The sequence below is a fragment of the Lactuca saligna genome, chromosome 7 (assembly GCF_052625555.1).
Source record: "Lactuca saligna cultivar CGN05327 chromosome 7, ASM5262555v1, whole genome shotgun sequence".
NCBI classification, from domain to species: domain Eukaryota; kingdom Viridiplantae; phylum Streptophyta; class Magnoliopsida; order Asterales; family Asteraceae; genus Lactuca; species Lactuca saligna.
In genome coordinates, this window is record NC_136423.1 from 9,477,011 (window position 1) to 9,549,099 (window position 72,089).

The 72,089-nt window shown below is 36.2% G+C and overlaps 5 protein-coding genes and 1 long non-coding RNA gene across 6 annotated transcripts; 3 read left to right on the plus strand and 3 right to left on the minus strand.

Annotated features, from left to right (window-relative positions):
* Positions 1 to 7,202: 7,202 nt before the first annotated feature.
* Positions 7,203 to 8,102, plus strand: LOC145005423 (hevamine-A-like). The gene has a single exon (XM_078964506.1). It carries the CDS (start codon positions 7,203 to 7,205, stop codon positions 8,100 to 8,102), a length of 900 nt encoding a protein of 299 aa, XP_078820632.1.
* A 3,581-nt stretch (positions 8,103 to 11,683) lies between these two features.
* LOC145005410 (hevamine-A-like) lies at positions 11,684 to 12,589 on the plus strand. Its single transcript, XM_078964495.1, has one exon. It carries the CDS (start codon positions 11,684 to 11,686, stop codon positions 12,587 to 12,589), a length of 906 nt encoding a protein of 301 aa, XP_078820621.1.
* Positions 12,590 to 21,915: 9,326 nt separating this feature from the next.
* Positions 21,916 to 22,857, minus strand: LOC145005964 (uncharacterized). The gene is made up of 2 exons (XR_013662742.1): positions 22,588 to 22,857; positions 21,916 to 22,151 (listed from the first exon to the last, which is right to left on the minus strand). It is a non-coding gene; the product is annotated as an uncharacterized LOC145005964 (long non-coding RNA).
* Positions 22,858 to 24,459: 1,602 nt separating this feature from the next.
* LOC145006646 (secreted RxLR effector protein 161-like) lies at positions 24,460 to 25,377 on the minus strand. Its single transcript, XM_078965726.1, has 3 exons — positions 25,293 to 25,377; positions 25,032 to 25,145; positions 24,460 to 24,923 (listed from the first exon to the last, which is right to left on the minus strand). The coding sequence occupies exons 1-3, from the start codon at positions 25,375 to 25,377 to the stop codon at positions 24,460 to 24,462; spliced, it is 663 nt and encodes a 220-aa protein (XP_078821852.1).
* A 10,626-nt stretch (positions 25,378 to 36,003) lies between these two features.
* Positions 36,004 to 44,441, plus strand: LOC145004379 (replication factor C subunit 3-like). Its single transcript, XM_078963278.1, has 11 exons — positions 36,004 to 36,888; positions 36,971 to 37,081; positions 37,327 to 37,359; positions 42,458 to 42,629; positions 42,782 to 42,960; positions 43,051 to 43,187; positions 43,279 to 43,374; positions 43,503 to 43,572; positions 43,649 to 43,726; positions 43,815 to 43,884; positions 44,050 to 44,441. The coding sequence occupies exons 1-11, from the start codon at positions 36,016 to 36,018 to the stop codon at positions 44,136 to 44,138; spliced, it is 1,908 nt and encodes a 635-aa protein (XP_078819404.1). The 5' UTR covers positions 36,004 to 36,015; the 3' UTR covers positions 44,139 to 44,441.
* An 11,398-nt stretch (positions 44,442 to 55,839) lies between these two features.
* LOC145005220 (S-adenosyl-L-methionine:benzoic acid/salicylic acid carboxyl methyltransferase 2-like) lies at positions 55,840 to 57,594 on the minus strand. The gene is made up of 4 exons (XM_078964280.1): positions 57,507 to 57,594; positions 57,012 to 57,422; positions 56,339 to 56,593; positions 55,840 to 56,261 (listed from the first exon to the last, which is right to left on the minus strand). Exons 1-4 carry the CDS (start codon positions 57,579 to 57,581, stop codon positions 55,890 to 55,892), a joined length of 1,113 nt encoding a protein of 370 aa, XP_078820406.1. The 5' UTR covers positions 57,582 to 57,594; the 3' UTR covers positions 55,840 to 55,889.
* Between the last annotated feature and the right edge of the window lie 14,495 nt (positions 57,595 to 72,089).

A 72,089-nucleotide genomic window follows, 5' to 3' on the forward strand; every position in this document is an offset into this window, starting at 1 on the left:
GCCGAGTCCACCACAATTTCCAAAAATAAGCCAAAATAAATACATGGAAATTCTGGGTTGTTACAAATATTCTAGTCCATATGCTTGATAATAGTTGGCCCATCAAGAGTCCAGACATCTAGACCCAACATAAACATTCCTAAGATTCAAACAATCAAGCAACAATTTAATAGAAACCAATCTAGTCTCTGATACCACTGATGGGTTTTGGCCATATGAACATTCCTATGTGCACATGCAAACCCTAATGCTTGGATCTAGGTTTCTCTAATTAAACATGCATTGAATCCAAGACTTCTAATGACTAATTAGGTATAAGAACAATACAAAACCAGAGTTAGAAGCTTTCCTTGAAACACTTGTTTGATCTTCTTGTTCTTGGAGCTCTAGAGTCACAATTGTCACTCCTATAATGGCTTACAAACACCAACTAGCAAGGAGGATGATTTAGGAGAGAGAATGTGACATCCCCAAAATCACGACCAGAAAAGACCGATATTCATTTATGCTTTTAAAATAATTTCAGAGTAAATCCTTTTGATTTGAAAGAGTTGCGGAATTTGTTCCCAAAAACAAAACATGATAAAACAATGTTACCAAAGCATTTCATAAAAGAAATGTATTTTCATTATATAATCAAAACTCAGGGTGTCATGTTCCGATACAGACCATTAAGCATAAACAATAACATTACAAGTCATTCAACAAATATATACATATACAGACTTGTAAACAAAACAACTTGATGGTTCGTCCATCTTACGCCCTTGCGCCACTTCCTGTAATACAAATAAAACTGAGTGGGTCAGGCTTGGGAGCCTGGTGAGCATATAGGGTTTTCAACCCACAATAAATAAATTATATTTAATTTCACCAACCAATCACTATCCCGATTACCCATTCCCGTTATCCTCACTTTACGTCCCTAAAACAACATCTATCTCAAGGGACCTAATCTAGGATTTTCATCGGGATGGACATTACTGCTAAGAGGTTTCCTCAACAATAGATATCCTAAAGGCAACCATGAGGGGATAGAGTACACCGGTGAACACATCGTTCACAACACCTACAGGTTATGAACCTGCTAGCATTCCACGAGACTGTCTAGAAGGAGTCTGTGGTCGTTATCCATACTCCGCTGAATAACTAGGTCAACAACAACAACATCGAGGCCTCTCATCTGTTTATTACACACCAATTATCTACCCATGTTCTACCCAACATATTAGTAGATAAAAATATATATTTTTATACATAGTTTAAAACCTGTATAACATTTTCATTCAATACATATTTCACATAACAGATGAGGCATACCCACATAACACGTATTTCATAGAAAATAAATCAGATCTATGAGATTGAAGAGAGTGAATATACATTCACGCACATAACAACAAAACTATACACATAACACGTATTTCGTATAGAATACTTCATAATTATGCGTTAGAAGAAAGTAACTACACACTCACCTGATCAGAAGATGATCGGACAACACTACGGCTCGTAGAAGTAGTAATCCTCAGCAGATCTGGAAGATCTCTACAAAAATCGAACTTCTCGCGGGCAGAGCTTCGGCTCGGAAACCGCACTTCTCGGGATCTTCGGGATCTCGGGACTTGCTTCGGGACTCGGGAATGATACCGGGGCTTCGGGGATAAAAACGCAGAGCTTCGGCACGAAACGGAGGAGAAATGAGCAACTATGCCCGGACCCCTCGCATCCTATTTATAGGAGGCTGGAACCTCCTCGTACGCGGGGCGTACATGGCTTCGAAGTCGTCACTGCATGCGTCATCCGAAGTGTCAACATTTCTTGCTGTACGCGGGGCGTACTCGAGTACGCGGGGCGTACTCCGAATGAGTCCGGTGACTCGTCTTCGGATAAGGCCGGATTTAATAATTAAATTTAATTATTAATTATTTAATAAACTTCGAAAATTCATATCTCCTTCATACGAACTCCGTTTTCGACGTTCTTTATATACATGCGAAGGTGAGACTACACTCTACAACTTTCGTTTAGACTCCGTTGGCTAATTTTGACTTTATTTTTATTATTTATTTTTAATAGGCCGGGACATAAAATTTCGTTATAAATTCATAACTTCTTCGTTTGATGTCCGTTCTCGCCTAACTTTTTATCGTTTTGATACTAACAACGAGGTCTTCGATTCTCGTTTAGATCACTAAGGCTAAATATCGCTCTAACGTAAATTTCACTTTTTATGTCATTCAGCGGTGCCGGTTTTGTCGCGAAACTTCGACAGGTCATAACTTCTTCGTTATAACTTGGATTTTGGCATTCTTTATATCCTCGGGAACCTTGTTTCAACTACTACAACATTATCTAAAGATATCAAGTTTATTTTACACTTAAATTTTGACGTTTGTTTTTATTCTTAATTAATCAAACCACATAATTAAGCAAGTAAGCACAAAACACATAATACTCAAATAATACACTTATATTATTTCAAAACAGGTTACAAAGGTTAACCTAGACCATTACATTGCTAAAAATGGCAAGCCCATAAACACAGACGTTACAGAGAACAGGGAAGAAATCGGCTAGGGTTTCTTTTCTTTAGAAGAGATGCCGATTTCCCTTCCCCAAGGGGTCTATTTATACTTGTAAGGCTCTAGGGTTTCACCCTTAAACCCTAATTGGATAACTTAAACCCTAAGCAATCCTAATCCTTACCAAAGATAAGCCTTGGACGAATTTGAGGCTATCCCAAGCCCTAGAATTCGTCCAACCACTATCCCTTAAGGATTTACAGCCCAAAGTGTAACTATTAAATAATTGACAGTTTATACCCTCTTATTTAATTAATGTCTTTAAGTCACCAAATTAATATTAATCTATGAATTATATTAATCAAATAACAATATTATTATTTCTTATATTATTCTCATAATATATTAATAATATATATTCTCTCATAATAAATCATCCTGTCAAGTTGCTATGGTGAAGGCAACCCAAAAGGACCATGCACAATCGGGTCAAATACTTGCCTAATATAGTTGCAGCCTTAGACACTATTCCAACAATTTGTTATACGTAGATGATTCTACCAAGAAACATCCTGCAATGGAGGTTGGTCTTCATCTTCAACTACCGAGATTTCATGGCTTCTCATCGTCGTCTTCCATGGTGGGATGACCGACGTTTGGTAATTCACCTTTGACGACTACAAATTCGGGGAAGAGACGATCATCTTTTAGTTCAACGAGCAATATTGATTTTTATTGAATCCTAGATTCTTCTCGTTGCTCTAGAAAATCATTTGCAGAAATATGCCCATGTGAGATCTTCTGATATTACCTGACAAAAATTAATAAAAAAAGTAGGCATGTTGATTTCCTCTATGTCTTATATATCAATAACTTTTTTGATTTTTTTTAGATGGAGAATCTGGTATTCACGGAAATAAGGCTCATTATCTGTGTATTAGAAGTGAAAAAGTTGCAGCTGGACTGAGATGAATGCAAGCTTATGTTCAACCAGATCTATGTGTATTGGTATTGGTCTACACACTAAAAAAAGAGTGCTGGTCGACAACAAAATCCAAAAGGTACATCTTGCAAACATTTAGTGGGGGGAAAGGATCCAGTTTTTTAATTGCTTTTCGGTTTTTTTTGCCTTTCTTGGAGTATGTTGTTGTTGTGTACCTATGCTCCTACAAATCTGCTATCCCCTAAGAAGAAGATTATTCAAACTTTAGAAAAGATAAAGAGTCGAATTAAATTGTTTGATGAACTGTCAACTAAGCTTATTGAGTTCTATAATACATCCTTTAATCTTTTATATCACCACTTATAAGATATAGAGGTTAAATTTTATTGTTAGATTCAGTTATTAGGTGTTTTTTAATTGTTTGGGTTCATTTAGGAAGTAAAACTGGAACAATATGGACACAAAAGTCATGTTATTTTAATTTGTCATTTCTTGATTTTTAACAGGAAAATCAAGAAGACGAATGTAGGACTGAAGGTGAAACAGTTCGTTCTCAATCAAGTCGATGAAGCAGAGCTGCTGCAATTCATAACCAGTCTGAACGAGTAATTTGCTTTGGTTGTTGTTCCAATTCACCACCAATTATTGATGTTGACGAGCCATCAAAGGGCCTTAAAGTACAAGGCCAAACTATGAAGATATCTATTCTTTTAGATGATTTTTGTGAATTCTTTCAGAACCCTTTTGAAGAAAAAAGGTAACATATATATAATTTAAATGTCAATTATTAAATTAAATGTTTTTTTTATCGAACTAATGTAATCTTATTTTTTTGTCTAATGATGTAGGTAGAATTATGAAGCTTTTGAAAGGTGGAGCCTCTCCGAGATGGATCCGGCCACTTATTTAATCTCAATAATCCTTTTTTTTATTTTTTTTATTTACTAATTTCAGCTCTTAATCAACTCTTTTCTTGGTTATAGATTTAACCAAACTTTTTTTTTTTTTTTTTTTTTTTTTTAATTTCTGTTTGTGGTGAAGTGCCTGAACTTGTGATCAAAATAAAGGACAAGGATGTTCGTTCTGAAGATGATCTTGTGGGAGAGGTTAAGTATATACAATTTAATCAAAACTTTGTTATCATTATGTATTCTTTTTAGCAAAGGGCATTTTGGTCAATCCTAGAAAATAATAGGTATTTGAAACCCATTTATAAATTTTCTATTTGTAAATTTTTACAAAATCAGCACTTAAAGGATCTCAAAGCTGCAAGAGCTTATTTGAGAGGAAGCAGTTGGACTGGTGCTGCCTTTGACTAAATTTGGTTAAAATAATTTTGTACCCAACATATGTGTTTTAAAAAGAGAATATATCTCAGTTTGCTTCTACTTTACTACATTTTTTAAGCATCATACTTTCATATTCAACCAATTATAGCATCCTACTTCCATGACAAACGTTTAACATAATGTCTTCCATCGGTTTTCTTTGACATTAGTGTCGAATCCAACCCCCGCGAAGCGGGGCTTCTTATCTGGTTCAAATTAAGGTTTCTAATGCTCATTGTGTCAACTATAAATACAGTCATTTGACTCCTTATTTTCGACCACCCCTTCTACCAAAGGACTAGCCGAAATCATATTCTCTATCGTCTCTCTTCAAGTCTTCTTATTTGCTAGGATTTAGGTACAAATCATCATAATAATTAGATTTTTGATGCTTGCTCTCTAAGAGCTTTTTGAAAAATGATTTTGTTGATTATTTGCAATAATAATCAAAATGTATGTAAACTCTAATCCTTTGTAATTTTCGATTGTTGTAGGGTTTCGTTTAGGGTTCTTGATGTTTATAGATTGCTATCAATAGAGAAATTTAGATCAAATAGTGAATTTAAGGGTTAAGTATTTTCGCCACATGTTTTAATTATAACCTATAAAACCTATCAATGATCATGTCTCCATTGGAGACATGATCATACCTTTAAGTCTTTAACAACGATATATTAAACGTAGTAGCGACAATATTGAATAATATTGAAAAAATATTTGGCGGACTTTTTTTGAGGGCTTTAGTGGCGCCATGGGCACCCCTAAAGGTGTTGCCGCTATTGATGTTGTACGATATTAACCCCTATACATTGAATCTACGTCTTGAATTAACAGCTACGATTGAGTATCGGCAAAGGCACATGGATCACAAGGTGTATGTATTGGCAACGTCACCTTTAGTGGCGATGTATGTTTTAGCGACGACACCTCACGTGTCCGTGTACGGTTTGATGTTGTCGCTAAAGTGTACATTGCCACTAAAGATGACGCGCTAATCCTTACATTTGTGTTTGGCTACACAGAACAAAATATGTACATATTTTCTTTTGAATGAGGAGTCTGAATGTCTAGAGAAAATAAATATCCTCAAGGCATATGACAAGTCAGAAAAAAAAAATCCTTATCGTTATTATAAGTTTTTATTTTTAGATAAAAATATATTTATAATATATAATAAAAAAATTAAGCCCTAGACAGCCGTCCATTTTGCCCCCACTTAACGCCATGTGAATGTTCATTGATGTGTTTTATTGCTCGAGGATTTTTTTTCCTTAAAGCTAAATAGTTCTTTATTAAAACAACGGTATCTATAATTTCTTTCTAAATAATAGTCGGATCGATAGGCATGTTTTTCTTGGACAGGTTTGTTTCTTTAGCACATTTAGATGCTTTAACTATACAGCACTTCATCTAAAATGAAATTAAGCTTTGACACATAGATATCCTTGAGTACACATCATTTATATAGAAACTCAAAAGATTAAGTAAATATTTATAAATTATTGATGGGTTATTATCATCATGCATCATCGTATGGCTAAAGAAAGAACCCTAGCTATATTATCATTCTATATATTCGTCGACGTGCTTGCCTTCATTCTAAAGTATATATCTACCTATTAAGAACATTAACCAATTAACCATTGAGGGGCAAGGTGGGGAGTTCGACTTTCATTGGTGGCCACTCATGGGGAATTTTCCTTTGGAATCCCATTAAAAAGGGTGAGGGTTTGCCCTGTAAAGGAGCTTGAACCCGGGCTTCCGCTGTAAAATGGCGGAAGGGCTTCCGCTTGGTATTTGCCGTTCCAAAAAAAAAAAAAAAAAAAAACCTATTACGAACATGCACTAAATGAAAAAGAGACAATACTACGAATCGTAATAGCATTCTTCTTTTTAATCCTAAGCCACCACGATGCACACGTATACGATATAAAATTAATTAAGGGTCAAAAAGAGATAACATATATGTTACATTGTTACGTATGACGCACATATATACCAGCAAGAAAGATATAAAAAAAAGAATACTAATCCATCTTGACTAATGTGATTGTCTGCACTCTGTACGTAGTCTCTATCATACTTAGAGCACATGAAAAAGACAATATTAAGATGTAAACAACAATTATTGGTAAATGGTAAGCAACAGCATTGAAGCATATATTAGTTCTATTAAAGAATATGATAATAGTCAAATTAAGAACAAACAACATGAACACTCTTTTGATTATGTATGCATAAAATTTACAACTACACGAGCTTACATAACTTTCTAAACTATGTGTATAACGAGACAACAAAGCTTTCTCATAAAACAACCATCATCACTCTCCTATATAAACATAAACAATGTAACAGTTTCAGCACATCTTCCAACTAACACAACAAAGAACAAACATTATACTAATGGATTTTGGATCTAAAATCTCAGTTGCCTTTCTATCCTTGATGCTGACACTTTTACTTGCCAGGAGCTCTAATGCTGGCGGAATCTCCATATACTGGGGTCAGAATGGGAACGAAGGAACTTTGGCAGACACTTGTTCCACAGGAAACTATGAATATGTAAACGTGGCTTTCCTTTCTTCTTTTGGAAAAGGTCGGACTCCAGTTCTGAACCTTGCTGGTCACTGTGATCCGAGTAGCAACGGGTGCACCAAACTGAGCTCAGACATCAAATCCTGCCAAGCAAAAGGAGTCAAGATCATTCTTTCCATTGGTGGTGCGTCTGGGAGCTATTCACTAGCTTCTTCTACAGATGCAAGACAAGTTGCTACTTACATTTGGAATAACTTCTTGGGTGGAAAGTCATCTACACGTCCACTTGGCGATGCGGTATTGGATGGAGTTGATTTTGACATTGAAAATGGAGATGGAAAGCACTGGGATGACCTGGCAAAGTACCTCTCTGCATATAGCAAGCGTGGAAAGAAGGTTTACTTGACAGCAGCACCTCAGTGCCCATACCCGGATGCATGGCTTGGAACTGCACTTCAAACAGGTGTTTTTGACTATGTGTGGGTGCAATTTTATAACAATCCACAATGCCAATATAGTTCTGGAAATATCAACCGCATTAAGGATTCCTGGAAGCAATGGACTTCTAATATCCCAGCCAAAAAGATTTTCTTAGGGCTTCCAGCAGCTACTGATGCAGCCGGAAGTGGGTTTATCTCTGTGTCTGATCTAACCAGAAAGATTCTTCCTGCAATTAAGGGTTCCGATAAGTATGGAGGTGTGATGCTGTGGTCGAGGTATTATGATGATCAATCTCGATATAGCTCTTCCATTAAGAGCCATGTTTAGTTTTCATCACTCTACAAATTTATGATTCTCCCTTGAAAATTTTATTAATTTGTATGTTGCCGTTGTTTATATGCAATATTAGGCGAATGTCAACCCGCATTGCCCATGTTAAAACTATATAATTCAACTTTGAACAATTAGATGTTTTTGAAATGATTATTGTAGCCTTAATTATAAAATAATAATTTTTACGCTAAATTAATATATAAAACTATAACTATTTTAAACAATATTACACTTCTACTCACCGTTTGCGTATTAATAAATCATAAATATAATTGTTGGTTATTGTTATATTTAACAATTTTTAAACTTAATTAATTTAAACTTAATTTATTGATTACTTTTTAATTTCGATTGTAATGATTCTTTAAAATTAGGAGTGTGTGCGGTGCGGTTGGTGCGGTTTATACCCAAAACCACAAATCGCACTGCATATGCGGTTTGAGCTTATTGGAAACCGCAAACCGCACCGCGAAGGCTATAAATCGCGTTGTGCGGTGCGGGTTAATGCGGACGGTTTTGTGGTTTGAAAAAATCACCTACATGATGTAACATATTATTAATCTTAAATACGTAATTACAAAATGACATTTTCGCATTTCATTATGATATACATGTGGAAAATTAAGTTTTATGCAACATTTTGTATATAGTTTATCTCTGTTTATTGATACGACGATACAATATCCATTTGTATAACTTATATGTCTGACTAATAGTGTCACTTTTAACAAGATCTATAATTATAGGTGATTTTTAAGGGGGTGTTTGGATAGAGAAAAAATAGGCAGCTTATTGTTTATTGTTTAATCCCACCGTAATAAGCAAATTTAAGTGTTTGGATAAGAGTCTTTAAAAATCAGCTTATTACGGTAGGAATAAGCAAAATAAACTGATTTTAATAAGCAAGGGGAGGTGGGGGGGATACTTATTGCTTATTGGTCATTTTATACATATAAATTGTTTTGTTTGTCAAACTCTTAATATGCTTATTGCTTATTGCTTATTCCCACCGCAATAAGCTAATCCAAACACATTTTAAAAAAATGTCTGTTCCCACCGCAATAAGCAAATAGGCAATAAGCTAATAAGCTAAAAACTATTTATCCAAACACCCCAAAAAACAATATTATTAAGAATTAATTAATACCATAACAACAATAATTAAAATACATAGATAGTACTTAACTATGACATTGAATCAAAAAACATATACATAACATGTGAAAAAAATGTGAAGTTCTTTATATTCAATGATGCAAATCATAACAAATATCGGTTAAAGCTTACCCGCGCAACCTTGAAAATTTAAAGATATATAAGAATAAACTATAATAACCATTTGGTTATCTAGTTATGCATTTCCGAATATATATATATATATATATATATATATATATATATATATATATATATATATATATATATATATATATACACACACACACACATATGCGGTGCGGTTTAGACCGCAATCTTGTAATTATAAACCGCAAAGTGCATTTTAATAAAATTTCAAACCACAAACCGCACCACTAAAGTTCTAAACCGTGCTATGCTGCAGTTTGGTGCGGTGCGGACGGTTTATGCGGTTTGTGTGGTTTTATGCACACTCCAATTTAAAATATCAACTATTGTTTTGAAGGTAATTTTATATCATTTATAATTATTTGTCATTGTTAATTTTTATTATTAAAGTCATTATGAAAATTAAATTAAATAATCTCAATATTGAAACTCTTAATATATGAAGATTGTGAAATAAAATAAACTTGAGTTTTAGTTCCAAAATTACATCAAAGTGGATTTATAAATATAATAATCTAATTGTGAATCTATTTATTTCTTTTTATATTTTTATGTTCGATAATGATTGTATGATCATTTTTAATGTATTAAACATAATATATATTGTTAAATTACTCTAAATATATATAACAAAATTCAAATTAAAATTTTTAACATCATAAAAAGGCTCCAAAAAGGTAGCCAAAAATAGATCAAACCAACACAAAATGCTTTCGGATATCGTACTTTTGAAATTACTAAACACCTTTTTAAACTTTTGATTTTTTTGAAAAAGTTAAAAGTCCAAAAATTCAGTTTGAAAAGTAATCAGGAACATCCTCAAAGCTTTGATTTGGTATGTGTGTGTTTAAATCTATTATTTGTGTGTGCTTGTAATTCTTTTCCCATTTTTTTCAATTTGCAGATATTTGTGTATATGTGTTTGTGTCGACAAGTAAAAATGATTCTAATGGGTAGGGAGGAACTATGGCCGACGAATTTGGTGGTGGCGTTTGGGGTTACATTATAGGGTCATGCATGGGACACAGGTTGGATGGATTTTTTTAAATTTAGTTTGTATAAGGGCAAAATAGTCCTTTATAGTTTTCCAAAAACTAAAACCATTTTTTTTTTGATTTTGAAGTTTACATGAATGTTTTTTTAACCATATCTATAATTTTTTGCAAACCACAAACACGTATGAGCATGAAAATAGAAAAAGAATACTAAGAGCATCTCCAACTCATTCCTATTTTCCAACTTTTCTTCCATTTCTTCCCCCATTTGTCTCCAACCCTACCCCATTTATTCTCCCATTTTGGCGGAAATGAATAGTATAACACCATTTGGTGTTATACTCTTCATTTCCCTCAAAATGGATATAAACTTTGAGGTGTCAATTTTAGTTCATCTTTTTATATATTTATATATTATTAGTTTGTTTTATCTACTAATTGTAATTTAAATATATTATTTAATACTTGTAATATTGTATTATGTATTAAATTATATTAATTAATTATAAATATAAACTTTATTTTTTGTTTATCAAATTCGTATGAACATTTAAATACATATTGAAATTTTAAAATACGATAATGTATTTTACAAAAGCTTATAATTATGTGTTATAAATATAATCTTATTTATTTAATAGTATTGTAATGAAAAAAATATAGATTATATATTTATTAAAACCAAATTAATAGAAGGGGTATAATTGACAATCTATATAAGTTGGAAAAATAGAATATACTAGGAATATATTTTTTAGGGGTAAAAATAAAGTAAAAAATAAAATTGGATTGGAGATGAAACACTATATATTTACCCTACTTTTTACTCAATTTATAAGGAAAAAATAAAAATGGGTTGAAGATGGTATACGCTCGTAATCTATATGGACCGTTAATGTAATTGTGCTCACCTAAAATATCTATCCTATTTAGTACAACACATGAAAACGACACTTTTACAATCTAAATAAATTATTATTAATAATGGTAATCGGTAAGCAATACCAATGCAACGTATATTAGCTCCCATTTAAGAATATTTGATAATATTCAGAGAACAAACATCATGACTACTCTTTTATTTGAATATCCAATTTACAACTAAAAGATCATGATTTCATTAACTTTTAAGCTACGGGGTATAATAAGACAACAAAACATTCTCATCATACAATCATCATCACCAATTCACCATGTCCTATTGTCCTATATAAAGAGAAACCATGCAACATTTTTAGCACACAATCCAACCAACAACAACAAAGAAAAACAAACATGCAAATGGATATTGGATCCAATATCTCCATGGCCTTTCTATCCTTGATGCTGACACTTTTACTTGTCAGGAGCTCTAATGCTGGCGGAATCTCCATATACTGGGGCCAAAATGGGAACGAAGGAACTTTGGTAGACGCTTGTTCCACAGGAAACTATGAATATGTAAACGTGGCTTTCCTTTCTTCTTTTGGCAATGGTCTGACTCCTGTTCTGAACCTTGCTGGTCACTGTGATCCGAGTAGCAACGGGTGCACCAAACTGAGCTCAGACATCAAATCCTGCCAAGCAAAAGGAGTCAAGATCATTCTTTCCATTGGTGGTGCGTCTGGGAGCTATTCACTAGCTTCTTCTACAGATGCAAGACAAGTTGCTACTTACATTTGGAATAACTTCTTGGGTGGAAAGTCATCTACACGTCCATTTGGCGATGCGGTATTGGATGGAGTTGATTTTGACATTGAAAGTGGAGATGGAAAGCACTGGGATGACCTGGCAAAGTACCTCTCTGCATATAGCAAACGTGGAAAGAAGGTTTACTTGACTGCGGCACCTCAGTGCCCATACCCAGATGCATGGGTAGGAACTGCACTTCAAACCGGTGTTTTTGACTATGTTTGGGTACAGTTTTTTAACAATCCGCCATGTCAGTATAGTTCTGGAGATATTGGTAGTATTGAGGATTCTTGGAAGCAATGGACTTCTGATATCCCAGCCACAAAGATTTTCTTAGGGCTTCCAGCAGCTCCTGATGCAGCTGGAAGTGGGTTTATTCCTGTTGATGATCTCACTTCGAAGATTCTTCCGGTGATTAAGGGTTCAGATAAGTATGGAGGTGTGATGCTTTGGTCCAAGTATTATGATGATCAATCTGGATATAGTTCTTCCATTAAGAGTCATGTTTAGTTCAAGTTCTCACCTTGATGTTCCCTTGTAAACTTTATTCGTATATTACCGATGTTTTTATTTAAAAAGATGTGATGAAATTTTATGTTGACTGGCTAGTGGTTGTTCGTAATCTTTGATTTGTTAAATTTTTCGTATTCTACTTTCACATGTGCTAACAGGTCTGAATCGTTTTAATTTGCACACTAATGAGCTTTAAAGAAAAGCATGTAAGAAATTAAAATCATGAGGATTGCACATGTAACGAAGTGCAAAGTTGGACTAACATTCTGATTTTTTATAAACTACAAGGTTCATTTATGTAATTTTGGACTAACACTACTAAAAAAAAGCGCTATTTCCGAGGGACATTTTCCTCGGAAATTCCTAGGAAAACAGCGTTTCCGAGGAAATGCCGAGAAAATCCTGTGCGTCGGTAAAACCCTCCTAGGAAATGTTTTGTAAGGGATTTTCGAGGAACTTACTGACTCATTACCTAGGAAATGGTTTTGTCGTAAGTACTGAGGGTTTTCCTAGGAATTTTGTTTCCGAGGAATTTCCTAGGAAGATCATTTCCGAGTAATTTCTAAGGAAGATTATTTCCGACGGATTTCCGAGGAAGTTTATTTCCGATGAATTTCCGAGGAAAATTATTTTCGAGGAATTTCCAAGGAAGTTTATTTCCGACGAATTTCCAAGGAAGTTTATTTTTGATGAATTTCCAAGGATTATTTTTGAGGGATCTCCGAGGAAATTTTTTCTGTGGAACCTTTTAGGAAACTTTCTTGACAGCTTTTTGTGACACTTGTTCGTGACAAAAGTTTCTAGGAATTTCCTAGGAACAATGCAGCTGTAAAAAAATAAAAAACAAAAAACCAAAAAATTTAGCCTAAAATGCAGAAAAAGAACTAATACAAAAAAACGTGGTTCATTCCATATATCTAAAAGTCATACAAATGTTTACACTTTAGAACATAAGTTTCAACAATCGTGTAAACCAAAAAGATAATATAGAAGTCTTAAAACCGTACAAACGTTTACAACAAATAACCTAAGGAGCATTCGATGGATTGGATGGATTGTCGGGACGATTATTAGTGTCATATCGTCTCATGAACTCGACCATTTCCGCCATTTGTTTTTCCATTTGTGCTTGTCTTTTGGCCATTTCACCATTTTGTCGGACCAATTCGGCATGAGCTTCTTCCAATTCCTGGACCTAAAAAAATGTTAAAAGAAACATACATACATTAGTAACATAAAAAAATAGTAAAAACAAAGTATATATATTAACATTTATATCTATTATACCAACATATATTTCACTTATAAATGGAATGAACTTAAATTTTCTTATTCATAACAGCAACATATTATCATTTTTATATACAATAGCAACATACTTTTATTTTCTATCAATTATAACATTTTACCTTTTTTCATAATACCAACATACTATAATTGTTATTTATTATCAAAGACCATATACTTCTATGTTTTTTAAATAATAGCAGCAACTTTATTTTATCCATAATAGCAACAAACTTGATTTTTTTTTTATCTATAATAACAACATATTTTATCTACTTTGCATTTTTTTTTATGTCAAATAAAAATACCCGCTGTTGTGACTGCTGGTACTCAGAAGAGGTCGGTTTGTTCCCGTTGGATGATGTCCCCGTGACAACGAAATGTAGATCTGAACTTCCTACCCCGTAAATACGCGTGCTTGCACCCACAAGTCAACATCACCCTCTGGATGTTGAGTTAGGTCCTCCCCGTACTTTTCAACCATGGCACTAGTGTATCTCTCCTACAATTTATCAAAACAAAACGATTGTTATTATTGTACTATTTCAAGTTGAAGCACTAGTTATCTATAAAGGAAAAGATAAATTACACATATTGCTCTAGCAGTAGGTGTACAAAACTCCAACTCTTGAATTGTATCATAATCTTTAGCCTTGAATTTTTTCTTGGCCTCTGCAGTAACGTGGGTAATAAGAAAAAGTTCCAGAAATGTAGGGATACGCTTCAATTCCTTTTGCTACATAAAACACATAGTATAATTAGTGTAATCTATGATTAAGTAAAACCAATTACTGAATTATATGAATATTGATTCGCATAATTACCAATTCCAGTCGATACTGATCATAACCCCTGGATCCCCCTGTATGTCTCGAAACTGTACCGATGTCGTCACCGCTCATACGGTTGGCTCTCCCGGCCACCGACTTCTTTCTCCAAGCATCTGTGTCCCAATACTATAAAAAGAATATGTAAGATAATATATAAAAGGAAAAAAAATAACAAAAAAATAATAATATATTAATTAGCTTACTTTACACAAATCCTTCCATACGTCCTCATTGAAACTAATAGGCTCAAAATCACGCATGATTGCAAAGTCATTATTTGTGTTCGGGATGTTGTGACCGGCCGCTCGAGCTCTATTTGCAAATTCATGTCGATATTCACTCATTATGTCTGAATAACGATCTTGCACCACACTTCTAAATCCACTCTCGATCATTCCATCATTTACCGAATCCCACCGATAGTATTTCTGTTTAAAAAAGTAACTAAAGCTAAAAGTGCAAACATAAAACAAATCAACCTAAGGTATGCCAATTATTAATTGATATTACCCCAAAAGCACGAAACATTTGCTGAAATACTGTAGGCGGAAGCTTAGTAAATGTGGGCCATGCTCCATCCAAAAATTGATCAAATATAAGTCTGATCTGATGATGTACCTGATAGGATGCAAACCTACAACGGTGAAATATAACAAAATAACTATTTTTATAATATGAGTCAGCAACATAAATTTAACTATTAAAATGACATACTTTTTTCCGAACTTCTCAAGATACGGCCTAGTATCGCCATATCTATGAGGTGTATCTGTGACATTTGAGTCGCGTTGCGTATCATCATCATCTTCTTCTTCAGAATCATTGTCAGGGTCGATGCCAGAATTGTGGGCCTCATGTACGCGACGACGTTTAATTATCCTCTGCGTATTGTCCATTTGATCAGATATACCAACATCACTAGTACTCCCAGCGTATCCACGACCTAAGTTCTCAGCATCATGAACACTCAACGATGTAAGCCGTGTACATCCCTGTCGCTGTCGGTCATTAGGACTGGAGTCCTGAGGTCGACTACCAGTACTGTCGTGGCCATGGGCAGAGTCGTGTAGTCGACCACCAGTACTGTCACCACCACCACGAGCAGAGTCATGCCGTCGACTACTAGTACTGTCATGACCACGAGCAGCAGAGTGATGTGATCGAGGTTGCCTTCCACGACTACCCGACATAATATGTGTATCCTGCATTTGATTAAACAAGAACGATTAGATACAAATATGATAAATCTCATATAATTTAAAGTGAACATTGGTATATGATAAATCTCACATAATTTAAATTGGAAAACAACAAACAATGTTCCTAACAATCAAGTTCATTTTCGTCTGAATCGTGGTCAGAAAAATCCATTTCATCTGCTTCATTGCTTGTATATTCTTCAACTTCAAATTCTTCATCCTCACCGATTGGATTTGTGTGTGTTACTAGGCATAGGCGTTCACTAGTTATGTCATTCGGTAACTCAAATCGTTCATCGATCTGAAATAATCCATCTGCTTCTATGTTTTCATCATCCGCAACTTTAGCTTCAGGTTCGATTCCTTCATATACCCCTCTTGGTTTTGTCTTAACAACCGCCCATATATCTTTTGTTTCATTATTCACACAAGGGTATGGTGTATAGAACACTTGTTCTGCTTGTGATGCCAAGATAAACGGGTCGTCAGTTTGAAGTCGGGACTTGTGTTTAACATCAACAAGCTTATTTTTGTTAACTACTACACCGCGGTTGTTATCAAACCAAAGACATTTAAACATTACAACAATCGAAGGCCCGTTACCACGATACTCAAGCTCTAGTATCTCGTCCACTAAGCCGTAGTAGTCAGACTCCTCGGCGTTGTACGTCTCCCCTCTCACACATACTCCATAATTATTAGTCACACGTCCCTTGCCATATTCCTGCGTATGGAACTTATAACCATTTACAAAGTACCCATTGTGAGATTTAGCGTTTCGCGATGGTTTCCTTGATAAGATTTCCAAACGTTTACTGTTATGGTTTCCTTCATGTGAGTCTATCATTACCTATATTAACACACACGTATTGTATTGGTTAACTATTTGTAAATATTAAGCATTATGATTTAATTAGTTTTACTTACACGATTTTTAAACCATTTGGCAAAGTATTTATCTCTTAGACACGAAATTGGTTCATCCGGATACATTTGTGGCGCCACTTCATCGAACGCGATGACGTATGGGGTGACTTCCTCACAATTTAGTAGAATATAGGTATGCGCTTTATCAAGTTCTTGAGGAGTTAGAAGTCTTTTTTTTCCACCTTTTTCATATAACCTTCTCGATGGAAAGACAAACACGCTTATTTGGGAGTCTCCAATCGAAGAGCTAGGATGTTGTGGTGCAAAATTACGAGGCTCTCGATTATGACGTGTCTCAATCGTCTGAGAAAAGTATAGAGAACAATAGGTAGCGATTTCATTCATTAGATGTTCCCTGACGATTGAACCCTCAACCCTTGCTTTGTTTCTAATTCTTCTTTTTATCAAACCAAGTTTCCTGTATTTAGAGATTACCGAGAATATGTTAAGGATACTAAACATAATTTTGAAAAACGTTTGATCTATAAGATAGCAAAATGTTTTATTACCTTTCGTATTGGTACATCCATCTATATTGCACTAGACCACCAAGAATAGCTTCATCAGCTAGATGTATGACCAGGTGCTCCATGGAATCAAAGAAACCAGGAGGGAATATTTGCTCCAACTTGCAGATGGTTTGAACAATAGTGTGCTTCATGTTATATAAGACCCGAAAGAATGTGCACAACTCTGTTATTGCCTCGTATATCTCTTTTGGAACAAACCCTCTTATAGCAAGTGGAAGCAACCGTTGCATAAACGCGTGACAATCATGGCTTTTGAAACCATAAAAACTGTAATCTTTGATGTTTACACAATTCCCTATGTTTGAAGCATACCCGTCTGGAAATTTGAGCTTTTTTAACCATGCACAAACTTTTTTAACGTTACTTCTTTCCAGAGTGTAATTTCCCCTATCTTTGGTCATCTTTCCATTGTTATCATAATAGGGGTTTAATAGAGGTCGGTCACAAAGAACCTCAATGTCTTGCCTTGCCTTTATATTGTCTTTAGATTTGGAGGTGCCCATACTTGTGTGAAATAGATTCTCAAAAAAGTTTTTCTCGATATGCATCACATCGAAATTATGTCGGATCAACAATTTGCTCCAATATGGTAGCTCTCAAAAGATGCTTCTCTTTACCCAATTATGTTTAACTCCAAAACCATCTTGTTTTTTATATGTCGTATTAAAGGGGGTACCTTCATAAACGGTAGGAAAATGTTGGATAGTCTGCCAAATCTCCTCTCCTGTTGGATTCGATAGTGTTGCTCTTTTGACCGTTCTATTTTTCCGAAAGTTTATCTTATCTTTTAGGAACTTGTGTCCAACAGGAAGAAATTGTCTATGACAGTCAAACCAACATGGTTTCCCTCCAAAATGAAGTTGGAATGCTCCTGCTTCAGCCGAACAATATGGGCAAGCTAACTTACCATGCGTGCTCCATCCAGACAACATTCCATAAGCTGGGAAATCACTAATTGTCCATAGCAATACGGCTTTCATTTGGAAATTGCTCCTTCGGTATGCATCATAAGTTTCAATTCCATCCTTGAACAACATTTTCAGCTCGTCTATTAGAGGTTGTAAAAAAACGTCCAAATTTTGTCCCGGATTGTTCGGACCAGGAATGAGCACAGGAATTTGTATGTACTGCTCTTTCAAGGCCAACCAAGGAGGGAGGTTGTAAACCGTAATAAACACTGGCCAACATGAATACGGGGTCGTGTTTGAATTATTTGGACTAAACCCATCAGTACACAACCCGAGACGAACATTTCGCGTCTCTCGTGCAAAATCAGGAAAGATCGAGTCAAAATGGTTCCAAGCCTAACCTTCACTAGGATGTATCATCTTTCCTGGTTGTCTACGATGATCTGCATGCCAAGTCATATGTTGGGCCGTCTTTTTTGAGTAATGTGTTATGGTGGTGTGCATACTTACGTAAGTATATATCATCGCATAAGTTGGTAAACTAAAAACAATTAATATATAATGAAGTTGTACAAAATATTGAATGAAAAAAATAAATGTTTCGTATTTTAATATTAAAAAATGGATTATGTTCCTAGGAAATCCATAGGAAATTTGTGGGAATTTCCGATGGATTTCCGAGGAAATACATTAGTCGTCACAAATTTAAGGGAAATGCATAGGAAGTTCCAAGGGATTTATTAGGAATCAAACTCATTTTTTCATTTTTATTATTTTTTATGCGTTCCATACTTTGTGAAACTTTGTTATACATGAAATACTTTTATCTTACCAACATATGAATTATGCACATACATAAACATAAATATGTACACATACACTATATAGAATATATAATCATAAACAAATGTTTCGAGTAAGGTGTTATGGTGGTGCGCACATTTACTTATGTATATATCATGTATAACTTGGTAAACTAAAATCATTTCATGTATAATGATGTTGTGCACAATATTGAACAAAAAAATATATGTTTCAACTTTTAATATTAGAAAATGGACTACGTTTCTAGGAAATCCCTAGGAAAAATTTGTGAAGTTCCGATGGATTTCCTAGGAAAGACATTATTCGTCACAAATTTCTAGGAAATGCATATGAAATTCCAAGGAATTTCCTAGAAAGCAAACACGTTTTTTTCATTTTTATAGGTTCAAACGTTCTGTTTTTTGTTCCATATTTTGTGGAACTTTGTTATACATGAAATACTTTTATCTTACCAAAATATGTATTATACACATACGTAAACATACATATATGCACATACAATATATAGAATATATAATAATAAACAAATGCTTTGAGTAATGTGTTATGGTGGTGTATTCTCTACTAAACTCGATATGATTTGTTTTGTTACAAGGGAAAAAAATGTAGGGACAATGACTGGATTCTCTACTAAACTCGATATGATTTATTTTGTTACAAGGGGAAAAAAATGTTAAAAAAATATTACTAAGGAAATACCGAGGAAATTTGGGTATTGATAAAGATCCTAGGAAAAGCGTAGGAAATACCGAGGAAAGTGTAGTTAGTACAACTTCCATGGGAAAAATGTAGGAACAATGAGTGTATTCCCTACATAAACTCGATATGTTTTTGTTGTTACAAAAAAAAATTGTTAAAAAAAATATTACTAAGGAAATACCGAGGAAAGTTGGGCATTTATAAATATCCTAAGAAAAGTGTAGGAACTTCCGAGAGATTTCCAAGGAAAACGCGTTTATGGTTGTTCCTAAGCATTTCCTCGGTAATTGGTAGGTAATACCGAGAAATTCATTTTCCTCGGAAATATCCGTAGGAAATCCCTCCTTTTTCTAGTAGTGTAAAAAGACTGATTTTTTATAAACTACATGGCCGCATGGTAAACCACCGCCTCTCAGTTCTTATGGATAAAGTAATGTTTTTATTTAAAAAGATGTGATGGAGGTGTTCAAAGTATTAGCTATAATCGACAAAGAAATTCTTATGCATTGTGAAGATTCTTGATTTAATGTTTTTTTATCTTATTAATCTTTTGAAAGGGTTAAATACAATAAATAACAAAAAATTTTCATTGGTTTATTTATCATAGTATCATATTTCCATTTTTCATACTACAGTTTTCATTGCTAAAGTTTATGTAGATTTTTTAAAGCATAATGGTCTAATAAGACAAAAAGTTTGAGAAATTATAATGCTATGATTGAGTAAAATTTTCAAAGCAACATGCCTTAAAAAAGATTTTTTGAGTCACTAGCAAACGACATTGTAGCTATGAGAATTTCTCTTCCATCTCGATTTCAAGGGAAGAATAAAAATTTAACCCGGTGGGTTTATACTGTCCCATTTCGATTTCGATTTAATGGGAAGAATAAAAATTTAACCAAGTGGGAAGAATAAAAATATTGTCCCATTTTTTTTGATTTATTGTAAACGATAACTTTTTCTGTAAGCCCTTACTTTTTACAAATTTACCTTTATCTATTTTCCCTTCCATTTCCCTAAGTGTGCCCGTTGTTTTTGCAAACATTTTAAAATGTTATTTATCGAAACAACACTTTATCCATAAGGAATTGATAAATGAAAATTACAAAAATATCCTCTACGATGAAATTCCTTACTCATGCTTGCACATCAACCCTATTATAGATCTCTTCCATTTTTTCCAAATTAGCTGAAATGTGCATACCCGCAAAGCATTAGCAAACGGGTATCACAATCAGTTTGGATCGACCCGGTTTCAAGTATTTGGTACGGTATTCTCCATAGTGTCCCACATCCATGAGGTGAGATAACCCAAGATCAAATAATTATATGTGGTCAAATTAGGGACAATATTGAAATCTTTCATTTCTTGGAAGGATCCTCCATTTGATCTACGAGAAGTCGATGGCCAAAAGTGATATGAGCATCTTACAAATGTAGCTGATGTGGGATTTGTTGTATCTTCCATATATAAGCACCCAAGAGAGCATTGAAAGTAGAGGTGTTCTTGTTTCGTTTTGTTGCAACTTCCATGAATATTTCAAGGGCAATATCGACATTTTTCATTCTACTTGTCATTTTGATGTCTTTTGCATATTCTTCTGATGACATGGGTCTATCTTATTGTTCTCTTTCTCCCATTAAAAACATGTTGATTTACAAGGTCAAAAGAATGGTGGATACAAGGATAAAGCAACCATTAACAAATTAAGAGCCACCAATTACTGATTGCACATATTATCATTTTTATAATACTAAACTATAATACATTTTTTAAAAACCTTCTTATCCATATATCCATATAAAACTAAAGCTTGCAACACCTAAAATTTAACACTCTCATCAAACTATAATCAAACGCAACAATCTAGTAAATCTTTAATTCTTGAAAAAAAATCAATTCTTCCTTTTTTCTGAACCATAAATTTTAGCGAACAATAAAAATTTACCAACAGAAAATTAGCCGATACAAAGTTTTCGATTATATTAGTACAATATAATATAACCAACAAAAACCTATAAGATAAGCTAAATCACCAACTATATTATATATAAAAAAACAAACACATCTAGGACATAAAGAATAACAAAATACAACCAATCCCAAGTAATCCCAAATAGAACAATAATTAGTAGCCAAATTCAACCACTTCAAAAATGGAATGAAGAAAAAATAATATACACCAACAAACTAATAATCACTAGAATTTGAAGCAAGAATATAAAATAATATATAAACCTTGTAAACAATAACAAATAGAAAACTTTATTTGCATTGTCATTGATCAACAATCCCATGCTTATTCTCCATTGATGACTTAATGGCAGCAAACATCTAAATCCATCTCTTTTGACTATAAGATTCAAATCAAGAAAACACAATAAATATTTCAATTTTTTTTTCTCAATTAACTCTAATAAACTGTAATTAAAATCAAATTAGCAATTCCAAACTATACAAGATTAAGTTATCAATAATTTTAGATTCTTCTTTTTAAATTAAAGAAAGAAATATTTAGCAAGTAGCAACTACTAAAATTATGAAATTAATCAAACTGAGAAATAAATTAGCAATTTAGTGATTTAATTTCGAACTCCCCACATTTACATATTAACAAAAATTGATTCTAATTTACCAATTAATATGGTGAAAATCAATATAGACATCGAGAATTTGAATTGAAAACAAAAGTTCACTGATTCACTAGTGAATGAGAATTAAGAAACTTACACAGATAGAATCATAAGGGGAGAATTTATACACTTCCATTTATAAAATCAAGAAGTTACCATTTCTGATTGATTGGATTGACCGATATAGGTAGGGATTTTGTGTGCATCCATGTTCTACAAGTCATTCTCTCATCGTGTAAGATCGTTGCCACCCTTCTTAAGACATGATTATCAACCGAATCCTCATCTTTCAAGCTGTCCCATATGTCCTTTTCGTTGTTATTTAATATTGCTCCCCGTCTCCTCGTTTCTTCGGTTCTCACTGAATCTTCGAATTAGACGTACGAGGTACATTTATCAAAATATTGAGGGGTGCTTTTTTTTCCTGCTGTATTCTCAAAACCTCAAAATCGTGCCCTAGTTAACTAATCATATTTTTTGAGCCCAAATAAGATGTATACCACAAGACTAAAACAAAATCTGATGCCCTTATGTCCATTGCTGCCCTGGGCTAAGGCCCAGCTCGTCTTGGTCGGGCTTGGTTTTTTTTTATTTAAAATACTAAATAGTTAGTTAGTTAGTTATTTTTTTTTTATTTTTTCTTATTTTGCATGCTTGGTTTTTTTTTTTTGGAGTTTTGGTTACACCTTTGATCATTGAGACTTAACTTCATCTGTTTTTTCCATCCATCGGTGAATGTAACCCTCATGTGAGAGTATAAAATTTACTTATATACGACCACTTGATCTTCTTTGGTCTTATGTAAATATTACTTATCCGTTTGTGTTTCCCTTTTGTAGTTAGGCTGCTTAACAACCACATGATTCAAACTTCTAGAATAAGCATGAAACATCATAGCTAATTGCAAAAATAATGTTTGATGTTCTCGATAACACTTTCTTATACAAGCTTGCAACCAAGAGGAAGAAAGAATAAAAGTTAGATAAACCAATAAAACCTAAAGTCTAAGGCGGAGATTCGTAGGAATGTCTTCATTCATGAGTTCTGACAACGAATTTAGTGTTAACAGAAAGAGTAGAATTCGGATGCAGTTTGACAAAGTCTACAAGAAATAATCCCAACCGGCGACAACATCTATTGAGGGAAGATCGAATCTTGTGGAATTGGAATCAACGGTAGTGTTGGCAACGAAAACAATAGAAGAAACACAATGGAGCTCGAAAGTTGGCTCATCGAGAACATCTTGGTACCTGTTGTGGTTTGGTCAAAATCTCACAAAAGAAGCTGACTCCACATAAGTGAAATTACTTTTATTCCCTCAAATGAGGGTCACATAACTCTCTTGGACGGAAGAAACAGTCAGGGTTAAGTCTCAAGTACCAAAGGTGTAACCACAACCCTTCACACAGACCACTCATAATAAAATCCCAATACTAGAACCAAAAGTGAGATTTCAGCCAAACTAGAAGGACCAAAATTATATTTTACTCTAAAATATTGTGTGATTCTAAAAGTATACTAAGAAGTTGGTAAGGTGAATTGGAAGTTTATCCCTTATCTATATTTTTGTAAACTAGCAAGACATAAAACGGTTAGGATTTTATATTATTATCAAATGAAAAGTATAAGATACCAAAGGAAAGATAGAATATATAGACTAGCCAATTAGAGGTTTCTAGCTAATAGGCCAACATAAGACTCAATGCAAATAAATCCCATAATCTTATTAGGCTAACACCCCCCTCAAACTCATAATGCAAATAAATTGAGAGTTTGTTAGACATAAAATAAAATCGAGTAGCAGTTAATGGCTTCGTAAGAATATCAACAATCTGCAAAGTGGAGGAAACATAAGGATGATAGATAGTTCCATTCTGGAGATGATACCGTGTGAAATGACAATCAATTTCAATGTGTTTTGTGCGCTCATGAAACACTGAATTATTGGCAATCATTACGCACTCTCGATGTCACAGTACAAATGGGTAGGCTAAGAGATGTGAACACCCATATTTGCAAGAAGCCATCTCAACCAAACAATTCACAAGTGGCGATAACCATGGCTCGATACTCAGACTCTATAGAAGATCGAGAGACAACATCTTGTTTCTTGTTTTTCCATGATATCAATGAAGCTCCAAGAAAAACACAATACTTATTAGTGAACTTACGATCATAAATATCATTATCCCAATTTGCATCACTATAGGCACGCAACTCAAGAGAGGATGTAGATGGAAACACAAGAGTGCGGAGCTGAGTACCACGTAGATATCTCAAAATACGAAGAAAAGCTCCCCAATGAACAATAGTAGGAACAGTGACAAACCGGATAACCACATGAAATTTATGAGCAATATCCAGTCTAGTGACATTTAGGTAAACCAAACTCCCTACAATGGTACGATAATGGTTTGGATATGATAATGGGACACCATCAGTTAGAGAGTACTTTGCATTACTCTCTATAGGCGTATCTCTTATCCGATTATCTGTGAGTCGTGCACAGTTAAACAAATCTTAAATATAATTCATTTAAGATAAAAGATAACCCTTTGGAGACTGAGCAACTCCGGTACCCAAGAAATAACATAGCAAACCCAAGTCTTTCATAGCAAAATAGTGAGCCAAATCACGCTTGAAAGACTCTATACCATCATGATCATCACCAGTAATAATCATGGCATTGACATATAAGGAAATAATAATTCGACCTGCATTCATATATCGAACAAATAGAGTCGAGTGATGGTTACTTGGCTAAAAACTAAGCAAAGTAATCACCGTAGAAAATTTCTCAAACCAAGCATGAAGGACTTGTTTGAGGTCGTATTGTGCCTTCCAAAGTCGACAAACTTCACCTGGTTGGTGAGCAATACCAACGGGAGGAGACATGTATACTTCCTCTTTAAGATCATCATTCAAGAATGCATTTTTGACATCCATCTAATAAATATTCCATTTGTGAATAGAAGAAACTGCAATCAAGGTAAGAACATTCATCATTTTTGCAACAGGAGCAAACGTCTCCTCATAATCCATATCATACTTGTGTATGTACCCTTTGACAACAAGTCTGGTTTTATAACGCTCAACAAATCCATCAGGGTTTCTTTTGATTATATATACCTAATGACAACCAATCGTGTATTTTTCGGGTGGAAATGAAACCAGATCCCATTATGAGTTTGATAAAGAGCTACAAGTTACTCAACCATAATGGTCTGCCAATGGGGATCAGAAATAACTTCTTTGTAGGATGATGGCTCAGAGAGATGATGTATATTAGCAATAAAAGAGGCAAAAACTGGTGAGTAAGATGAATAGACAAAGTCAGGAAGCTTTGTGGACTTCTTATTATGATAAGGCTTCGATGGAGGGGGTCTTGATGATCTGCAGGCAGATGATCAGCGATATGTGGTGGATCAGCATCAGGAGGTGGATCTGTAACAGGTGGTGGATCCTCAATGTCAATGCTAAACGGATCAATAGTACGAAGCTCTTCTCAGGTTGCATCATGTGACTGAACATGAATTCTATAGAACAAATTATGCCCCAAAAAGTGACATTGCGAGAGACATACAATTTTTGATTTAATGGATCATGGCACTGATAACCTTTCTGACTAATACCATTGTAACGACCCGTCTCTAGTATGTTGCTTTATATTATTTATTTTAGAAGTTTGTAGAGGGACTCGACGAGTTTATGGCCCGACTCGTCGAGTAGAGTCGTGGTCTTGGGCAGCGTATAGATCGGCGACTCGGCGAGTCCATATTCGGGACTCGACGAGTCGGCCTGCCAGGTAGAAACCCTAAATCCCCGGGTTTGCACCCTATTTAAACCATCTTATGAGCCCCCAAACTCGTCTCCTTCACCCTCAAAGCATTATTTGGCAAACCCTAACCATTCCATTGAGTATTTGAGCTTTTCTTGTCTAAATCTTGAAGTTTTGAAGAGAAGAAGGAGGCTAGATCCAAAGGAGAAGAAGAAGATCCAAGTTTTTGCACCTATTTCAGAGTATCTTGAGGTAATAATCGGTTTCTTCCAGTTTTGATGATTGATTCTCCTTTATAAGCATATTTGGCCAATTCTTTAGCTTGTTCTTAGTAGATAAATCATATTGGATGGACTAGCTTTCGGATCTAGCCATGTTTCAGTTCCAAAAACGTAGATCTATCAACTTTATGAAGCCATTTTGCATGATAGCCATAGATCTAATCTTCCAAGTGCCTTTTTAGCCTTTATATCCTTTTGTATGCATTTGTACACGTAAAGTTGGGAACTTTACGTGGTAAACCAGCCTTAGCAACTCAGATCTATGTATTGTATGCAGTGGTTTTGAACAGAATCGAGTTTTTAGTAATTGCATGCATGTGACTCGGCGAGTCGTTCTTCGGACTCGGCGAGTCGGGTCGCGAGTCCCCGATCCTTCCCCTTTGAGTGATTCCAAGTGGAGACCAGTGAGTAATGGAATGGACTCAGTGAGTCGGAGGTTAGACTTAGTAATGGAAGGACTCGGCGAGTTGTTCATACAACTCAGCGAGTCTAAGGCAATCTTCGTAATTTCAAGATCAACTCGTCGAGTTGTTCATACAACTCGGCGAGTCGGATGCAGATAGTCTGAGTTTTAGAATCAAATGGGAACTCGTCGAGTTAAAGCCATACTCGACGAGTAGCAGCAAGCAGGGTTAAGAAATGAGAGTAGGGACTCGGCGAGCTGGCGGCCCAACTCGGCGAGTCAGGTCAACTGTAAGTTGACTTTGACCAGAAAAGTTGACCTACACCAGGAGAGTTGACTTTAGCCAGGGGTAAAAGAGTCATTTTACCCCAATGCAATTATTAGTATTTTGATTGAGTGTATTTGTGGAATTGTAGCCGGGGAGATACCGAAGCAGCAGCAAATAGCTTCCAGAGCCATACACTCAGCAGCCAGATCACGAGGTGAGTTTCCTTCCAATAGGAACGGGTCTAAGGCCACAATGCCGACCTGTATAGCTAGTAGTAGTTTCCGGACTTTGGTCTGATGCGGATTTTATTATGTTTGAAGCCTTCGTGGCTCAGGCAGGATTATGTGTTATATGTTCCGGGTTACAGCCCGATGCAGTATGCTATTTATGTGTTCATGCTAGTTGATAGGTTTGTGCTATGCTATGATCAGTAGTTCCGGACTTCTGTCCGATGCAGTCAGTTTCGGACTTCGGTCCGATGCAGTCAGTTCCGGACTTCGGTCCGATGCAGGAGGCAAGGCCTCAGTAGCTCCGGACTTCGGTCCGATGCAGAGGGCAAGGCCCTGGCTAGTTCCGGACTTCGGTCCGATGCAGTGGGCAGGGCCCAATATGTGTTCATATGTATTGTATGGTATGTGGTAGTTTGGGGGAGCTCACTAAGCTTCGTGCTTACAGTTTTAGTTTTGGTTTCAGGTACTTCAACAAGTAAAGGGAAGAGCTCGGGTTGATGGCATCGCATACACCACAGTTACAGCTGTCCTGGGAGATGTTTTTAGTTTTTGATTACATGTGATTGATACAGTTTTGATGCAGTTCTACATATCTATTAGTTACTGTTTTGAAACATTGACGTATGGGTTTTACTTTGTGATATTATTTTAGTACTTTTAGTAATTTTAAACAAAAATTTTTTTGGGTCGTGTTTTGGGATGTTTCAACCATATCCCAGAAAAACACAAAAGAGCTAATTTTGAAGACAACTTATCTCTCTCGACATGAGGCTTCAAGACAAAAAGGTACACCCAAACACTCATAATGAAGAATAATCCGGAAGTTGTCCAAGCAACATTTCATAAGAAGACTTCCCCAAAGTGTACGCAGTAGGAATGAGATTAATAACATAAGTGGTGGTATGAACAGCTTCTCCCCAAAACATATTGGGAACTTGAGTAGAAATTAACAAGGATCTTGAAGTTTCTAGGAGATGTCGATGTTTTCTTTCTGCAACACCATTCTGCTATGGAGTGTTTATACAAGATGAGTGATGCCCAGTGCTATCAGATGTCAATAAATTTTTAAAATCATTGGAGGTAAAATCTCCTTCCAAATCACACCGAAAACATTATATGACAGTAGAGTGTTGAGTCTTGACATGATCTCTGAATTCATTATATATGGTGAAAAAGTCAGACATGCGCTTCATAAACTAAACCCATGTATAATGAGTGTAATGATCAATGAATGAAACTTAATAGTTAGCTCCCGATTTAGAGGTGATCGGAGATGGACCCCACACATCAGAATGCACGATACCAAAGGGAGCAACAGAATGAGTGATACTTTTATTAAATGGTAAAGCAGAATATTTTCCTAGTTTACAACCACAACAATCAGAAATATCATCAATTTTCAAAGAACCTAACACACCAGTGCAAACCAAAAATTGTAAACGAGACGCTGAGACATGTCCCAAACGAGAATGCCAAAGATAAAAAAACAGATGATGTAAGGTTTAAACTAAAAGACGACAAATCGACACTAGATGCAGGAACATCAACAACACATAGAGCTCCCCAAGTCTACCACCTATCCCAATCACCCTCCGATATCGAATGTCCTATACACATGAATTAGAAAAGAAGACCCAACAACCAAATTTACACAACCGACTGATCGATGTAAGATTCAAAGCAAGTGTGGGAATGTAATACACATATGTTAGAGATATATAAGGAGTGACAATAGAACCAACACCCTCTACTGACATAGGTGTAGCACTAGTAGACATAACAAAGATAGGTGTACGAGACGATATGAAGAAAAATATGAAAAATATGGTGACATGTGATGAGATGCATCAGAATCCAATATCCACAAGGATGAAGAAATACCTGACATGTTGGATAAAGACAGACATGAATGAGACATGGAAGCTGATATGACAATTGGATTGGCAGCAATGAAATGTCTAAACTGCTCAACAATTTGCAGCAACATCGTATTGTGGTGGCCTAAAAGATGGAAAAGAAGGTTGTGACTGTCCAAAAGACCTATTTTGTTGTGAAGGCTAAGACTATGTAGGTGATCTCGTTTGCTGTTGCTGCTGATTTCCCTTGCTTATCAACAAATGGCAATTTGCATTCTAATGGTTCTTCTTCTTACATAAATCTTACTCATCAAATGCAACTTTGGGATGATTTCGGTTTGAAGACTGAGGTAGTTGTGGAACAACAAAGATAGTAGGAGTGGTTGTATATGGACCTTTGTCAGCATGGGACTTGATACGAGTTTCTTTAACAATAAACTCGTCAACAACCGAATCAACAGTAGGAAGAGGTGTGCGATGCAAGATTGATCCACACAAGCCTTCAAAATTTGAACGTAGTGCCATCACGAACTAAACCAAACATTATTCTTCCCTTCTATCAATATAAGGCTTAAAAGCCTTCAACACATCAGGTTCTGTAAGAGCCAAATGATCCCATAAATCTGACATTGCTGCATAAAATTTCTGAACACTGAGATTATTCTGTTGGAGGGCTCGAATATGAAACTCTAACTGATACTGGTTTGCAAAATTAGACTGAGTATATAGCCTAGCCAAGTGATCCCAAACCTCCTTTGCTTTGTCATACTTCGCCAACTGAGAACCAATGGGCTGGATAACATAAATATTAATCCAAGTAATGATCTTGGAGTTATCAGTCTACCATGAATCCAATAGGATTTCATAATTATCAGCCTTCTCGTTTGTTGGTTTCTTCTTGTTACCTGTAACAATCCCCCATATAGTCTTGACTCGCAAACAATTTTTCATAACATAACTCCAATAGACATAATTTTTTCCATTGAGTTGAATACTAATGGACTGAAGAGAATCATCTCTCTGGGCCATATTTCAATATTAGTCAAACGAAAATAACATTAAATATGAGTAACAACAACAACAATCAAGATCTCGAAATCAACAAAACCAACAGGCGAAACAAAGCCCCCGACATCGATGAAACGAACAAATCAATCAAACAGAATACATAAACGAGCAAGAAAACCATACCCAAAAAACGAAAATACAACTCACCCCCAAAAACGAAAATACATTATCAAACCGAACTATGATACCATGTAAACTACTGTACCATGTAAACTATCAAGACATAAAACGGGTAAGATTTTATATTATTATCAAATGAAAAGTACAAGATTCAATGAAAAGAAAAGATAGAATATATATACATGCTAATTATGGTTTTCAAGCTAATGGGCCAATATAAGACCCAATACAAAATAAAGCTCATAATTTTAATAGGATAACAATTTTAACAACTTGTCAAATTACAAGAATTAAAAATAGAAAAATTTCATTATTAATGCCCTAGTCACCAATTTGAACAAATTGAGTTAGTTTAAAGATCATGTACAAATATAGACTAAAAACCCACAATCAAATTGCAAATTCTACGACAAATAAATGGTACTACTATATGTATTCCTCACTCATATACAATGTCAAATCATAAACGTACATACACTATTCTACTCGTAACGAAGGGTGGACACAAAATAATTTCAGGGTATATATAAAATTACCCTAAATAAATAAGCCGTTACCGGTGAATCTTTATTTTCTCTCTCGGTGAAATAAGAAAGTGTAAAAATATTGATGCAAATACATAATTTTGAACTAAAATTATATATTATAAAGAGTAAATCTAAAGTCTACATCAACCAAATTTATAAAATTCCAAACAAACAAATTCAATTTCAAATAATAAAACATAAATTTTGAACAAGGCTGGACAAAATAAAAATGTTCATGGTTTTAAGAAAGCAATTGGCGAACTTGAAAATCAAAATCTTGGCAGATTTGAGAAAATTAATTTCAAATTAAGTCAACTTGTTCAAAACAGACTCAATTTCAAATAACAAATCAAATTTTGCTTCAAGTAATAAATTTTGAATTCAAGGCATTTAAGAAAATCAATTTAAAGTTTAAAATTGAGAACCTTAAGACGAGTGTTTGGTTTAAAAGTTTCTAGCTATTTTTGTCAAATATACAAATAAAAACTCTACATTTTAGCTATCAACTACCAACTACAAACTAGTTAGTTTTACCGAATACATCCTATATCGATTAATATTTATATCTACAACAAGTTGGAAGATAACCGTTTCATCTTGTAAAATAACAACTAACAGAAACCGAAAGGCATATTGTAACTGTAAACAATAATAAATATATGCGGATTATGTATTTGACTATGAATAATAAAATGAGTTACATCAGCCTTCCTGCTGTCAAGATATTCACAAATTTGTCTTACATTCGCCCCTAGTATTCGTGATTGTGACACCAGTTTGTCATATATCAAATGTCTACATAAAATTTTACCATTCAGAGTTGTACTATGTGCTACTATGTGCTTCTTTTGATGTACTCAACATATAACTTTGTGTATTGGTATGGGTGTTCATATTCCTTAATTTCTCCAAAATGATAAAACCAAAGTTACCACACACAAATTAAAAATTTTCAACACACATATTAAGGGTTAATCAGTAGAATTTACTGCAATGAATCAAATAACTATTCTTTTAGCTGTATCATAAAAAGAGTCGTTGAGATTTGCAAATTGAAAAAAGAATGGTCTCCACTATTTAATCTAGTTTCTTAATAACATAACGTCCTTGTTTGCAAAATATATCAATTTTCAGTGTTTTGTGAAATGTCTTACCTATATTTCACTTATTCAAAACAACTTATTCATTTATTGATTTTTTTTTCAAAACAACTTATTCATTTTGATTGTTTTCAAAACAACTTATTCATTTATTGACTTTTTGAAAAAACAATAAGTCAAAAAAAGGTTTGTCAAACTCAAAAGTATTTTTCAAAAGAAAATCCACAAAAAAATGTCTCTACAGTTTAGTTCTATTAATGCAAAAGTCATTCCTGATTTTTTTTTTTTTTTTCACATTTAAGTCCAAAAAAACGGTTAATGCCGGTTTAACCGGTTTTTTTTGGGCAAATTGTAAACAAACAATCAATGATGACCGGTTTTTTTGGGCAAATTGTAAACAAACAATCAATGATGACTTTTTCTTTAAGGAAAATGACTGTGGAGAGTAATGAACTATCGATTTTATTCACATTTTGGTCATTTTCTTTATCTTTGTACTCTATTTACCATTGAAATTGTTTTTGATGCTCCCAAAAACCATTGCAATAACTATTGAAGGTTTCTGATGACTTTATCAACTCCGGCGACTCTCCAGTCATCATTTTCGGTGAGCCTCCAGCAAACATGAGATTTTCGGCTATTTCAAACCCACAAAAACCATTGAAACCTTGAAATGTGTTTGATTTTTTCAAAATTTTCCTCTTCTCTATTTTCTAGATCTACAAAGTTTTATTCTTATCTATTTTCTAGCCCCCTTTCTTCAATGGGTTCCTTCATCAACTTCAATTTTCTATTTCCATGGCAACTTCGAGTTCAAGTTCATCAAAAATCGTTCAGCTTTGATTTCCATGGCAACTTTAATTTTTTTCTTTGTACTCTAAGGTTCAATTTTAGGTTGCATTCCATGAACAAAATCCAAGGGTTTCTTGAATCGTTCCATGAACAAGAACACGAACTTGATTTTAGATTTCTATGGCATCTTCGAACTTAATTTCTAGGGTTTTATTCCCAAGAACAAGAACAAGAACGAACTAAGAACACATACATTTTCATATTTTCGATTAGGAACCTCATTGATTTATTGTATGTTTTTCATGTACCAAGGGTTTCTGGACATACATTCATAGTGTTCATATTTTTTGCAGATTCAACTTTTTGCAAGGGTTTCAATTTTCTTGTATATATGTTTTTCCAATTCATATTCACAGTGTTCAGATGTGAAAACAAGCTTAAGTCATTCATAGTGTTCATCCTTTTGTTGAAAAAATCATACATTCGCCGGAAAATCCATATTTTTCTTAATAATTTCATAGATTAGCCAGAAAATTCAACTTGACCGACTAAACCTACAATATATAGCCGGTCATAATGGTTTTTATGAACATCAAAAACAAGTTTAATGGTAAATAGAGTATAAAAAAAGTGACAAAATGTGAACAAAATCGATAGTTCGTTACCCTCCAAAGTCATTTTCCCCTTTCTTTAATAGTGTTAAAGTTTAAAGACTTTTTTGAAAAATTTTCTTTTTATATATACTAAATTAATTTGAAAAAAAAAACTCAAATTTATTTATTAAAAAAATGGAAACTCTCTCTATTGCTATTCTTTACACCCCAGTCACCTTTTTTACACCAAAGATCCGGAAATTCAACAATAAAGATATCATGTGTCTAGGTGTGAGCATTTAGATCAAACCGGACCATACCGACTCATGGACCAAACTGATTTGGTAGAAATTGGTGGACTTTGGATCAAACCTATTGAGGTAGGTGTAGGTTTTTGGGTTCTTGTACCCGTTGGAATGGTATCACTTTAGGTTCATATGGTACAACTCGATGAAGTCCTACCGAAAGTTAGTTTATCTATTATGACTATAGGGGTGAGTATTTAAACCAAAACCGGACCAGACCATATCAACTCTTAGACCGGACCTGTTGAGGCTTATCATATCCAAGTCAAAGTCAAGTTCCCAGTTCGGTCCAGTCTAGATTTCCAGATGTCCACACCTAAATGTGGTATAAAAGCACGCTCCATATGGCAAATCAACAAAGTCCTCTTAAATTATACAAGATATCAATGATATCTTTAAGATTGTAGTTATCATATAAAATTAAAAGGACTTCGTTGATTTGTCTCATGGAGCGTGTTTTAGGCCATATACTACCTTCATTGTTGAATATTCAGGTTTTGGGTGTAAAAAAGAAATGACTTAGGTGTAAAGAATAACAATGAAGAGAGTTTTAACTTTTTTAGAAGTAACCAAATTAAGTTCAAGTTATTCTACAACACATAACTTAAATGCCAACATAGTTAAATAGTTGCAAATAACGTTATAAAAAGAAATGACTTATGTGAAAAGAATGACAATGAAGAGAGTTTTAACTTTTTAAAAAGTGATCAAATTAAGTTCAAGTTGTTCTACAACACATAACTTAAATGCCAACATGGTTAAATAGTTGCAAATAAGAACTACAATAGTTATAAAAATATATGCTAAAATGATATATAATTATGATTTTAGTTATGATATTTATTGAAGATAATCACAAAAAACCCCCAAAAAAGATATATAAATTATAATTATTGTATTTTCTAATAAATAAAAATGAGTTTTTTTTAGTGAAAAAGATGTAGATGATATATTTATTTTGAGTTTTTTTAATAAAAAATATGAATTTTCTTTAAAATTTTACTGTATATAATTTTTTTTTTCAGAAAAATCATTAAACTTTCTCTAGTAATGAAAAAGTCATATCTAATATTTATTTACAATTTGGCTCGGTCCATTGACACAATAGTTATTTGGCAAGTGTTGAGCTGTTTTGTGGACTTAATTGCCAAAAAAAAAAAAAAAAAAATCATGAATGATTTTTGCATTTTTTTTATTGCTAATTAAGTCCACAAAACAGCTTTCATTGTTAATTTGTTTTGCAAAATCAATCCTAAAAAGTTCAAAATTTTAACTCGTAATTGGAAAATGCCATAATATATTATTTATTATTATTGCTATGGTCACATTTTTTTCGTAGAATTATCACTCTAGCTCACTTAATGAATTTCGTGGTTAATTGATTAACTTGTTTGGCCAAGTCAGTCCTAAAAAGTTCAAATAATGTGATATAATTTTTTACCAAGCCGAGGGACCAAATTTGAACTTTTTAGGATTGATTTTGCAAAAAAATTAACAAAGTTAACCATGAAGCTTGTTAAGTGAGTTAGAGTAATATTCTGCGAGAAAGTTGTGGCTATAACAATAAAAAAAATATTATGGTTTTTTCCAATAAGACACTAAAAATTTAGGGCTTTTATAATATTAGTCCTAAATTTAATTATATGGGAATTATTGTCAATAAAATTATTATCAAGTTTTTTTATATAAAATACAAAGTTTTTATAGGATTTACAATATATTAGATCAAATAACAATATAATAGGGTTAAATAATTGTATCCATGCGAAGTGTAGGCATTTTATAATATTTCTATTGTAATTTAATGCAGTTTTATTTTTTACTCCATAACTAATCGATTTGAGTCAAACCGAACTCGAAAATCTAGATTACTTTTTCGAACACAAGCTTGAAATTAAAGCTTGAATCGAGTTGTTTTTTTAGTTGAGTTGGTTTCCAATTCTTAATTTAAGGTGTCGCAAAGAAGCCCATCTTGTGGCATCAAAATTCAAAACCATGCCGGCTTAACCCCGTTTGGACACATTTATCCTTGACACAATGTCAAAAGGAAAAAGGAAAAAGGTCGATCAAATTTAATCCCCAGCCTGTTTACTTCTCAATCACAACATCGCTTTCATAACCCACCTAAATCTTATCAAACCAACACTTTGTGATACACGTCCTAATTAATTAACCCAATCGACGTCATCATCCCTTCCCACTCTATAAATCTCCCCACCCTTCCTTCTCTTTCAAAGTTTTGATACTTCAACAAACTTTTCCCATGAAAAGCCCCCACGTCTCCCCCGAACCCCCTAAATTTTTACCTGACGACCTCTCAAATGCGTCGCAAAACTCCTCTTCTCGTTCCTCCAAGTTCGCTTGGCCCGGAAAAGTCCCTCATTTCATGAAACAAAAAAAGACTTCAACTTTAACACGAGAAAGCCTCCAAGTCTTGGCCGCTGTAGAAGACAAAAAGTATTATAGCAGCCCTTATTACAAAGGGCTGCTAAATACTGAAAAGGTCCCCGGTACAGGTACAAGTCCCGAAGCAGAGACTAGTATTGCTACCGCTACCGGTGTAACACATGAGATCCAGAATTGGAACTTGTCTAGCCCTTATTATAAAGGGCTACTGTACACGGAAAAAGCTCCGGGTACAAGTACAAATCCGGAAGCAGAGAATATTGCTTCCGGTGGATCAACACATGACCTTCAGAGCTTGGACCCTTCAAGCCCTTATTACAGAGGGCTCCTATACAGGGCTACCAGCCCAGATCGGGAGAGTCAAACGAGTTCGAGAACGAGTTTTTCGGTTAGGATGTCGGAATGGAGTGCATCTTGTTTTTCTTTTAAGGCAAAAGATGAGAAAGATCCGACAATGATAAAAGTTTACTCTACTGAAAATTCGAATGAGGAGTCCTTGAGGGAGAGAGTATCAGAGCCATCGTTATCGCCACCAACACCAGCGGCTATGGTGGTGCAACCATCATCACCACCGTTGCCGCCGCCGGCCGCCAAAAAGATGGTTGTGAATGCAAAAGATGCGAGTGAGTTGAAGGAGGAGAAGAAGTATTTATGGGCGGATACATACCGGCCGGTAGCTCTCAAGGATTTTATTTGCAATAAGGACAAAGCCATTGAGTTGCAACATACGGTAATTAAGATCACGTTGTTAGACGAATATGAATTAAGAAGAATGGCAAATTTGTGTCAATAATTTTGATTTGATTGTGTAGATAAATGAAGATGAGTGTCGCCACTTTATATTTGAAGGACAAGCGGGTGTTGGGAAAAGGACAATGATATGGGCTTTGCTTCGTGAAGCATATGGACCCGATAAAGTGCAGGTATCCTACGTGACACCACTTGAATCCGTCGCTAATCTTAAAGAGATTAGCGACAATTGCTTATTTTCTATATTAATCAAACAATATAGCCAAATCAGTATGTGAATAGAATCGTTTATGGGAAAGTTATAGAAGATCACAAAAGTTAGAAATATTAGCGATGGATTTATTCTGTCGCTAAAAATGGAGTAATAGTAAGAATGTTTATAAGTACTTACCATTTACTAATAACTTGGTTTCTGCAGGCACGAGATGAATGCAAAACGTTTAACTTGAAGGTATACTCTGAACTCTGAAATATGCCATAACTATTCATGCAAATATTCATCTTCTTGAATATCGACTACTAGAAGAGAGTTGAGTGTAGAGCGTTCAAATGCTACCATCTTATTCATATATATAGATAAAATTAGGTGTGTCGAACAAAGTAAGAAGTGGAAACTTACTAGTTATTTCAAGATAAAAAACAAAAGGAAATTGTTGTATATGACGATTATAACAAGTGAAAATATAGGGATTTATTAACTTTATTATAGAATTCAAAAAGCCAATTTGTTGGCTTCGAAAGTTGCTCGATATTACCTGGGAAAACGAAATTCTGGATCTGAAAAAATATATGGTCTAGTTACAATCTTATAACATTTTAGAATATTCCTTTAAATAATTTATCATATATCTATTTTTAGCAGTTAATAAAATTCCAATTAGGTCAAACGAACTTGATTGGCTCTAATGCTTCCTTTTCTTTATTATTATCACCAAGGAAGCGCGTTATTACACAAATAATATACAGAGAGAAAACTCTCGAATGCCAAAAGAGGCAGAGAGAAAACCCATAAATAGAATGACATGTTACACATAGAACCCTATACAAAGAAACTATGACAAAAATAAACATTAAGTACAAGTGTTACGACTAATAGCCCCCGTCAAGCTGAACGGTGGGGGACCTATAGTGAGCAAGTCTCTGAAGAATTCAAACTGGTGACGCGGTAGACTCTTCGTGAAAATGTCAGCCACCTAAAGCTTGGTAGAAACAAACTTGGTGTGAAGCTTGCCGGAAGAAACAAGTTCCCGAATAAAATGGTAGTCAAGCTCAATATGCTTGGCACGCTTATGAGAAATAGGGTTTTGTGTGAGAAATATGGCACTCTTGTTGTCGCAGAGCAAGGTGGGGCGAGCATCCGGGAGAGCATGAAGTTCTCGGAGCAAGTGAGTAATCCAGATTATCTCGGCAGCAGTATTGGCCATAGCCCGATACTCGGATTCACAACTGGAGCGGGAAATGGTAGGTTGCTTTTTAGCACTCCAGGAAACAAGATTCTCGCCTAAGAAGATGGAGTAACCATAGGTAGAGCGTCGTGTCTCAAGGCAACGAGCCCAGTCGGCATCGGAGTACCCAAGCAGAGTGGATGAGGGCGTCCAATGAGAGAATGTAAGGCCATAAGACACGGTGCCTTTGATATACCGGAGAATCCGTTTTACACTTTGAAAGTGAGAAACGGTCGGTGCTTGGAGAAACTGACTCACTTGATTCACGGCATACGAAATATCAGGACGGGTAATGGTTAAATATTGAAGAGCACCGACAAGAGACCGATACTGATAGTGAGTAGGATCAGCGTACAGACCAGTGGTCACAAATGTTGCATTAGCGGCTAGAGGAGTCGACACCGGTTTGGCATCTAGCATGTTTGCCCTCTGGAGTATGTCATGAGCGTATTTGGACTGACCAAGAAACAAACCGTCAGATGTATATGTCACTTCTAGGCCAAGAAAATAGGTTAGGCGGCCAAGATCCTTTATTGCAAATTCAAGATGCAACTTGTTGATAAATGAGCGAATCACGGAGTCCTGATTGCCGGTAAGAATCAGATCGTCAACATATACAAGTAAGTACATAATGCATGTGTCTCGTTTAAAAACAAACAAAGATGGGTCAGCCCGACTACACTCAAAACCATTCGCAAGCAGGAAGGTGCTGAGACGATGAAACCACGCCCGTGGGGCTTGTTTAAGGCCGTAAAGGGCCTTGTTAAGGCGGCAAACATGATCCGGAAACTGGGTACTATGGAAACCTGGCGGTTGCTCCATGTAAACAAGCTCACTTAAGGACCCATTGAGAAACGCATTGTTGACGTCTAACTGGTGGAGAGCCCACTTGTTTGCCACTGCCAAAGATAAGACGACACGTACCGTGGAAGCCTTGCCCATAGGGCTGAACGTATGGGAGTAGTCCAAACCTAGAATTTGGCTGAACCCTTGAGCAACAAGATGGGCTTTGTGACGATCAACTGCGCCATCAGCAAGATATTTCGTTCGGAACACCCATTTGCAGCCGACAACATTATGATTGGAAGGTCGAGGGACCAACGTAAAGGTGTTGTTTTTCCGGAGAGCATCCAACTCACGTTCCATGGCTTGGACCCAATGAGGAGATCGAGCAGCTACTTTGTACCCTTTTGGATCAGTAGAAGTGTGAATCTTTGCAATAAGCCCATGAGAGATGGAGGTAGCCATATCCGCACGATGTTTTGGTTTGAAAATACCGGCCTTGGCTCTAGTAATCATTGGGTGACTCGAGATCGGTATAGGTACCGAAGAACCAGATGGCGGAACCGGTGAAGCCGGAGTAGGTGATGCAGTCGGTGGGGAATCTGAAGAGGAATCGTCACCAGAGTCAGAAGGAGCTCCACCTGGATATGTCAGGGCATCACTTGTATCAGAAACAGTGTCACTGGAGTCGGAGGAAGAGCCCGTGGCATCATTGGTGGGATTAGGCTCAATGGTAGCGGAAGATGGGACAGGATCAACACAAATATTGCATGGCATTGGAGACGGTGGTGGATTAGAGGAAGGAGTCGGCGAGACCGGAGCAGGTAGCATGGCATCGGAAAATTTTGTGAGAGCAAGCAAATGTGCTGGAGTAGCCTTGGAATCATCAAGGAGTGGAAAACATTGTTCATCAAACTTGGCATGCCTGGTTATGTAAATACGAGATGTTGATGGTTCAAGGCATTGAAAACCCTTGTATTGTGAGCAATAACCAAGAAAAATGCAGGGAAGGCTGCGAGGGGATAGTTTGTGATCCGCATAATCCCGTAAATATGGGTAGACCCTACACCCGAAAGGGCGAAAATGAGCATATGTGGGCGGTGTGTTATAGAGCAACTCAAATGGAGATTTATATTGCAAGACAAATGAGGGGAGGCGATTTATGATATAGACCGTTGAGCTGAACGCATGAACCCAATAATCAGGGGAAACACGGCCATGAAACATCATTGCGAGACCGGTCTCGACAATATGTCGATGCTTGCGCTCCACCCGACCATTTTGGGCAGAGGTATAAGGACATGATATGCGATGGAACGTGCCATTAATATCAAGTAAGGATCGTACTTTGTGATTTAGAAACTCCGTGCCACCATCACTTTGAAAAATCTTCACCTTGGCATTAAATTGAGTTTGTGCATATTTGAGAAAAACATCCAATACATCAACAAAACCGGACTTAGTTTTGAGTGGGTAAAACCACGTAAAGCGAGAAAAATCATCCACAAATGACACATAATAGCGATAAGAATCAATAGAACATATGGGGGAGGGACCCCAAAGATCACAATGAATAAGATCCAAAACATTCATAGCACGTTTATCATTGTTTACAAAAGGTAGCTGATGTGCCTTTGCCATTTGACAAGAAGAACATATGAACGGGTTAGCTAAAATGGAGGAAACCAACAACTGGCCTGTTTATTTAAAAGTGAAATAGTGTCATAAGAGACATGCCCTAAACGAGCATGCCATAAATCAAAAGAAGCTTTCAACGCAGCTTTGGTGGATGCAAAAAGGGCATGAGAACCAGTGGAAAGCACATAAAGACCTTGACTACATTGCCCCTGAGCTAGAACCCGTTTCGTCTTTCGATCCTGAATGTAAAAATGCGGGTGAGAAAATAAAACATCCAGGCAATTATCATGGGTTAATTTGCTAACAGATAAGAGGTTTTTAGTAAGTCGCGGAACGACTAACACATCCCGAAGGTGGATATCTCCTTTAAAGGAGACGTGTCCTGTATGAGAAATTGGAAGAGCAGTACCGTTTCCAAAGAAAACCTTTCCGTTTCCGGGGAAAGGAGCCGGATTTGTAACGGATGCAGTAGTGGAGGACATATGATCGGTTGCACCCGAATCGACATACCAATCCGGACCAGATGAAGTCACGTGGCAGTGGGCATGAAAGGCCCGAGCAAGATCAGTGTCCGATCCAGGGGAAGGAGAACCCGGAGTGAACGAAGCATACCGGACAAGTTGCGGACACGCATTGGCAAAATGGCCATTTGTGCGACAAAGCTGGCAGTGCGGAGGACGACGCCCACGACCTCGACCCCCACGAAAATTCCAACCACCGCGACCCCGATTTGGTTGAGATTCGGTCGAATGAGTAGTGAACGCCACTGGAGGAGTGACAGACCCATGGATGGATTGCATAAATAATTCGTGACCCTCGGCCTGAGCAAGAAGGTCGCGAAACATCACAGTAGAGCGAGATGCTCGAATGGCGGTGGAGAATGTCTCAAACGGAGCACCGAGACCACACAAAAACCAATGGACTTTATCAGAATCGGCAACAGGGTGTCCAATGGCCGACAATTGGTCACAAATAGTGCGAAATTTTCGCCCAAAATCGGAGACAGAGGAAGAGCCTTTTGATACCTGGCGGAGTTGATCTCGAAGGTTTTGAACTCTTTCGACGGAGGAGCTGCTATAAGCGGCTTCTAGGGCATCCTAGATTTCCTTAGCGGTAGAGAGACCAACAATTTCTGAAAAAGCCTCTTCAGAGAGAGAAGCTTGAAGAAGTATCACTGCCCTTTGATCGGCAGATTCCCACTCTGTTAATTCAGGATTTGGAACAGAGGTCCCTTCCTTGACAATCGTGGAAGGCGGTTTAGCGGAGGAGCCATCAACGAGAGGCAGGAGATTCTGATGTTAGAGAAGTGGCAGAAATTGAGGTAATTGGAGGAGGTAAGCCGATTGGAGATTAGGTGGAGAATAGTGTTCATTGAGAGGAGAGAATCAGAAGAAGATGATCCGGCCATGGAGGAGGAGAAGAGTTTTTAGAGAGAAAAGGGAGAGGATCGGATTAGGCGCTCTGATACCAAGAGAGAAAACTCTCGAATGCCAAAAGAGGCAGAGAGAAAACCCATAAATAGAATGACATGTTACACATAGAACCCTATACAAAGAAACTATGACAAAAATAAACATTAAGTACAAGTGTTACGACTAATATATACATAATGATACATATATACATATACCTTATACATGTATATCTACTTTTGTTTGTGTGATAAGGTTTGTGTATTTGCAGGGGGAAGAAGTAAGCAGTATTATGGTGAATGTGAAGGAATCATCTCAACATGTAGAAATAAACCTGTCTGAACTAAAAGGATTTGAGAAGCATGTCATCGTTGAACTCATCAAAGAGACAAATAACTTAACCAACAAAACGGGGCTACGATGCAGCAATGATAACTGTAGAGGTATAAAATAACTCATTATTTGGGTAAATCACAGAATATATATAGCAACATACTTTATTCTCACTATCAATACAGGCATCATACTTTTATCTTTTACCCAAAAGTAGGTTGGTATTATGATGTGTAAGGAGTTTGAGTGGTTGGATTTGCAGCCATCATTCTGCATGAAGCAGACAAGCTGTCAACTGATGCATTGCTGTATATTAGATGGGTTATAGAGCGGTATAGAGGATGTCATAAAATCTTCTTTTGTTGTCAAGATGCTTCAAAGCTTCAACCCCTTAAAAACATTTGCAAATTGGTCCAACTCCTTCCACCTTCTAATAAAGAGGTCATTCATTCATTCATTCATTCAATACTTTTTATATATATGTTTTTAAAATAGATTTTATATATAACATTTATTCCTCTTTGTTTCCAGATTGTTCAAGTCCTGGAGTTCATAGCAAAAAATGAAAATATAGAATTGCCAAATAAATTGGCTGAAAGAATAGCCGTTAGTTCCAAGAATAACTTGCGACAAGCTATTCGCTCCTTTGAAGCTACCTCACAAAATAAGTTCTGTTTCATTCACCTTATACATATTTTATATGTATTTGTGTGGATCCTTATGTGTTTTTGTTTTTGTTTTCTGATAATATATCTGCAGCTCACTTTTGGAGGAAGATCAAGTAATATTGACTGGGTGGGAAGATGATATCGCAAATATTGCCAAAAGTATAGTAGAAAAGCAAAGCCCCAAACAGTAAGCTAAGCGACTTCATTATTAAACACATTTTTACACAAAATATTCATATTTCTCATCTTTTTAATTTCTATTTTGTCCTGTTCTGTATTGTACTGTTTAACATGTTGAATTGATTATGTTAACAGGCTATATGACATTCGTCGAAAACTTCAAAATCTCATAGATCATAGTGTGCCACCTGAGTTCATCTTTGAAGTAAGAAATGATAAAACCTATAAATATAAACGATTTTTCAACATTTAATATTTATAATACTCTCTCTATTTTGCAGACTCTAGCAGTTGAACTGAAGAAGAATGTTGAGGAGTCGATGCATAAGCAGATCGATAAGACATATAAGGAATATAGCGTAAGAACTCTAAACTCATATTTTTTTAACTGAAATTGAAAGGGAACATAGGATAAATAAGTACTAAGCATTTTATTGTTGTATTCAGGGAGCTGATAAACATAGACATGCAAATGATGAAAGGAAAAAGCTTATCCATCAATTCATGAGTATCGAAGGTATAACATTGATCGACTTCCTTAGTTATTTACCCACATTCTTGATTATTTATAAAAAATAATAAAAAATAACTAAAACAAATGAAAGTACGTTTTATTTGTTGCATTTGTGCTTTTCTGCACTTGTACGTTTTCATTAACATGTAAGTTTGTGTGTTATTTCAGAATTCATAGCAAAATTCATGAGCTGCTACAAAAATCATCTGGCTAAGAAGGCAATAGACATGACTGAAATAAAAGAAGAGACAACATGAATATAAGATCCAACTGCAATAAAAAAAAAAGTAGAACACAACTTACATGTTGTGCTATAACTAATATACAGAATAAAATGGCAACTGAGAATGCCACACTGTTACTTGGTGGGCAAAATCCTTGCATAGCTGCAACTAAATCATCTGTATTTGCCATACAAGAATACATATATATTTTCATATTGTTTTATTATTCAAGAAAATCAATAAAAGAAGGTTCTCATGTAATGTAAATCTTGTACTATGTTACAAATAAATTATGTGTGTTTGATCGTTGTTTCCAAAATCTTGTTGATTTTGAAGTTAAAATTATGAAATTGAAGCAATCTGCTGGCATGTTTTTTTTTTCACTGTTAATGTTTGTCTAGATAAATGATGTAAACAAATACTTGGGGAAATGGAAGGAATAATTACATGAGAACAAAATTGTAAAAAAGTAAAAGTCTTAATTGAGAAATTAAGAGACAACCTCTTAATATTTCAGATATAGAGCGTTTGGTAGGCTATGAATAACAGACTTTTAATTTCTTAAAATCCTCTTAAACTTTCAGACCTAAACTTATATCTGAATAAACAAAATACGAGCCTTCCCTGTATTGCCCTCATATCTCATATGAACGCAACTCACCTTCATCAGATCCTCTCATGTCTCCTCCCACCTCCCACCTCCGACCAACTCCAACGCCAACCACCTCCTCCCATCACCGAACACGTCATCCCATCGTCGGCCACCTATTCCCATTGTCGACTCGCATAGCATCGCCGCCCCATCGTAAACCTCGCACACTTACAAGTTTCACATGACTTCTGATATCACTTCCACCTCCATGAAATCGACTCCCATCTCCAAACTACGACCTTCGACGCCAAGCTCCGACATCACTGGTTCTACCCTCGAAAGCGCCACCCTCTCCAGGTTCCGCCCTCGACAACGTCGGTCTCTACCAGTCGATCTCCAATCTCCTTCGTTGGTCAGGTATAAAGTTGCTAAAATCACTCCAAATTCAAGAAATCGAATTGTTTTCATGATGTGAAGTCGAAAATCGATTTAATATACCGAGTTTTTAAATATTCATATTTTAGGTTTTCCGTGATGTTTTGAATCAGTGGTGAAACATAGTATCATTCAAAATTAGTTATTGATTTATAGTTTTCTGGTATAATAATGATTATTATTATTATCATAAACTGATGTATTGTTTCCAAATTTGTTATTGATTTAGAGCATTGTGTGATTTTTGATGGTCAAGATGATGATGGATGAAGGCTGTGATGTTTTTTTGGTCAAAATTGTTCCTTTTCTATTTCTCATTTGAGCAATTGGAACTTTAGGCATTAATGTTTGACTTTGAGCAATTGGAACTTCGGATGAAACTAATGTTGAATGTTCCTTTTCTGTCTCTTCTAAAAAGATATATAAGATTGTATTTGTATGAAACTAATGTTGAATGTTCCATGTTTATGCAGTGGGATATTGTTGGACAAGAAAGGTTCAGGACAATCACCGGTAGCTAACCACATATCATTGATTTGGAGCACAAAGAATGAATGGAATGGTTTCAATTTTCTGATTTATTCAAAGTTTTTCTTTGTGTTCTCTTAGATAAGGGTATTATACTTGTCAAGATGTGTAAATGAATGTGGTTGTATACATGTAATGTGATCCATATAAGCATAGAGTTCAAGTTGTTTTCATAGCTATTGTAAGATTGTTTTTGTACGGTTTAAATACAAGAAATAGCAATGTAATTTTATTTATTTATTTATTATAGCATCATACTTTTACCTCTTTATATTTGAGCATTGTTTGATTTGATTTTTGTCAAATATATATGTTTGATTTGATTTTTTTTTTTCTAATTTGGATTTTTGTATTGTGTTTATACTTTTGTTATAATTATTCAAGAAGTTGGTTTGGTTATTTTATAAACATAAGCATTGAATTCAACAAAAAACATAACACTAAAGGGTAAAATGGTCATTTTATAATTCAGTCCAGTAATTCAGAGGTTACAACCAAACAACATGTTAAAAATTCAGATCTTAAAGTTTGAGACCCTCTTTGAAATTCAGACCTCTTAAAAATTCAGAACTTAAAAATTAAGATCCTACCAAACAACCCCTTAATGGGAAAGCACCCTTATTGAAACTTTTTCTATAACTTACTACGTGAAGAATTAAGTGTTTTTTTTTCTTTTTCATGAAAATGTTGAATGGATAAATGATGTCTATTTGTCTGAAGTAAGTGCTATATAAACAAGGACCATTTTTTTTCTAGACCAGATGAACACTTTGAAAATGAGAAAATAACAATTTTACCCTTCTGGCAACAAGTGATGCTGAATTATATCTGACTATTTATTTGAGAATCGTTTTTTTTTGTTTGTTTGTTTTTTTTTGAACGGCCGGTTAGTCCAGTAGACCTTCCCTCAAGACAAACCTAAAAAATTAGAGATCTAGTTGTATAATGTTTTAAAATCTGAAGAACTTTTTATTGAACTGCCAAACGTTGAAGATGATCCAAAAAGACTTCAAAGCTAACATCATCAGTGAAAAGAATATCCCCACCGGGTACTAAAGGAGCATCTGAATGGTATGTAGTTGAAGGATTTAGTTTTGCTAGCGAAAATCGAGCCTGCACATATTCCAATAATGCCCTTTGAAAAAATGGCTTAGTTTGATCCACAAGATCTTTGATTTGTCTTTATATAACAAATAGTCAAACTTTCATTATGATTAAATTCAAAAAATAGTGGTGGGATGTCAAGTCCACCAAGCAAATTATACTCTCTTGCTTGCAAATAAAACGTAATATAGTAGTAAAAGAGGATCGATCCACACGGAAATGGTTGTATTCCATCACCGTAACAATCCAATTGAATAAGTGAAATAAAATCAATTAACTACAATTAAACTAAAATGGAGAGTTTGGTGAATTGTTTGAAAACTAAAAGACTTGAAATATTAAAATGCTTGCAATTAAGCAAGATGATGAGATGTTCAAATATTAGAGAGAATTGGTCAACTAAGGTAATTCAACAGAATGAATATTTTTTTGTCTATCATTAGGATACAATATGTAAGTTAATCATTCAACCCAAATTGGTTATAATAATCATCAAGCATGATATGTCAAAATTTCTCAAATAAGTTGGGGAAGCTTACAACAAACATTTTAATCAAAATCAAGGATTCAATTGAAGCAATTGAACCCAAGAAATTGATTTGCCTTAAGAATGAAGCAATTCCCAATTCCTGGAGGATGCTTACACATTCGTAAATGAGTCATGATCCATAAGCTGGAGATAATTTCTACCATCATAAAACCCTTATTCTAAGCAAATTCAGTATCTCATTGCTAAATCAAAGAAAGACACCAACAATTGCTCATCAAGTACCAAGCTCATGATCAAAGTATTAAACAAGCATAAAAATTATGAATTAATAATCGTAAACATGAGATATATGATAACCAAACATGAATCCTTCAAAACTCACAAATATTCAAAGGTTTTAGCCCTCAGTCAACCAAAATAAGGTAATTAGCCACTCATAGCAACAACACAATAATCATAAAAATGTTTTAACATTAAGGAATTAGCAAATACTAGAAGAATGAGAAGATGAATGCTCTAGCTCTCCAAAATCGCCTCCAAGCTACTCTACTAGTGTAAAAATTGATCTATGGGTTGCAAGACCTAAACCCCAAGGTAAATTGATCTAAGTAAAATTTGTTAGAAAAAACGACTAGATACCGACAGATTTCCGATGGACGAGTTATTAGGATATTAGCGATGTTTTTTTTTTGTGACGGTTCTACAATAAAATAAAATTGGTCGTTAATCTGTTACAATATACCGATGGTTTACCGAAGGATATCAACAAATTTGAAATTTCGCCAGTAATCGGTTGGTAAATTAAGATTTTCTTTTTTAATTGTAAAGGCAATTTGGTAAAATCAACTAAGGGGTATTTCACTTAAGTGAGGGTTGTGTTGTGTTGCGTATCGACTTAACCTAAACCAACAAGACAGACTCCCTAGAAGGCTAGAAATATGAACGAAGGTCGACAAGCACGAAGCATCGCCTCCGGGCTTTGACTTAACAATGATTATTGATTTATGGATCGATCCCTTTCTTTTGATAAATAACGCACTATATATATGGAATAAATACAAACAGATGTACCCACAAAGGGGGGGGGTATATAATAGGATATTATACAATAAAATATAATTACAAGATATATACATTCGTAAGATATGATCGGCGGATAATCCCCCACAGTTTGAGCTGGGGAAGGACTGATGCTCAAACTGGATCAAAACTGTTGATACAAGTAGCGATGTAAGCCTTTTGTGAAGATGTCTGCATATTGCATATATGTAGGAATGTGAGGAACTCGAACATGGCCAAGACGACCCTTTTCATGCACAAAGTTTATATCAATCTCCACATGTTTGGTGTGCTGGTGTTGGATTGGGTTTTATGGCAGATAGACAGCAAATACGTTGTCATAGTAAGCAGTCATCACTCTGAAAAGGTGAACATAAAGTTCAAGTAAGAGATTACACATCCAGGTAGTCTCTGAATAACATTAGCAACACCATGGTATTCGGCTTCTACACTCGAGCACGAAATAGTTGGCTGGCGCTAGGAGGACCAAGACACAGGTTGTTGCCATGAAAAACACAATAGGTAGAAGTGGATAAGCGCGAGTCAAGACAACTGCCCCAGTTAGCATCAGAGTAGGTAGTAAGTGTGTTATATGAAGATGCAACCAACATAAGACTATAATCTATGGTACCTTGTAGATACCGAAAAATCTTCTTCATGAACTGAAAATGGGTCTTACGTAGAGCATGCATGAATAGACAAAGTTGTTGGACAACATATGCAATGTCAGGACGTGTAAAAGTTAGATATTGGAGAGAACCGACAAGAGTACGATAGAGAGTACCATCAACGAGTTGTTCACCGTCGGTGACACTAAGCTTTGTGGACATATCCACTAGTGTAGCGTATAGCTTACATGAGGCCATATTAGCTCGTTGAAGAATGTCATGAGTGTAAGAAGCCTACTAAAAAAATCAACCATGTTTATCACAAGTAGCTATGACACCCATAAAATGGTGAAGCACCCCTAGATCAGTCATAGCAAATTCCTGAGATAAAGAAGTAATAATGCTGTGATAACATCAGGGTCAGAAGATATCATGATTATGTCATTGCCATACAGTAATAAATAAGCATGATGATGGTTGTGCTGATAAAAAAATAACAAGAATCACAAATGCTACTCCTGAAACCCTGAGAAGTAATGAACAAAGAAAATCGATTGTACCAAGCATGCGAAGCCTACTTAAGTCCATACAATGATTTTTGTAGGTGGCAGATATGAGATGGAAACCAACTATCAATGAAGCCTAGGGGTGGTGCATAAAAAATTTCTCATGGAGATCACCATGGAGAAATGCATTCTTAACGTCTAACTGATGTATCGGCCATGCCTGTAAGATTGAGAACTGTTCGTATGGTAGCTGGTTTCATGACAAGTCTGAATGTTTCTAAGTAGTCAACACTTACTGTTTGTGATTTCCTATTGACTACATGCCTTGATTTATAACGATCAAGTGTTCCATCCACTTTAAACTTGTGACGAAACAACCACATACACCAAATAACTAGGTTATCAGCCAGCAGGGGAACGAGTTCCCATGTTGTGTTCATCTTTACAGCTCAAAATTCATTTTCCATGGCTCGTAACCAACTAGGGCCACACATGGCGGCGGAGATGGATTTAGGAATTAGAGAAATATGTAGAGTAGAAATGGTATGGAGGCTTAGATATGTAACATGTTTGGTTACTCCTGCCTATGTACGTATGGTCATGGGATAATTAGGGGGTGTGAGGTGGAGTGGATTGATGATGGTTTGTTGTAGGTGAAGGTGTAATGTTTGAAGGAGGTATGGACGTTGATAAAGGTTCGGTGGTGGTAGATAGGGTTCTTGGCCAGTAAGAATATGTCAAGATAAGAGGCTGAGGAGAGGATGATGTGGAGTGAGGTGGTGTTGAAGGTTGGGTAGGGTGGTGGAGGAAGGCAATGTTGAAGGTTGAGTAGGGGTGGTGTAGGGAGGTGGTGTTGAAGGTTGAGTAGGGTTGGTAGATGTGGAGTATGGAAAAGCATGATTTTTTTTGGGAGGGGGGGGGGGGGAGGGGGTTCAAGAAAGTCAAAGGATATGGAGGGGGAAGTGTAATGCCCGTAGATTTGGGCTAGTCAATTTAGAGATAATAGGGGTCAAAAACAACTTTTTAACAAAATACTATTTATAATAAATAATCTTAACCAAGTTGTAGAATATGTCTCAAGGGTTCCGTACATATAAAGAGCGCCGAAATCCGAGTTATAACGAAGAAGTTATGACCCGTCGAAGTTTAGCGACGGAACCGACACGACACTGCGAAGACGTAAATAGTGAATTTATGATAGAGCGGATTTTAGCCTTAGTAATCTAAATTAAAGTCGTAGAATATGTTAACCTGAGAACTTCCATAAAAAGAAAACCCAAATCTGACTTCGTATGAGGAAGTTATGATTTTTCAAAGTTCCGTCTTAGCGGTGTACAGCCCGAAGTTCGAGTATTAGATCGAGCGGTTTTTAGCCGAAACAACCTAAACGAGAATCGAAGATCTCGTTATTAGTAGTGTAACGATAATAAGACAGATGAAAATGGACATCAGATGAAGAAGTTATGAGATTTTAACGGACCAATCTTGTCCCGGCCTGTTAAAAATATAACTTTAAAAATAAAGTCAAAATTAGCCGACGGAGTCTAAACGAAAGTTGTAGAGTACGTCTCCACCTACGCGTGAATATAAAGAACGTCAAAAACGGAGTTCGTATGAACGAGTTACAAATTATAATAGTATATTTATATATTAAAATAAAGTATAAATCATATATACGTACACATATTTACATATGTATATATCATTAGAAAGGTATCGATGATACGGTCATTAGAAGACTAATGTTGAGTTCTTTCGACATTATTTTAGTACAAATATCATTAAATCCATTTAAAATAGTATTATAGAGGGGTGTTTAGTTGTTTATATAACTAAAATGTCATTAAGTAATTATGGAGGATAATTTTTAAAAATTCAATTAGTAAAAATAAGAGCCTTGGGCTCTCATATTTCTTGCACCATTATCTTGATTCAAGAGTCTTTCTCTCCTTATCTCCCGAGCATTTCGGTCCCTCGTGATTCGACTTCTCCTTAAATGATTTGAACTATATACGTATTTTAAATATACAAGTATGTTGGGTATGAGATGGGTAGATGAATGATGAGAGATAAAAGATGATGTGAGTAAACATTGGTAGCTATAGACTTAGTGCCTAAAAAATAACATCGACAACTATGGACTTAGTGCCTATTGGACAAACGCTGGTAGTTATGGACTTAGTACCTGTTAGGAATTGGTAGCTATGGACTTAGTACCTATTAGATAAACACTGATAGCTATGGATTTAGTACCCAACAACTATGGAATTATTGCTTTACGAACGAGCATTGACAACTATGGATTTAGTGCCAGTCCTATAACTCTGGAAGCAAAGGACTTCAGAATGAACGAATGCGGGATAGATGACTCTTAGGATAGATCCTTAAGAGTAAAGAAGATAATGGGGATGGGTAATTGGGTCGATTGTTTGATTATTTAAACATAATAATTATATTATTATGGGTTGAAAACCCTATGTAATCACCAGGTTTCCCAACTTGACCCACTCAGTTTATTTATATTACAGGTGTTGAGATGAAGTCGGATTACACTGAGAGATTAAAGAGATGCAGATCACTAGTGTAAATAAATGTAAGTTCTGTGTATGCTTATGTTTCTGTATTGACGATGACATCCCAAATGTTTTAAAACGAATTAAAAATACTTTTCTTCGGAAATGCTCTGATAACGTATTTATCATGTTTTACTGGGAACAAATTCCGCAACATTTTTATTAAAAGAGGTACTCTGATTTTTATAAAGCATAAACAAAATCGGTCTTTTCTGGCCGTGAAAATGGGGATGTCACAGGAAGGGTAATGGAAAATGGAAATGAGGTTTCATCAAATGTAACATGACATGATAGATGAACTTTGTCGGTTGAAGGATCAAAGCATTGATCATAGCCCCATAAGTGTTCCGGATAACCAAGGAAAACACATATGACAAATCTTGGTTGGAGTTTATGATATTGAGTAGCAGAGATGGTAGGAGAAGTGCACCCGATGGTGTGAAGATGGTTATATGATGGTTGGCGACCATAGAGGGAGAAGGCGGGTGTAGAAAAGTTTAGGTGTATAGTAGGGAGGATATTATGAATGAAGATATGTAGCGGCATGAAGGGCTTCTACCTAAAATGAGTGGGGAAGAGAGGCATGAGTGATAAGGGTACGGATAATGTAATTAAGTCGTCGAATCATCCGTTTAGCTTGTCTGTTTTGTTAGGAAGTGTGAGGGAAAGAGAGACGGAAGACGAGACTGTGAGTTTTAGCAAAGGGTTTTAATTCATTATTGTCAAATTCTCCCTCTACATCGCATTGGAATGACTTAATGGTCCAGTTAAACTGAATATGGATAAGTTTATGAAATTTCATAAAAGTGAGAAATGTGCCAAATTTAAATTTGAGCGGGTATACCCATGCATAATGAGTGAAATTATCCATAAGGACCATATAATATTTATAGCCAGTTTTGCTTTAAGACTGGAGATATCCAAGGATCACAATGTATAATGTCTAATGGTGCATAAGTAACAAATTACGAATCATAAAAAGGTAAGCATATATGTTTAGATAGTTGGCAAGCATTGCATAAAGAGGAAGTTGTAGGTTTATTACAAGAAATTGAAAATTTTGAACAAAGTAAATCTAAAATAGGAGCACCTGGGTGATCTAAGTGAGCATGCAAACAACCGTGAGAGGTGGCAAGAAGAACAATTGAATTGGAAGGTGTTGTGAAGGGGTAAAGATCTCATGTGCTATTATGTAAAGAAAGAAGAGCTCTAGTATTGAGGTCCTTTATAGAAAAACCAGACAGTTCAAATTCAATAGAAGTTTGATTATTGATAGTAAACTTACAAACAAATAAAGGATTTTTAATAATGGATGGAGTAATAAGATATTTTTTTAAAGTATATGAATAAGAGGGGGTAGTGTAAGAAGCATGACCAGACCCATGAATTGGCAGACTAGAGCCATTTCCAACAAAAATCAATGTTATATGCGAAGTACTTATGAAACTTGAAATCTTACCCTGATCAGATGTAAGATGTGTCGAGGCACCAGAGTCCATATACCATGCTAGATCATTGAAGTTAAGATGAATTTATTGCATTGTATTAGCTAAATCTGATGGGCTGTAGTCTAAATAACCAACAAATTGAGGAGTCGGAGTAAGCGTTAGACCTGATGGTTGCATTAGAGGAGGTCCAATTTGAGGTCGATTTAGTTCAATCAAACTAAAACGTTGATACTGACCAATATACCCTTACATTTCATAAATAGAAAGTTCACAATAGTAATGAGTTTTTTAGCAGGATACGAGTCAAGAGGAAAAAAGGACAAATAGGTAAATGGTTAGTAAAAATTGCAATTTGAAAATCAATTTCTATTTAATATGAAAAATAAATATTTGTATTCTTATCACAAAGCTAGAGGCAGGGAAGGTGATTATGGAAGCAATGATTCTAAGTTCTAACAGTAGTATACCTAGAGGCCCTTATTATCGAGAATTAAAGTCAACTTAAATCTTAACATTCCGATCATATACTTGCATATATGAACTGGATTTTTTTTTTGTGGGAAAGCTGTGGTTCATAAGGGAGTCGTCAAAAAAGACATGACAAGTATCAACATTCCGACCAGGATATCCACCTCTGGCTATTCTTGCTTTGTTTGAGTAGATTATATCTTGAATGTTCATTTTACTTAATTTTACATTCAAAATGCAAGTAGGTTTGTCTTGAGGGAAGGTTTGCTGGATAGTGGTGGCTTAACATAATTAGGAAAACCATGGATGAAGGTTTAACTTTTCATTGTGTTGGTTCTTGACAGTTGATAGGCATGCTCATTGGAGTATACTAATTAAAATTTTCAGTTGTTATTTTCCTTTTTTTGGCTCTTTCGTAAATGATGAACATCTTAAAAACTTATCAAGTTTCTATAATAATCGACGACCTCCAACCCCTGCAAATCGGGGTTTCTTCACTAGTTATATATTATTGTTGGAACATATTTAAGGTAAATGAATTAGGGAACGTGAGGAAATACAATCCGTCTTGAAAGATAGGTGAAGTTATGAAAGGAGATGGAAAGCCGTCTTCTTGGACAAATGAGTGAAATTATGATGCAATTCACTCGAAGCGGTAAACCACCCTATTATGCATGTTTATCCCATAATATTTAAATAATTTTATATTTTTTAAGGGTTAGTTGTGAGAAATAGCAATGTACTTTATTAAAGTTCTTGATTATGGCATCGTATATTATGAAGTAGCAGTCTACTTTCATATAAGCTGTAATTCAGAATTATGGCAAAGTACATTGCTATTACTATTCAAAATTGGCTGCTATTATGAGTAAAAACTTAAAGTATGTTGTATCATTGTGAAAAAATCGAAAATGGTTTCATATTATAATTAGAGTTTAAAGTATGTAACTATAATGAATAATTTTTGAAAAGTATGTTGTTATTTCCATCATTAACTATTTTTTATTCAAACTTCAAATGGAGGAATATTGTAATTAAAATCACATATTCTTATGCATTATCATAATTACTACTCATTAATATAATTCATTTTACCTTTTAGTCCTTTTATTGTCAAAATTGGAGGACATTTATGGTATTTGACCATATATAAATCTTTCTCCAGCTAACAACTCTTGTGGAATCCATGAGCAAATTAAGAAGGATATGTTGTTGAAGTCCTAAGAGTACTTTGGATGCCTTCTTAAAAAGTAGATCGATACCATTTTTTATATGTATTAAGTGTTGAATATGAATTGAAATTTATGGATTTATTGTATGTCGAATCTTGAAACTTTTGTACTTTTATATTTGTTGGTTTTGAAATATAGATTTGTTGTAAGTTCGAAGATTTTTGTGTGTTGAATATGTAATTATTATTAATTTTTTCATGAATTTATAATTTTTTTATAATGACAAAATCTGTCGCTAATCTGTTAAAAAAGTATGTCGGTAATCCGTAAGTGAGTTATTCTGATATTGTGTTCGGTAATCCGTTAGTGAATTATTCCATTGGTAATCTGTTGCAAACACATTCTGTCGGTAACCTATTGCAAAAAGAATTTCCGTTAGTAATTGGTTACTAATTGCCGACAAAAAAATCCGTCGCTAAAATTTGTCGTAGCCATCGGAAATCCGTTGCAAACAATTATCGACAAGAATATACCGATGCATATGGGTCGTTGCAATTCCGTTGGCAAAGCCTATTAGCAACGGATTACAGACGGCTTTGGCCATGGGTTATGCTCTTTTTTGTAGTAGTGGGTTAAACGGTTTAGGCTAAACAAAGGGCTAACATTAACATTGCTAAACCGATTAAAGGGATAAACATTAACATTGGCCCAAACTAAGAAAGGGCCCAATAAAGTTATTAGGCTAGCAAAATAAACATACCATTTTATATAGAGATTCACTGATTTGAACACACGCATATTTCATTTTCTAGTCAATGAAACGACTATATTAAAGTGTCTGGTTTTTTTGTTTGCTAGATCTTCAGCCACCAGATTTTGGAACTTCTGAAATAGCACATCAATATTTATTAAATTTCCAAAATGAGATGTCAACAACGGTTCATAAACAGCTCTGAGAACATTTGCACAGTTTTTCCCATGGATGTGGCTCTGCTCATCTAAATCTTTCACATTTGTGTAGTCCGTATCATATGGATCCCAGTTTACTTGAAAAGCAATCAAGGTATCAAGTGAAAACGATCCCTCATTGTGAATAATATACATGAGTTCATCCTTGCATGGAGCATAATTTGGGACATTGAATGAGTGCAAATATGATTCTTGAACCAGTCCCTACAGTTATTAAAAGCATATATGGTTACTTACGCACACAAAACAGAAATTTCAAGTGGTTATGGTCGACTATATACCTCTTCGACCATATTGAGTAATGATTGTGCTATTAGCTCAAAAATACGACCACCATCATCAGTGGTTAGATCAACACTGCTACGACCACGAAATGTTAAAACCATGCACCCACCGTGCACAACTTCGTTGGACCGCATTTGTAGAAACTTTATAAAGTCGGATTGAAATTGACTTTGATATGCTTCCAACACATTCAGTGGACTTGATTTTGCCATGTATATATTTTCTTTATTGTTTTCAATGCCTTTAGGTACCTATAGAATGTCCACGTGACTATGAATTTGCATCAAAAATAGTTTGAAGTGACATGTATGCACAATTGTTTTCCAAAATCTTGTTTGTCCGGTTTATAAATGTGTTCCTATTCAAATTACTGCACAGTTCTAGTTAATAATACTTGAATTTTTTTACAATTCTCATCTTTTTATTTGCGCCCGGTAAGAAATCACTTGTAAAACGTAATCAGGGGTAGAGACAGGAATTTTGAAACGGGGTATATTTTATTTAGTTATCTTATCATCCTAGATATTAAAAAACATGATAAAATCCCTTTAGTTCGGGTATAGATAGAACATGTTTAAAAATAATTTTTTTATATATGTAAAACAACTTTTGTAGGGATGTTGCACTGAACGTAATATTAGTCAGAGTCAATTATAATTATATGCAAACCTGTGAAAGCCAATGAAGAGCATAAGAGGAGTGAACAAAGTGTAAGCTTTCATCTGGAAAGAGTCTACCATAAAAGGAACCGGGATTAGCTGAAACAAAACAAGACCAAAAATTTTCTCCCTTCTCCTTCTTAAGGTTTGCAGTAAACTTGGGTAGCAATTGGAAAATGGTATTGAAATCATTTCCAAAAAGATCATTTAAGAAGACTTGAAATTGTGGTGCTTTATGATTATTTTCTTTACAGAGCTTAAGGACTAAATCAATAACCATAGATGCCAGCAATAGTGTATTTTTGCCGGTGCCACATCCTAAATCTGCTAGTACGAAAACTTTGCTGAAGGCCGCTTCAATATTAACCATTCCTTTGATTGTATGCTGTAAAACCTGCAGACTTTTCCGTATGGCAGTTTCCTGAAAAATAGTTTGATTAATTACAGCATTATTACTATTTTTAGACTAAGAAGTTTAATGGTATTTAATGACAGCGTAAGAGACCTGAAGAAATGAGTTACTCGCGTAGCTTGATTCTCCATCGCCAACATTCATGTGTAGTGTGTTTTCTACTTCCATGGCTATATATATGTTTCCTTTGCCTTAATTTGCTCTACAACTGCCTTCATTTATAAGCTTCCACATGTGAACTGTTCATCTCAAACTCTTTTCATTTTACCTTTAAATTATTACTATATTTTTATATTAGTGATAAACCATTAAATTTAATACTATTATTTAATTAAGTATGTTTTATTGAAGTAATCTAAAATGAAGTTGACTCGAGTTAGAAACCGAGAGGCTTTGATATTTAAAATCATATTATAAAATATTTCCTTAAGTAATCTGTAATAAGTGAGACATCTATTTGTATATGCTATTTCTAAAATTTTCTATTGGTACATCCGTATCTATTTTTTCTTTGGAATGGCTGAAAATTATATTAAAAACTAGTAAGAAGCAAGAGAAAAACAGTTACATCACCATAGTAGCTAAGAGGGGTTATGAAAGCATCTAGCCCAAAGTAACTTTACTATATCTATTAGAAACCTAAAAGAAAGACTTTTCAACAACTTCATCAAAAACTAAAGACTTCTTTGGGAGAACTATTCCAAAAATAACTGTATTGCGAAAATTCCACATGCACCAAAAAGAAGTGATAATGACCGCATCAAACACCTTTCGTTGACCCCTCCGCAAAGTAACATCATCCGACCAATTGATTAAAGACTGCACCGAAAGCTAAGCTGGAAGAGATAAGCCCCACCAAACAACGATCATGGTCCAAATATCTATCAACTCGAAACAACTTGTAAAAATATGATCAATAGTCTCCACTGCACGAGCACAACTTAGGCACATAGTTGAGGGAACCATAACGACTCTATTAGATAATCTCTCTACCATAGGAATACTAGAATTCTGAACCTTCTAGATTAGAATATTGAATTTACTAAGGACCAAATTATTCCATCTAGTAATCATATCCCCTGAGGTAATTAAACCACTGTCTAGAGCATAACAAGCAAACGAAACAGAGAAAATGTCGAAATGTCAAGAGACCACCCAACCTATCCGTGATACACCTGTACTTGGTTTTTAATCAGGTTATTATTGTCATATTATAGAATCTTTCCTTCAGTAAATTACAAGTATTAAAAATGTCATTTTTTCATAATTAACGAATAAAATAGAAATATTTCTTAACGTTATTTAAAAAACCAATTCTAAAATTCAGCGACCGATAAAAACAAATATTAAAGATGTTATTCCCTGTTCATAACTATCAATTATTAATTAAGTGATTCAAATCTCAAATTGGTCCTCGTAAAAACCCTAAAAAGGTTTTTACGTGTTAGAAAGTTGGAGTTGAGACTATAAGAAATAGGAAAGGATATATACCTTGTTTTGTTAATGACCATAGAAGAAATGATTTAACATGGTAATATAATTATTAGTTGTACACATTTAATTCTTATTATTTTTATGTAAAATAAGTCAATGAACTTGTTTTCTTACACATTTAATCTCTGTGATATCCTAATCCTACATGGGACAATCTGTAACAACATAAAATTTTCAGCCAAAATTTTCATTTTGAAACACATAAAAAATCATAAAATATTTCACAAAAACATAATTGTTTCAAGTGTCAACACAAATCCTCATAAAAATTTCACTATCCCAGAATCCACGTAATCTCGAATCGGTGTGTACAATCAAGCCGGCGTCTTCCCGCGATCCTGAGAGGTACCTAAAACACATATTACACAACATAGTAAGCACAAAGCTTAGTGAGTTCCCCAAAATACCATATACACAAATAATAAGCCTCTCATAGCTATAATTCAGCATGAACCCTCCGGTCTTATGTGTCTCGGTGAAGACCCTCCAGTCTCACGACTCAGTGTGGACCATTCGGTCATGTGTCTCAGTGAGGACCCTCCGATCTCACAGCTCGGGTTGGACCCTCCAGTCCGATCTCAGTAAAACATAGAATAGCATAGCAGATATCACAAAGACAAAAATGCATAATATCAAATAACTCAATATAAGCACATAGGATCCTATGGTCGATAACTCAAATAAGACCCTCCGGTCACTCGGTATTACCACTCAAGTAAGTATAGTGATAAGACTCACCTCATAAGAAATCGGATAACCTCGAACTCAAATCACCGGTCTAGCCTCCGCCTAACACAAACGATAATTATTTCTAATTAATAACGACTCTCAAAGAAGCTAGAGTAATCCTTCTACAAACTCACAGAAGGATAAAATACCATTCTACCCTCCATGGCCTTGATAGTCCACAAATTGACCAAACCCTAAAAGTCAACTAAAAGTTAACGACAGTGCATACGCTGCGCGTACAAGCCCTCTATGCTGGGCGTACTCTATTGTCATGCATGCATTGGGGATTCTCGACCCTACGTTGGGTGTACTGGGATTACGCTCAGCATACACCCCAATTTTGCTCTTTCTACTTGTTTGGTCTTAACCCGTTAAGACCTTAGCTCAAATCTAAGATCTGGACTCCCTAAAGGCTCATACTCCATAAAGTCTGTGACTTTAAGCCTTTGCATCGCTGATAAAGTCACAAACACCAAAACTCTCACTCTTTATTGTCAAGAATGCTCATATCTCATGCATGGGTTGGTTTACATGTCCAAGTCTCGATTTTTATGACTCTACATCACTAAAAACACTCAAAGGAGCTGATAACAAGCTCTGGAGCTTAATATCTCATAAAGCATTCAACTTTGGGACCAAAACCCTAAAATGAACTAAAATGATGCACAAATCAAAAGGGTAAGAAATCTTTGAGCTTTATACCTCTAACTGAAGCTCCAACCACAGATAAGCTCAGATCCAAAGCCTATACTTCCACTCCTTCCTCTTTAAAGCTCATTCTTCACTGCAAAGAAACACAAGAACACTTAATAGCTCACAAATGGACACACAAGCTTAAAGGATGAGAAATTAGGATTTGAGAGAGTTGATGTCGGGGAATGGTGGCCAGAAATGAGGCCATCATGTCCTTTAAATAGGGACACACTCTAAATTAGGGTTTTCACTATGGGCCTAGTACGCCCAATGTACTAGGTGGATTTTGCGTCAAAACACGCACATGAGTACGTTGAGCGTACCTCGCGTACGCCCCGCATACTCATTTACCACCTTTTTCTCATACAAGGGCCAAACTCGACAATCACCAAAAGAATAAGGGTTTATAAAGTATACTTGGTCTTGGGATGTTACAATTCTCCCCCACTAGAATCATACTTCGAACTCGACGTCATGATCCGTAAATAACTTTGGATACTGCTCGCGCATCTCGGACTCCGACTCCAAAGTCCACTCGGATCCCTTCCAATGTTGCCACTGGACCTGAACCAGGGGCACCTCTTTCTTCCTCATAACCTTCACTTTCCGATCCAAGATCGCTATCAGCTTCTCAATATAATTCAGGCTCGCATCCACCTAAACATCCTCTAATGGTACCACTACCGTCTTATCGGCTACACACTTCCTTAACTGAGACACGTGAAAGGTGTTATGAACCTGACTCAACTCTACAGGTAGCTCCAGCCGGTAAGCTACCTTACCTACTCTAGCGATCACTCTGAAAGGACCAATGTATCGGGCCCCCAACTTGCCTCGTTTCCTGAATCATATCACCTTTTTCCATGGGGATACCTTCAGGAGGACAAAATCTCCAACCTGGAACTCTATCTCGGATTGTCGTCGAGCTGCGTAACTCTTCTGGTGACTCTGGGCTGTTAGTAACCTCTTTCTGACCTGTTGAATCTCGATTGTCTTCAGCACTATCTGAGCGCCACCCATCACTCGATGACCTACCTCTCTCCAACAGATGGGAGTCCGACCCCGCCTCCTATATAAGAGCTCGAAGGGAGGCATGCCAATACTGGAATGGTGGTTGTTGTAAGAAAACTCAGATAAGAGCAAATAAGTGTCCCAACTTCCTTCTAAGTTCATGACACATGCACGTAGCATATTCTTGAGCGTCTGAATTGTCCGCTCACTCTGCCCATCTGTCTGCGGGTGGTATGCGGTACTGAAATGCAACCAAGTACCTAACTCATCATGAAACTTCTTCCAGAACTTGTAAGTAAAGCGCACATCTTGATCTGACACTATCGAGGTCATCAATCCATGTTATGCTACTATATCTCACATAAATCTCAGCTAGTTTCTCTGCAGAAGAGCTCTCACTGATGGCAAGGAAGTGAGCACTCTTCGTCAACCGGTTTACAATCACCCATATCGCGTCAACCCCACACGCAGTCCTTGGTAGCTTTGTGATAAAATCCTTCGAAATATGTTCCCACTTCCATTAGGGAATCTCAAGAGGCTGTAATAGGCCATGTGGATGTTGGTGCTCCGCCTTAACCCGACGACAGGTCAAGCACCTCTCAACTACCCATGCCACGTCTCTCTTCATATAGGGCCACAAATAATCTCTATTCAGGTCCAAATACATCTTAGTGGCCCCTGTGTGGATCGAGAATCTCGATCTATGTGCCTCCTCCATCAATATACGTCGTGCTCTGCCTGTATAGGGTACCCAAATTCGCCCTCGGAAGATCATAAGCCCACGAAAGTCCGTCCCAAACTCGAAAGCCTGCCCAATCACCCACTCCTCTTGCAGTTCTTCGGTCTCACGGCTTCCACCTGGGCCTCTCGAATGGTATCTAAGACCTGAGTCATCACGATCATCCTCATGCACACATCTCGGATCGGAGCACTTGCTGCTCTACAACTCAGGGCATCGGCTACCATATTAGCCTTGCCTGGATGATATAAGATCTCGTAGTCATAGTCCTTTACTACATCCAACCACCTTATCTGGCTTATATTCAGGTTGGGCTGATCCATGAGGTACTTCAGGCTCTTGTGGTCCGTATATATGGTACACCGGAGCGCATACACGTAGTGGCTCCAGATCTTGAGGGCGAACACCACTGCCCTCAGCACCAAATCATGGGTGGGATACCTCGTCTCATGAGGCTTCAACTGTTTTGATGCATACACTATCACGTGCACCCTCTGCATCAACACTGCACCCATCCCGAATATAGAAGCATCACAATTAACTATAAAGTCCTCCACTCCCTAGGGAAGGGATAACACTGGGGCTTCACACAATCTCTAATAAAGAGTCTCAAATGAGGCCTGCTGCTTAGGCCCCCAAGTAAAAGTAACACCTTTTCAGGTCAATCTGGTGAGAGGAACGACAATCTTGGAGAAATCTCTAATGAATCTCCGATAGTAGCCGGCTAAACCCAGAAAACTCCTGATCTCAATCGGGGATCCCGACAGCTCCTATCTCATAACTGCCTCAATCTTGGCCGGTTCGACCAATATCCTATTTTGATTAATGAGGTATCCCAGGTACTGGACCTCTCGTAACCAGAAATCACACTTGGAGAATTTGGCATAAAGCCTCTCCGCCCTCAAAACTTTGAGAATCTCTCTAAGATGCTCCTCGTGTTGCTCTCTGGATCTCGAATACACCAAGATATCGTCGATGAACACGATCACCGATCGATCCAACATAGGCCTGCACACCCGGTTCATGAATCTATTAGCACCGTCGGTGTGCTGGTGAGTCCAATAGGCATCACCACAAACTCGTAGTGCCTATAACGAGTCCTGAAGGCTGTCTTCTGGATATCCTCCTCGTAGACTCTCATCTGATGATATCCAGATCTCAAATCAATCTTGGAAAACTATGATGCCCCTACAACTGATCGAATAAATCCTCGATCCTTGTTAATGGATAAACGTTCTTAACCGTCAGTTTTTTTAACTCTCAGTAATCGATGCACATCTGGTGTGAACCATCCTTTTTCTTGACAAAAAGGATCGGTGCTCCCCACAGCGAACTACTCGGCCTAATAAAACCCTCCCCCAGCAGCTCCTGGAGCTGTGAGGATAACTCCTGCATCTCTGGTGGCACCAGGCGATAAGGTGCCTTGGAAATAGGCGTCGCTCCCAGAACCAAATCAATCCGGAACTCCACCTGCCTCTCGGGAGCACACTCGACAACTCCTCGAGGATAACATCCGGAAAGTCGCATAGTATCGGAACCTTGACCATAGAACTTGGCCTCTATGTAGCAACCCACATATCCATCATGTACGACAGAAAACCATACAACCCTGCTGTAGACTCCGTCTTGCTGTGGCAGCAGAGTAGAAGGCGGATCTAGATCGGGTACTCTCGCTATACACTGTAAGCACTCCGCCACTAGGGTCTTGTATGGTAACCATCTGACGCTCGTAGTCGATCACAGCTCCAAACCGACTCAAGCAGTCCATGCCCACTATGTGACAACCGTCAATTTCTGGTCAAGTCAAAGTCAATAAAGTCAACAAGTCAAACCGGTCAACTCAATTAACCCTTGTATATTAGGGTTTACATTATGTTTACTATTGTATAACCTGCTATCTTAATGCAAAGTATCACTTTGAGTTCTCATGTGTCCGGGAAAATCTAAACCCTAATCAGGGTAAGTGATGCAACTACTCGATAAAACATTAGTACATACCCTTCGGGGGCGTTTAACACTTATAACGGGGCTTAATGGGGTTTACAAACCTTGCATTTCGGAGCCAAACACTCGCAAAGGTCACAAATGAAGTCTCTCTCAATATCTCTCGCTCTATCTCTCTCTCTCTCTCTAATCTCTCCAAATCTCTCTCACCACATTTGAACATTCTACACCCCTACACTAAAATCATGGATTTCTTACACAAATATCGACATATTTGTTCTTAGGAGCTTCAAATCTTCAAGCATCATGCAAGTGTTCTTGACTTGGAAACCTCTTCTCTTCACCATCCATCCCATGAAATCAGTCAAGGTGAGTTCAAACCCCCTTATTTTTATGTTTTCTTCAAGTTTTAGGGGGAGAATACAAGTTATAACACCAAAAACTTAACTATACTCAAACATCAACTTTCAATAGGAAAGTTTAGTTCCATTCACGGACTGTTTTGAACATCTTAAACTTTTTAGTTTTCAAAACTATTCTAGGTTCAAATATTTCAGGTTTATACCTTTAAAATTACTACTTGCGCATATTCCTACGATTTTTCTACAATTTATAGTGATTTTTACAAAACTGTCTATCACTGTAGCTACGTATTCCGACTAGTCTGTGAATATGAACATTTTCACACTAGTTAGAAATTACTAAAAATCATAATAAAAGTTATGAACAAACTAGAAACATTTTCTAAACTCTCAGAGTTTACGGATTTAGTTTTTTGACTTTGTATAATTTTTCTCTGATTTTTCTAAAACAGTGCAGAAAACTTAAAAACTAGTTAAACAGCTTACAATCTTTATAACTCTTTGTAACTTCTTGAGCAAAGTGATTATCTTTGATGACTTCATATTTTACATGTGTTTTCTGTTGTGATGTATTTAAATAACAGAAATTACTCATTGAATTGTAAGAGTCCTTTGTCATTACAAACATACAAGATGAAACATAATAAGAATAGTTTGGTTTTGCTAAACTATTAGTTACATCGAAAGGGTTTTACACTCAATACAAACGGATTTCATTTACTACATAATAAACTATAAAAAGGTATAGTTTATGGGTTTCACATTACAAACATACTACACGAAAGAAAAGGGAGTTAATTCCACCACAGAAAAGGTTTTACACTCACACTACACGTAAACTCGTTATCATAATTTGTGAGACTAGTATTCATTGCACTCTTAGAGTACGAGTTAAAATGCCTGTAAGTTATAGCCAGAGTCTCTTGTAGGGAGAGCATGATAATTGTGTATAGATCTATATTGCGATTGACAACCCACACCCATTGTTACTTGCAATAGCCCGACCGGCCTGTCGGGGGTGATAAATGTCATATCTATTTCGACGCCTGAAGAACGTCGCGTGTAGGTCATCTCTGTCGTAGTATGGTTATAACGACTCACATAGGGAGATATCGACACATATAGTTTATTGGAATTTCTACTTTAAAAAGGGGTTTTACCCATTTAAAACTGCTTAAATCATTGTAAGCACGAAACATACATACACTCAGTCTTGGGATTTAAGACTACATAACGCTTTATAAGGAAAATATCGGATTTTTCTTGAGTATAAATTACAGTTACAAACAAAGGTTTTCAAACACGGGATACAACACTCAGTTTTATTTCAAATAATAAAACTACTATACATACTGGTGGTAACCAGGGTTTTCAAACTCTACAGGCAAAAGCTTATGAAGTCATCGACTTAATTGTTAACACTTTTTCAAAAATACTTGTATTCTTAGGTAATCAGTAAAACAGGTAACTACCAGCTGTTGAGGATGGGATGCTAGGGCGTTAGGGAAAACATTTTGTCATAATATTGTAATAGATTATGAAACATGTAAATTTGTGAAATCATGTAACTTTCTCGATTATATTTATAATTGTTTTATTTACTTTGAGTATTACTATACTCGTTGTTGTGATACTATACATGAAGTCTTCCACCCTCGGATGTTTCCGCCATCCTTGGTTCGGGGGTGTGACACACTATGACACTGACATCACCCATTGCGACAGGTACCAGATCTATCGGGAACTTAACACCAATAATATCTAATACACACCCTTGAAATACATCAGTAGCAAAATACCGCATGCTCGTCCGCTATAGAAACTCTTAGAGGTCGACTCAACACCTCACGTCAGATATTGATGTGGCGACGAAAAGCTAAGGACACGAAAGATCGACTCGCGCCTGAGTGAAACAACACCAAAACAGGTACATAACTCACAAGAAAAGTACCTATACACAACACAATATAAGTATAAACAAATCTCAAAATAGGATATATAAGAAGATACATACCAGCAACAACATCAGATGCAGCGTGGACCTCTTCCGCTATCAACTGAAATGCTCTCTCACGAGCCCTCGGAGGCTTGGCCTTCCCTGGCCGGCCATCAGTAACACATAAAGCAGCAGGAGTGGTAGTTTGGGATGATACCTGAGTAAGCTGGGGACACTTGGCCTTCTGATGGCCTGTCTGGTTGCATTGAAAGCAAACAAAAAATCGCTTGGGACAGTCCATCGCCATATGCCCCTCCTTGCAGCATTTGTAGCAAATCCCTGCCCGACAAGATCCCTCATGGGTCTTGCCGCACTTGCTACAAGTGCGACCCTTCTGGCCTCCAGCTCTCGAATCAGCAGGCTTAGCCCGCTTAGCCACCGGCTGTGACTGTGTCGGTCTCCCGTCTCTCCCATGCTGCTCTCCCTCCTCTTTTTTCTGAATCTCCAACTCAATCTCCCTCCTCCTGGTATTGGTCTACAACTCAACCAATGTACAATAAGATGAGTTCACCACGAACTCCTGAATATACTCCTCAAGATGCTTAAATATCGAATCACACGTGCTTGCTCTGTGGAAACATGCTCAGGGCAGAACATCACCCTCTCATGAAACATCCTCATAATCTCAGTCACAAACTCTGTATTTTGCTTAAGAGATAGAAACTCTTGTGCCAAACGTTCCCTCTCCACCTGGGGAACATACTCATCTCGAAACAACATGGTGAACCTCTCCTAAGTCACTGCAACATGATCCTTAGGGATAAAGTCAGTTGTCACAAACTTCCACCAGTTGTTCGCTCCTAAGCGAAGCTGGTTCAGCGTGAACTGGAATCTCAGATTCTTTGGACATGACCACGTATAAAAGCATCCCTCAATGTCAGTGATCCATATCATGGTAGCAATCAGATCCCGTGTCCCATTAAACTCGGGTGGCTTCGCGTTGCTGAACTCCCGGGACAACAACGAGTCATGGCCCTATGGCCTAACATCGACAACAGCTACAGTGGCTGCAACAACAACAACCTCAGTAATGGTAGCGTATCATTCATCAAACGTCTTAATCATGGTGGTCTTAATAGACCCAAACATCTTCGGTATCACCTCTCGAATGGCTGCGTCCACCTCATCATGGATGATCCTGTGGATCTCCTCATCACCAGTCCCACTGCTCCCGGGGTTGTGGCGTGCACCCACCATGATGTGTCTAGAACACAACACAAAAATCATCAGAGACTCATTCGAGAAGACTCACACTCGATCACCCATCCCTACGTTTTTCCTTAGCATCCTAAGGATTCTTACTTGGGTTGCATACAGATTTGGTGCTTTCAGTAGTACGGACCCAATACTACCTTCGACACCAACCTGTAGTCACCCAACGGCCTCCTCCTAGGATCCTAGTTCAAAAGTACTCTAACTCTCACGAATAACAAACTACCCTCTCAGTAGATCTCTCATATGCTCATCTAGGTATCTCTCTTAGATTATCTCTTGACTCAGAACTGTCTCGAAGTGATTCCTACTAGATACTCTTACTCATCGCATACTTAAAGCACATAATAGATAGCAACGACTCCTAGGCTAAGGCATCACAAATCAGTCAACTCTAGCCCTACATATGAGTTACTTAGCCTAACCTCTAGCATGCATCACTAATATCTCATAAATAAAACAAATAAATAAGGCTATTTTGGGAAATCACCGTTCGGGCTCTGGTTGATTGTACACACTGCTCCAACTTGTTTTCTCTTAAAACTCTTTATCATTTTTAGAAAAATTTATTTATTTTGAAATTTTTTCTCAAATCATCAATTTGAGTCCAGACACACACGAAGATATATCTTAATCCCTCAAACCAAGGCTCTGATACAAACTTCTAACAACGTAAAAACTTCAACCAAAATTTCATTTTAGAAACACATAAAAACTCACAATATTTTTCTCAAAACATACTTGTTTCAAGTGTCAATGCAAATCCTCATAAAAATGTCACTATCCCAGAATCCACGTAATCTTGAATCGGTGTGTACAGTCAAGCAGGCGCCTTCCCGCGATCCTGAGAGGTACCTGAAACTCATATCACAGAATACGTTACGCACAAAGCTTAGTGAGTTCCCCAAAATACCACATATACAAATAATAAGCCTCCCATGGCTATAACTCGACATAGACCCTCCGGTCTCATGCGTCTCGGTAAAGACCCTCCAATCACATGACTTAGTGTGGACCCTCCGGTTATGTGTCTCAGTGAGGACCCTCCGATCTAACAACTCTTTTTGGACCTACTAGTCCTATATATCAGTGGAGATCCTCCGGTCACATAACTCGGTTTGGACCCACCGGTTCGATCTCAATAAAACACGGAATAACATAGCATATATCACAAAGACAGAAAAGCATAATATCACATAACTCAATATAAGCACATAGGACCCTCCGATTGATAACTCAAATAAGACCCTCCGGTCACTCGGTATTACCACTCAGGTAAGTGTAGCGACAAGACTCACCTTGTAAGAAATCAGATAACCTCGAACTCAAATCACTAGTCTAGTCTCCGCCTAACACAAACGATAATTATTTCTAATTAATAACGACTCTCAAAGTAGCTAGAGTAATCCTTCTACAAACTCACAGAATGATAAAAGGCAATTATACCCTTCCATGGCGTTGATAGTCCACAAATTCACCAAACCCTAAATATCAACTAAAAGTCAACGTCAGCATGTACGATGCGCATACAAGCCCTCCATGCTGGGCGAACTCTATCGCCATGTATGCATCGCGGATTCTCGACCCTATGCTATGCATACTGGGATTACACTCAGCGCACGCCCCTTTTTTGCTCTTTCTAATCGTTTGGTCTTAACCAATTAAGACCTTAGCTCAAATCTCAGATTTGGACTCCTTAAAGGCTCATACTCCATAAAGTCTATGATTTTAAGTCTTTGCATGGCTGATAAAGTCATAAACACCCAACCACATATAAGCTCAGATCCAAAGCTTGGACTCCCAATCCTTCCTCTTCAAAGCTCTTTCTTCACTCCAAAGAAACACAAGAACACTTAATAGCTCATAAATGGACACACAAGCTCAAGGGACGATAAATTAGGGTTTGAGAGAGTTGATGTCTGGGAATAGTGGCCAAAACTGAGGCCGTCATGTCCTTTAAATAGGGACACACTCTAAATTACGGTTTTCACTATAGGCCAAGTACATCCAGCGTACCCTCTAGTATGCCCAACGTACTCGGTGGATTTCGCGTCAAAAACACACACATGAGTTCGCTAAGCATACCTCGCGTACACCCTGCGTACTAATTTACCACCTTTTTCTCATATACGAACCAAACTCGACAATCGCCAAAAGAACAAGGGTTTATAAAGTATACTGGGTCTTAGGATGTTACAATCTCATTAATGAGGTGTTGTCATATGTTCCTCGTCCCTCACTTATATTAGTAACCTAATTCATGAATTGGTCAAATAATTTCGTTGCCTTAGTTTTCTCCTAGAAGATGTATTCAACTTCGGTTTCATCTATCTTCATACCAAACATCAAGATTCTTTTTTGTTGCTTCTTCCCAACTCGAATTTGCATTTCCAAGACAAAAAGATACCCTGCCAAAAGGGTTAGAGTTTGGGCTAATTCCTTGGTATGTCAATTTTGAAAATTTTTTCCCCACATATTAGGAATTTGTTCATTTTTAATGAACATTCTTTCTTACATACTTAAATTTCTTTTTTTGTTAATAAATAAATTTGGTAAAAGTTACAAATTTGGCAATGGGTTGATGAAGAACATGTCAAATTGAACCCAAATTCTAAAGATGAGCTTACAACTGTTAAATATGAAGGTTTCTATTTCAAGAAAGAAGTGAATAAGCTGAAAAAGAATTCACATAGTCATAGGGTTAAAATAACATGTAATATTCTAAAGTGAAGTGAAATTTAGTTGGTATTGATATTGGAATATGTTTGGCTAATGTATTTTCTTCTCCTTATGTAATGTAGTTGGTATTGTTATTGAATGTAGTTTGTATTCGTATAAAATAAATTTGGTACTATACTATAACAATTACTACCATCAAAAGTACAATACTATAATCTACCTTTATTAAATGGTATTATATGATCGCACTATCAAGCCTAAATCAAGACAAGTGACACATGATCATATTTCTCACCGTCTTCTAAGTTGGAGTCAACATCTTCAATATGCTACACATCATCATCCTTAGGGTCTAACTCTACCATCTCCATCCAATCAAACAAAGGTTCATGCACGTGGTCTACATATACACTCACTCGTATATTATTTCCATTGACAGCCTCAAGAAACTTATTGTAATCATAGCTAGTCATTCTATATGGCATGCGGATCCTTAAGAAAATCTTGCTTTAGGTACACAATAATACACATCTTTACACATTTTCTTGTAAGTTTTTAAAGAAAGGTGATGAAAAAAACTCATCTTTTCGGATCAATTTCCCACACCGATGCTCTTTCCTGAGAAAAAAACACTAATGGCTTAAGGATACAAATACCATTGTAGTGTACATTAATTATGGTAAATGCTTTCTTTCACCCATGGATTATGTAACGCCCCATTTCTAGTATGTAATTTAAATATAGTATTTTCCTTTCTTAAGAGGTACTCGACGAGTCAATAGCCAAACTCGTCGAGTAGAGATGGGATTTTCATGCGTTTTTAGCAGGTGACTCGACGAGTCCATATTACGGACTCGGCGAGTCTACCAGTCTGGATGAAACCCTAAATCCCAGGGTCTGTACCCTAATTAAGCGTCATTATAGCTTGACATCCCAACCTCCATCACCTCTAGAGCATTTCTCTGTAAACCCTAGTACCCATTTTTGAGCTTGAGTGTTTTGTGCTAGCTTGAAAGTTGTAAAAGAGAAGGAAGGAAACAAGACCAATAGAAGAGAAAGGAGATCCAGAATCTAGCTTCCATTTGCTACATATTCTGGTAATAAAGTTATCACCTTGCTTATTCTTCCATTAAACCCTCTTTTATGCTTGTTTATGTTTCTCTTGGAACTTATATGATTCAAACTCGAGAATTGAACTCTCCTTAGGATGGAAACCATAGATCTGGATGTTATTGAGCTCAAGGAGCTCCATGTAGCTACCTTTATGCAAATATAGCCTTGTTCCAAACCATAAGTTCTTATTGTTGGATGATTTTGGTGTTTAAGCCCCATTCTCTTGTGCATGCACGTAAAATTGGAAACTTTATGTGTAAAACCAACCCTAGAAGCCCAAATCTATGAATTGGATGCACTGAAATCTATTAAAATTGACTGTATAGTAATGGAATGCATGAGACTCGACGATTCGTCCTTTGGACTCGGCGAGTCGATTCGTAATCCCCAATTATTTCTCCCTTTTAGTGTTACGAGTTGGACGAGTGAATGAAGATTATACTCAATGAGTTAGGAAGCAGAATTAGAGATGGAGGGTCTCGGTGAGTCGTCCTTTGGACTCAGCGAGTCCACGACAATCTTCTTTCCTTAAGAACAGACTCGACGAGTTGTTCATACAATTCGGCGAGTCACAGACTGGACGAGTTCATATGATGAAGGAGAACTTGAAGAGTTGTTCATACAACTCGACGATTTGGATGAAGTTAGACTCGATGTTAGTATCGAAGAAGAACTCGTCAAGTCTTTGCCAAACTCGACGAGTA

Bases quoted from the DNA above. Each gene is read 5' to 3' on its own strand.
- LOC145005220 (XM_078964280.1), bottom strand. From the start codon at position 57,581: ATGGAAGTAGAAAACACACTACACATGAATGTTGGCGATGGAGAATCA. The intron at 57,423-57,506 runs GTCTCTTACGCT...ACTATTTTTCAG, and splicing joins CGAGTAACTCATTTCTTCAG to GAAACTGCCATACGGAAAAG. The intron at 56,262-56,338 runs GTATATAGTCGA...TAATAACTGTAG, and splicing joins TACTCAATATGGTCGAAGAG to GGACTGGTTCAAGAATCATA.
- LOC145005410 (XM_078964495.1), top strand. From the start codon at position 11,684: ATGCAAATGGATATTGGATCCAATATCTCCATGGCCTTTCTATCCTTG.
- LOC145005423 (XM_078964506.1), top strand. From the start codon at position 7,203: ATGGATTTTGGATCTAAAATCTCAGTTGCCTTTCTATCCTTGATGCTG.
- LOC145004379 (XM_078963278.1), top strand. From the start codon at position 36,016: ATGAAAAGCCCCCACGTCTCCCCCGAACCCCCTAAATTTTTACCTGAC. The intron at 43,573-43,648 runs GTAAGAAATGAT...TCTATTTTGCAG, and splicing joins CACCTGAGTTCATCTTTGAA to ACTCTAGCAGTTGAACTGAA. The intron at 43,885-44,049 runs GTATAACATTGA...GTGTTATTTCAG, and splicing joins TCAATTCATGAGTATCGAAG to AATTCATAGCAAAATTCATG.
- LOC145006646 (XM_078965726.1), bottom strand. From the start codon at position 25,377: ATGGATGTCAAAAATGCATTCTTGAATGATGATCTTAAAGAGGAAGTA. The intron at 25,146-25,292 runs GTGAAGTTTGTC...ATATGAATGCAG, and splicing joins TGGTATTGCTCACCAACCAG to GTCGAATTATTATTTCCTTA. The intron at 24,924-25,031 runs GTTTGCTATGTT...CACGACTCACAG, and splicing joins TTTTGCTATGAAAGACTTGG to ATAATCGGATAAGAGATACG.